Source organism: Halichoerus grypus, chromosome 4, assembly GCF_964656455.1.
Source record: "Halichoerus grypus chromosome 4, mHalGry1.hap1.1, whole genome shotgun sequence".
NCBI classification, from domain to species: Eukaryota; Metazoa; Chordata; class Mammalia; order Carnivora; family Phocidae; genus Halichoerus; species Halichoerus grypus.
Genome location: NC_135715.1, coordinates 158,135,558 through 158,207,646, shown reverse-complemented (window position 1 = coordinate 158,207,646; position 72,089 = coordinate 158,135,558).

Below are 72,089 nucleotides of genomic sequence, written 5' to 3'. Positions count from 1 at the left end.
TATAGCACTTGTTCTACTGTGTTATAATTGTGTCCTTGTCTCCCCTAAGTATCAGTAGGCTTGTTTGTTTTTTAAAGACTATTTTTTTGAGCAGTTTTAGGTTCACAGCAAAATTAGTAGGAAAGTAGAGATTCCCATATACGGTCTGCCCTGACACATGCATAGCCCTCCCCATTATCAACAATTCCCACCAGAATGGTACATTTATTACAATCCCATGTATTTACATTGACACATCATTATCACCCAAAGCCCATAGTTTACATTATAATTCACTCTTGGTGTTGGATAGTCTGTGGGTTTGGACAAATCAGTAATGGCATGTATAATAATATATCCGTCATTACAGTATCATATAGTATCATAGTATTTTCACTGCCCTAAAAAATCCTCTGTTTTCTGCCTCTTCATCTCCCGGCCCCAACTCCTGGCACAACTGCTCTTTGTATCGTCTCCATAATTTTGCTTTCTCCAGAATGTCCTATAGTTAGAATTATATAGAAGTATGTAGCCTTCTCAGATAGACTTCTTTCACTTAATAATACATATTTAGGTGTCTTCCATGTCTTTTCATGGCTTGGTAGTACATTTCTTTTGGCTCTGAAAATATTCCATTGTCTGGATATACGACAGTTTATCCATTCACCTACTGTAGGACATCTTGGTTGCTTCCAAGTTTTGACACTTATGAATAAAGCTATTATAAACATCTATGTGCAGGTTTTTGTGTAGACATGAGTTTTTAGCCCCTTTGGGTAAATACCAAGGAGTACATTTGTTGGATTGTATAGGAAGAGTATGCTTGGTTTTGGAAGAAACTGCCAAACTATCTTCCATAGTCACTGTACCATTTTGCATTTCCACCAGCAATGAATGAGGATTCCTATTGCTCTGCATCATCACCAGCGTTTGGTGTTGTCAGTCTCCCAGATATGGGTCATTCTAATAGGTGTGCACTGGTATCTCATTTTAATTTGCATTTTACTGATGGCATATGATGTGGAGCATCCTTTCATATGCTTATTTGCCATCTGTGTATCTTTGGTGAAGTATCTTTTAAGATCTTTGGCCATTTTTTTAAATCTAGTTGTTTGTTTTCTTACGGCTGAATTTTAAGAGTTCTTTACATATTTTGGCAACAGTCCTTTATCAGATGTGTCTTTTGAAAATATTTTCACCTTTCTATGGCTTGTCTTCTCATTCTCTTGACATTGCTTCTCACAGAATAGAAGTTTTTAATTTTAATGAAGTTCACCTTATCAATTACTTCTTTAATGGCGTGTGTCTTTGTTGTATCTAAAAAGTCATCACCTTATCCAGTCATATAGGGTTTTCCCTATGTTATCTTTTAGGAGTTTTATATTTTGTATTTAGGTCTGTAACCCATTTTGAGTTAATTTTTGTGGATGTAAGGTATGTGTCTCGATTCACTTTTGCATGTGGATGTCCAGTTATTCCAGCACTATTTGTTGAAAACACTTTGCTTCATTGTTTTGCCATTGTTCCTTTGTCAAAGGTCAGTTGATTATATTTATGTGGGTCTGTTTTTGGGTTCTCTGTTCTGTTCTGTCGATCTGTTTGTTCTTTCACTTATACTGCACTTTCTTGATTACTGTAGCTTTATGATAAAATATGATGTTGAGTAGTGTTAGTCCTCCAGCTTTGTTCTTCTTTTTCAATATTGTGTTGGCTATTCCTAATCTTTGGTCTCTCCCTATAAACTTTAGAATCAGTTTGTCCATATCCACAAAATAACTTGCTGAGATTTTGATTGGGATATCTGTAAGATTTTTAAGAATGGGCATATGTCTTCTGTTCCTGTCTGGATCCCTAGTGTGTTGGTACCTGACATATAGCAGTTGCTCAATACATACTTAATGAATAAATGAAATTATTATGATATAATCAGAAAATTAAATGAGTCAAATATGTAAGATGTTGGACAAGTTCAGATGAGTAGCTCATAAAAGATTCCTTGGAAGAAGGCGAGAGGTTAGGAGGGAAGTTGGAGTCAGATTTGGATGCGTGTAGGTAAATGTAAGTGAGGTAGAAATGAGGGAGTGGAAAAAGTGATGGGGTAGCATTTTAAGAATCAGAAATGTCATTTAGAAATACCCAAAAGTGAGAAGTATCATCTGAGAAGCACCCGCAAGAGTATATTGAAGGGAAGTTCCCCTCTCCGCAAAGCTATAACCTTATTTCTGTTACTTACTTTTACTGTACCAGGAGAGAAGCAGGTGACCACTTGTAGCTTATTTACATGTTTGTGGTATAAAAAGTAATTTCCCTTAAGATCTCTAAGGTTGGGGTATGCAAGAGCATGCAAAGTCAAAAATTAGAAGCCTCAAGAATTTTCCCTTCATCAGTATGCAACATGACGTTTTTGGTTAGGGTTATTTGGCAGAGAACAGATTATGAGAGGTCTTAGAAGCTGAAGAACTCTTTTCTCCTCTAAAATTTCTTTCTAGAAAAATGAATATCTTTTGTGCCTTGTGGATGTTCTGACATTTTATTAGGAATCTCAATTCTCCCTGCCTTATTTGCAGACACTTCTGCTAAAATTTCCTACTTAGATAATTGTGTTTTTCTGGGACTCTAATACATCCTTGTTCTTAGAATCTCATGGAAACCAGTGGATGATGCAATGAGTCAAAGGTTCTTAGCACTCCAGATCCTTTTCTAGTTCACTTGATTTTAGGGTTATAATCAGAAAAACAAACTCTAAGTTTGTAAGGAAGTAGTAAGGAAAAGGTTCCCTCCCTCTCTGTTTTTACCTTGTGATAATTATGTCCTGAGCAGCAGTAGGCCCAGGGTAGCAGGGGAAAACAAGATGGGAGTATCCTAAAGGACTTCTGATTGGTTCTCAGTGCATCAGTACATCCCTATTGCTCATGCAGTGACTGAAAGCCTCCTTTTCCTGTCAGGAAATATTTTTTTCTCTTTTCTTCTTCCATTTTATCCTTACTTTCTTTCAAAAGGAAACCCATCTAAACAGTAAAACAGGATAAAAGTTTATTTAGTAGCCAAATGTTTTAATATGGTTCTGGAAAGTGTTCACTGAATCTTAGATTCACCAAGCTGAATATTTCTACAGATACCATGTCTGTAACTTATGAAAGTCTCTTTAAAATGGCTATTTGTCTGCATGCCACTCAATTCTTATTCTAATTAATAAATAATCAAAATTTTTATGAAACAGTGGACCAATTGCAAAAAGGTGTGTGTTAGGGAGGGGAATATGAAAATGACTCATATATGAAAATGTTCACTGGAAAGATGCATGTTTTCTATATAAAAACTATTTTATCTCAGAGCATCAAAAATACAATTCAATTTATTAAAAATCTAATTTTCATCTATATTTTCAGAATTTTGCTGCAGGGCATAAGATAAGAAAGCATGCATACCTTTAATTATATAACTCTTTTTTTTTTTTTTTTGTCACCTGCTTTCAAGAGAGAAGTTTCTTCCCACACAAAGACCTGATTCTAGGAACCTGAGACTAGCATAGCAGAAACCTATATTTCACTTCATGTAGTTGTGGGCTTTCTATGAGAATAAGGATTCTCAAGTTGAGAACCATTCCTTTAGGAGCTTCATGGTTCTCAGGTTAAGGACCTGACCCCTAAACATGCTCAAAAATGCTTGAAGACTCAAAGAGCTTTTGTTTATCTGGGTTAGAGCCATGAATATTTACTGTATTCATTTTCTAAACTCAGAACATTCTAAAACTATTTATTAATTCATTTAAAATAAAGTAATAAATCCATTAGATATTCATATAAATAACATTTTCATGAAAAATAGCTGTATTTTTCAAACATAAAAATAGAAGAATGGCATTGTTTCACATTTTTGCCTCTTCATTGTCCATCTTAATAGAAGTGAACTGGATTTTTATGTCTGCTTCTGCATTCAGACTGTTGCAATGCATGGTTGTGGTTGAAGAAAAAATGGACTTATGCAGACATATAGTTGTATAGCTTTTTCAAATAATTGTGAATATTCTGCTCTGATAAAATAGCAAAACTGAACAAGTGGTAGTTTAGTAAAGGTAGCTGCACTGTGTGATTTAATCCATTACTGATGAGCTTTTAGAATTCTGTTACATTAGAATAGATTAGTTTATCTTACTTTGAATGCATCTTTTTTTACCCATGCAGAATTTTATGTCATTATGAGTTGATCCTTTGAAAGTTACTGGTTTACTGAGTTATGTAGATCCTCCAAATGTCGACACATTTCATTATATAATCTTTTTTTAAATAATATTTGTTAGTGGGGCGCCTGGGTGGCTCAGTCGTTAAGCATCTGCCTTCGGCTCAGGTCATGATCCCAGGGTCCTGGAATCAAGCCCCGCATCGGGCTCCCTGCTCCGCGGGAAGCCTGCTTCTCCCTCTCCCACTCCCCCTGCTTGTGTTCCTGCTCTCGCTGTGTCTCTCTCTGTCAAATAAATAAATAAAATCTTTAAAAAAAAATAAGTAATATTTGTTAGTATCATCTTTATCTCATCAGTAAAGTCTTTAGGTATTGGGAATTTATTGAGTTCACAGCGGCATATATGTTTTCTAAAATTCTTATTTTTCTCAAAAGTTCAAATTTTACCTTTGGCAACAAATATTTTCAGTTTTTATTCCTTGAGGCAGTAGGCTCACTTTGTTCATTTGCAAGAAAATGTCTGCTAAGTAACCAAACTATGGTCTGAATAACATTAGTTTGTTGGTTAGTCATTGTTTCAAGTAAAAATAGTGTTCTAAAAGAAGTGATTAGTTCAGCTCACAGCTCAAACAAACATGCCTTTTCTCAAGACAACCATTGTACTCAGTATGCAGCAGAAGTGTTATATGTGTATTTCCTGTTTCATACACAGAATGTGAGTCAGGTTTGAGCTCTAATAAAATTAATAATTTTTATTGCTTCATTGAGGACTTTTTTTTTAAGATTTATTTATTTTTTTGAGAGAGTGAGGTGGGGGGTGTGCCAAGGGAGAGGGACAGAGAAACTTTAGCGGACTCTGTTCTCAGCATAGAGCCCCACGCAGGGGTCAGTCTCACAACCCTGAGATTACAACCTGAGTGGAAACCAAGAGGAGGATGCTTAACTGACTGCACCACCCTGGCACCTGTCATCAAGGACTTTATTAAGTGAAACTGACTTTTCCCCTAAACTGTAAGTACATAGAAGTGAAGAATACAATGACTAGTAAAGAATACAATGAGTACAATAACAGTTTGGTGCCACCACCTTGATTCATGCTAAGGGTCCATGGTTCTCTTCGTTACTTTTGTGTCATCAGAGCAAATGTCAACATGGAGAAAATAGTAAATAATATATGAGTATGAAAATAGGTTGACCTCTTATATATCATAAAAAATCTTGGGGACCCCCAAGCATACACAGGCCACAATTTCATATCCTCTGCTCTTAGAACACCAGTGGATAGATGCAAGGTTTGTAACGCTGCAGGTGCAGATAGGTTTGCAAATTTCTGTTAGAGTGATGTCTAGAGCCTTCATAAGATTGTTAGAGAATGTCATATGACCCAAAACAAGTTAAGAAACATTGGATATCTGTGGCCACCCAGTATGTTGAAGTGTAACCAAGCAGTAATCTTGGTACCTAGCTATTTTTTCAAATAAAGAAATACAGCTTTAAAAAGTTAATGTATTTAATCAAAGTCTCACAGCTTGTACATAGCAGATTCATGGTACCATTCCATTTCAATCTGACCCTAAGGTCCATATTTTCAACCTCTATGCTAAACCTTAGCATAAGGCATTATGAAAAATGGTACAGGAATACAAGAATGGTAAATGCTTCAGGTATCCCCAAGAATTTTGCAATTCAGAAAGGAAGATGAGACAAATTTAAAACACAAATGGCATAATAATGATAGGTAACATTTACCTAGAGTATTTGGGGAAGTCCCGTGAAATTTCAGAGACCAAGAAAGACTTGGTGATCTTGAAAGGAGGATAGTATTGAGATGGATCTGATAGATGGTAGGGTTTTACAGCATAGAGAAGATTGTTACAGATGGAAACAATGGCATAAACAAAGGCAGGAAGCCAAGAAATTGAGGGTTCTGTGTGGGAAACCATGAGTAATCTAGGTCAGCTGGAGTGTCTGGGAATCCTATACAAATGAACTTAGTAAACTGTGTTGGAATCAGAGGGCCATATGCCAAGCTAGAGAGTTATAGAAGACTCAGGGTTCCACAGAGCCATTGAAAGATTTTTGAGTAGAATTTGGATATAATTGAGCTCTTTTGCTTTGGTGCATTCTTGGGACATTGTTATTCACTAAGCAGCATTTATTTAATGCCAGAACACTAGTTTAGGAAGGACTTTTTATTATCATTGTTAAGAAGGAATGATCAAAAGAATTTCCTTTCTTTGGTAAAAAGATGAAGGAATAGAGGCACCTGGGTGGCTCAGTCGGTTAAGCGTCTGCTTTCTGCTCAGGTCTTGATCCCAGAAATGATCCCATTTCTGCTCAGGTCCTGGGATGGAGCCCTGCCTCCAGCTCCCTGCTCAGCGGGGAGTCTGCTTCTTCTTCTCCCTCTGCCCTCCCCCTTGTGCACGCTCTCTCCTTCTCACTCGCACACGCTCTCAAATTAAAAAAAAAAAAAAAAGATGAATGAACAGTCTTTAGAGTGTGAGTTTCCACTGATGCTTGAGAAACAGTCATTTTCATAGACATTTCCTGCTTATCATTGGATCAATACAATGGAACAGTTACTAGTATTTCTCAAAATAATTTCTATTCATACTCTTTGGTCAATATGAGGGCTTTGACCTGACAATTGAAAAAGGAGCACCAATCAAGTGTTCTCTTCAGTCTGCTTGAACTCCGGTTTGAACTATTAAAACATGTTTAGATTCTCTTGGAAAGAATAAAAGAAGCCTCAATGTAAACCATAATACAGAAGATAATGAGTTGATGAAAGCAGGAATCCCACATTCCTGCTACGAAGAAAGACCGTGTACAACTACAGGACTTCCTTGCCTTCTACTGCCTAGTTTCAGTTGCCAACACCCTAAGGGTGCTTGTATTCTGAGGTTGTTTGCCTGCCTCTGGGGCCTTCACAGAGCCATTGGATGCCCATCAGATGAGAAAGGCTTATGAATATGCGGCTCTCCCATAAATTCCAGCCTGTAAAGATTCACATAAATCAGTATTCCATTGGCTGAATATTATTGCCACCACTACCATTGCTGGTGGTTACATATTGAGTACTAAAAACCGGGCCTGTGCTAAATGCTTTATATGCAATCAACTGAGGTTTATTTCCTGTTTTTTTACACATGAAAACTGAGACTTAGAAGAGTTAACAGTTTCTCCCAAAGGTACACAGCTAGTAAAGAGGTAGTCTGTCTACAAAGACTCATGTCCTGGCCCTCCTCCCTCACCTAGCTAATGCCTCTTAACCACAAACCTCAATTTAAATGTCATTGCTTCAGAAGACTTGCCTGACTCACTAGACTTGGTTAAATTATCTTGTTATAAATTCCTGTATCTCCCTTACTTACCCTTTTCAATGCTAATCTTATACTGTACTTACTGTTTAATGTCTGTCTTTACTGCCAGACTCAAAGTTCCATTAAGGTAGGGATGGTAATTTTCTTGCCCATTTCAGTATCCCTTTGATTGAAATGATGAACTGACGTAGCCTAAATTATTTACAGTGCTTATGCTCTTAGGATGTTCCTGTCAAAAGGATGATGCTCTCTGGGAAGATATCATATTCAGATACTGTGACCATTAATGCCTCATCAGCCTTTTATCTCATTTTTGAGACCAAGAAAAGTGGCATTATGGGGCAGGTAAATTTTGATGAAGCAGAAGAGGCAGTAACTGCTCAAGTGCACGGGCATTGTTTGGTCACCATATCTGCGGACCCCAAATATTGGAGATTCATAATGAAAGTACTGGGAATCCAGGGTCAGAGACCCCAAAACAGAATAAGAAAAGTAGAGATAAGACAGCAACACATATGTTTTTCCAGCTGTGTCTACCTTCCCCCAAAACTTTGCTTATCCTTCTCCCTCAACAGTGGCACAAGGTATGGTTCTTGGTGTAGGTAAGGCTAAGGTTGGCATAACCAGTGGGCAGAGGAGAAATTTGAAGATTGCATATTTAGAACTGTTCAAGTATAGGGAGCTATCTTCTTTCCTTTTGATTAGTAATGTGCCTAGAGCATGGTGTGTTCAGTGTACATTTGTTGACTGACTTGTTGAAACTTCCTGTGATTCACTGGTTGTCAAAGACTTATTCTATCTTCTTCACGGGCATTGTTCCTTAATTTGGTTTCTTTAGATTTAGTAAACTCTTGTGAGTTTACGTCTTTTAGAAATAGTACATGCAACTGAAGTCATAAAACAATACTTACTTTTAATGTGTAAAATGCAAACTGATATTTTCTATTTTTTTAAATGCTCATTGACACATGCAAAATTGATTTCATGAATCACTAATGGATTGTAAAATTTTTCCTTGTGAATTTATTTTCAAATATACACCCACACCCATACCCACACATTTCTGCATATATTGATTGAGTCAGTATGTAAAATATATGTCTTACCATCCCAGGCAAACAAAACACTGTCCTAAATCAATGCTGAATGCTCTTTCCTGATTGTGGCTGGGAAACATCTGGTACCCTGTATTACAAACCATCTCAGTCAGGTCCCAGCCCATCTACAGCCTGGAGGCAGATCTTCCTTTTGCAAAATTTGCAGGATTTCTGCACATATTATTGATGGAGAGGTCTGTCTTGCTCAGAGGCATCCAGAACATCAACAGATATTTCTTTTTTTCTGGAAGAATGCTCAAGGGCAAGGAGGGACAGAGATTAGTTCTTTAACTGATTTGGATGGCAAGCCTTTTTTTTTTTTTTTACCCCTTTTTGAGCATTGGCTCATAAATGTCATTATCATAGTATTTCTCAAGTACCATGTGGCAGAACTTACTAAAGTTCTATTTTATTAACCAATTTCCCCTCTCCTTGTTCTTTTTTAAAACATGTACATTCATGGACTTTAAAAAAATGACTGTGTGTAGGAGCATCTTTCCCAGCTGGGCCAAAAGGGGAAAAGAGATGGTTTCATCATTTAGTTCAGCACTCAGTACCCTCTAAGATCAGTTACATCAGAGAAATGAAAGATGCAAAAAAGGGGAGATTATGCAAGTTGTTACAAACACACAATTTAGGCAGTGCCAAGATTAGAAGGTTAGTGGGACTAGTTCACTGGAGAATTGAATGGGACACCATCCCGCAAACTGTTTCTACCAGAACTTAAAAACTGTTTATTTTTCTAGGACCACATTTCAAACCTCAGACTGTGAACAAACATTTTTCTTAGTTGTTGTTGTTTTTTAAAGCTCAGTCTTCTGAATTTTGGTATTAACCTTGTTTCTCATGAACATGTTTTGGATTTGGCCTGATTATTGTTCTGCATATAACATGGAATGGAACCATTTTATATCTTTTAATTCACAAGTTTTTGCATGCTATGTCCCAGTATGAAGAAATATAGTTGGGGATTTGAAGATGAACCTGACATCAAAGAACACTCAAAGAAGATGTATATGTGCCTATTGAAAACATTGTTGTTGGACATTAAAATCGCCTGAGAAACTTTTACAAAACACAGGAGCCTGATCCTCTGTCAAACCAATTAAATGTGAATTTCTGTGGGTGGAGTTTAGGCATCATTATTTCTTAAAAACTTCCCAGGTGATTCTTTTTTTTTTTAATTAATTAATTTATTTTATTTTATTATGTTATGTTAGTCACCATACAGTATATCATTAGATTTTTACGTTGTGGTCCATGATTGTTTGCGTATAATGCCCAGCACTCCATGCAATATGTGCCCTCCTTAATACCCATCACCAGGCTAACCCACCCCACCCCCCCTTTGAAACCCTCAGTTTGTTCCCGGAGTCCATAGTTTCTCATGGTTCATCTCCCCCTCTTATTCCCAGGTGATTCTGATATCTTACTGTGGTTGTAACATGTGGAGGTAGATTAAGAAGTGCCATATGAAAAGTGTAGAAAGAGCATAGCATCCAAAAACAAAATATAGGTCTTCAAGATCCAGTTCTAGCCCTCACCAGCTTAGTGATCCTTGGTGGTTTACTTGAAATCACGTAGCTGCAATTTTCTCATCTACAAAATCTATTTGTAAGCATACTTCCCAGAGTATAAGAAAGATTAAGCAGTGAGTGTGAAAATGCTTTTAAAAAAATTCTGTATTTGAAGGAGAAGGGTAAGCAAAGGACTGAGGGAAGGTAGACAGAGCTGGTAAACCACATTTGTTCATGTCTTTTCACTGTTTTCCTAGTTCTGTTTTGGGGTCTCTGATCCTAGATACTCAGTTACTTCAGTGAGAATTTCCATGAATGTGGGATGTGGAGTCAAACAGGTTGGGTTTTATCTTGGAGGCAGTGAGGACTCATGTAAATATTTCTAAGATACATAGTCAGATCTGTATTTTAGAAACATCATTCTGGAAGCATCAGGTAGATTGAAGTATAAATATTTGAGACAAGACTGGAAGCAAAGAGTAGTTAGGAAGTTGCAATAGTAATCCAGGCAAAGTTTGAGTTAACAGGTTACTAAGGTGATAGAATGTACAGAATGAGAAGAATAATTGGATGTTTCTGGCTTGGATGACTATGTGGATGGTTGTGCATGGTAGCCAGGTAGGGGCTAAGGATGAACATGTTTGGTTCAGTGGTGGTTGGGGAGCAAGGGAATGAACAAATAAAATGAGTTTTAATGAGGTTGTGTTGGAGATGCCAAATGGTAATTACCATGGGGTGGGTGGATTTATAGTTCTGGTATGCAGGCAGAATTGTAGACTTAAGAATAGATTTGGGAGTCATTGGCAAAGGATGGAAATTGAAGCTGTGGACATGGATGAAATCACTTAGAGTGTGAAGAGGAGCAGACAGAGAACATAAGCATTCAGAGGAGAGATGGAAAAATGGTAGCCTTAAAGGGAGACTAAGTAGAAATGATCTGAGGGTTAGGAGAAAGACCCTAATAGAGCAGTGTCAACTAAAACAAGGAAGGTGAGGGGCGCCTGGGTGGCTCAGTTGGTTAAGCGACTGCCTTCGGCTCAGGTCATAATCCTGGAGTCCCAGGATCGAGTCCCACATCGGGCTCTCTGCTTGGCAGGGAGTCTGCTTCTCCCTCTGACCCTCCTCCTCTCATGCTCTCTCTCTCTCAAATAAATAAATTAAATCTTTAAAAAAAAAAAAAAAACAAGGAAGGTGAGAGTTTTAATAAGTCCTTTATAAGAACAGTTTCAAATGCTACAAAGATGGTAATTGAAATAAGGACTGAAATCTCCCAGGGATTTAACAACTGTAAGATTACCAAAAACCATGACATTAGTAACACTTTAATGTAGTGATGGGAGTACAACCATATTGCAATGAGTTGGAAAGTGAATACAAGACAAGGAGGTAGAGACAATGAATGCAAACTGCTTTTCCCAGAATATCAACTTGGTTAGTAAGGAGAAGCTAAAATGATTACTAAAGAGAGCTTACGGTCAGGAGAGGATTCACTTTTTAGAAAAGAGATGCACTTGATTAGAAGATCAGATGAAGAATAGACAGTGAGAAGCTGAAGATACAGGGTACAGATGGCGTAGAAAGGACAGTTGAGATATTAGAAGATATGGGATGCAGAAGAAGATAGAGGGATAGATGCCGCACAGAAAGAAGTCACTCCTCTTATTGAAGCTATTACAAGGAAAGAATAGATAACAAGTAGGGATGAGGATAAATTTATGTTGGGAGTAGGGACTATTTGAGAATCACTGTTCAAGGCCTCCATTTTCTTTATGATGCAGGACAGTCTTCTGCTATGAGTAAGGCAGGAGTTATAAGGGATGGGTAAGAAGAATGGAGAATGAGTTAAAATTGAGAATAAAGGTTAGTAGAGATTGGGGTCTTGTAGGATTTCTGGGCAGAGTTGGAAGTCCAGAGATGTTTGAGACTGTTTTGGCTGGGCCTTAAATTGAATAACACAATGGGAGATTAAACTTTGAAAAGTAGGGGGGTTAGGTTCACTTATGGGATATTCTAAATGTTAGGCTAGGATTAAATTATTAGATGGTTATTAATGAGTGTTTGATAAAGCTTTTCATTAGGAAGGGGTATGATCAGAGTCATGCAGCTTTCAGGAGGTATATTGGGCATGTGGTGAATTAGGGCAAAGAAGGGACAAATTGTAAGGGACGTTTATGTAATTGAGCAAGAAATAATTTCACCAGTATGAGAACAGTGGGGATGATAAAAGAGCAGGAACAGAAACAAGCCATTTTTAAATAGTGAAGCTTTGATCACTGACTTAATGTGGGTAAGAAAAAAGAAAAAGTTGATGGTGAATTCAAGGTTTCATGTCTAGATGATTGGAAGAATTGTACTGGCCTTCAAAAAAAAAAAATCAGGAAACATAGTGAGGTTGGGGAGAGGTATGATGGGTTTGGGTATTGAACATTTCCAATTTGAAATGGAACCATGACATTCAAAGGGAAATAAACAGAAGCCCTGGAAATGTAGAAAAACTATGATGTGACCATCACAACTTGAGACTCATTGACCTAAAGTGATTGTTGAAGCTATGAGAATGGCAGTTGTCAAGTATGAGATTTAGATAAAGAATGTACATTATGGGCGCCTGGGTGGCTCAGTCGTTAAGCGTCCGCCTTCGGCTCAGGTCATGATCCCAAGGTCCTGGGATCGAGTCCCACATCGGGCTCCCTGCTCAGCGGGAAGCCTGCTTCTCCCTGCTTGTGTTCCCTCTCTCTCTGTCTCTCTCTCTCTGTTGAAAAATAAATAAAATCTTTTAAAAAAAATGTACATTATATGTTAAAAAAAAGAAGAAGATAGTAGGAAGGGTGAAATGAAGAGGGGGAAATTGGAGGGGGAGATGAACCATGAGAGACTATGAACTCTGAGAAACAAACTGAGGGTTTTAGAGGGAGGGGGCATGGGTTAGCCTGGTGATGGGTATTAAAGAGGGCACATATTGAATGGAGCACTGGGTATTTTACGCAAATTATGAATCATGGAACACTACATCAAAAACTAATAATGTAATATATGGTGATTAACATAACATAATAAAATTTAAAAAAAGAATGTACATAGAAATGGCTACTTTTTATGGGGGGAGGGGCAGTTGGACAGAAGAGGAATAAGTAAAAGATTAAGGGAAGAGGTGTTAGAAGAGAAAAGGAAAACCAGGAGAATATAAACCTGGAAGCCAAGAAGGAAAGGGAATCAGGTTATCAGTAATGAAAAAAGGACCAAATGCTTGAGGTGTAGAAACCATCAGTAGGTTTTGGCAATTAGGAATTCAGGAGGACCTAAACAAGAGTGATTTCATTACCATGATGAGGCATAAAACCAGGTTGCAAGAATTTGACTAGCTCACGGATAGTAAGGAAGTAGGGGTGTGGAGTACCATTGTGAAAAGTTTATCAGTGAAAAGATGGAAAGCTATTGTGAATAGTTTAAAGGATGGTGAATAGCTGAAAAGATGGAGAGATACCTATGGTGAATAGCTTAAATATCTGAACACTTTTAAGGGGAAAAAAAAAGGTATTAAAACAAAAGTGATTGGACATGAAGGGCTCCTGAAGGGCAGGTGAGCAAACTTGTAGAGATACATTGGGTGTGTTGGAGTGTGGGAGCAATTGGGAGCAGTTGAGGCTGAAGACATGCCAGACTAAAGGATAATAAAAGTGTCAAAACCATAGGAGTAATTTAACTATGTAAAAGTGAAGGAGAGGGGGTTACCTATTTTATATTTCATTGAAACTAACATGCACAGTGTTCACATCTTAATGTTTCTGAAATTGGAATATAGTTTACAATCAATGATGAAAGAAATTTGCTAATCCTGAAGAGGAAAAGTTAGATACTGTGGCTATTTTTCTATTATATGGAAATTTAGCTATTTGTAGAAAATATCTGTCTCTTCAATTGTCCTATTAATTATTTGCCTTGGTAGCTCCATATGAAGCTGAATTAAATTTGAATATCCAGAAATGACTTAAAGCTTTTTTTCTTAAAAGATTATACTTTTTTTATGGCATCTAAATGAATAGCATAGTAGAAGATTCTCTGATCCACATCATGCAGAATTGACAAATCACTCAGAACAGATCAAAGGTAATTTGAAATCTGGGAGAAATTAATGTGAATAATTTATAAATTTGAAGGAATGTTACTTAGTACCTAGCATCATTTGGTCAATGACATCTAGTTGATGCTTGAGAGAATATTTTAAACTTCTAGAAATATATAACTCAACTAAGAAAATAAAACTATACATTTGATGAGATAGAAAATGCATATATAACACCAGTATGATTTAATGTTTTGAAATCATGTTTTCATTCTTAAAGATCCTACTGAGGTTAAGATCATGAATACCATTTTGACAGCGAAGTCTGTCACCATGGTGGAGTGCATACCTGCAGAAACCAAAATTAATTTACAAAAATCTTTACTATATTTTAAATTTTTATTTAAATTCCAGTTAGTTAATGTACAGTGTGATATTACTTTCAGGTGTACGATACAGTGATTCAACACTTCCATAAAATACCCGGTGCTCATCACAGCAAGTGCACCTCTTAATCCCCATCACCTCTTTTACCAGTCCCCCCCCCCACCCTCCACGCACCTCCTCTCTGGTAACCATCAGTTTGTTTTCTATGATTAAGAGTATATTTCTTGGTTTGCCTCTCTCTCTCTTTTTTCTCTTTGCTCATTTGTTTTGTTTCTTAAATTCCATGTATGAATGAAATCATATGGTATTTGTCTTTTTCTGACTTACTTTGCGTAGCATAATACTGTCTAGCTCCATCCACATTATTGCAAATGGCAAGATTTAATTCTCGTTTATGGCTGAGTAATATTTCATTTTATATATATACTACTTCTTTATCCATTCATTAGTTGGACACTTGGGCTGTTTCCATAATTTGGCTATTGTAGATAGTGCTGCTATAAACATATGTATCTCTTTGAATTAGTATTTTGTATTCTTTGGATAAATACCTAGTAGTACAATTGCTGGATCATAGGGTTGTTTTTGAGGAACCTCCATACTGTTTTTTTTTTTTTTAATTATGTTATGTTAATCACCATACATTACATCATTAGTTTTTGATGTAGTGTTCCATGATTCATTGTTTGCATATAACACCCAGTGCTCCATTCAGTACATGCCCTCTTTAATACCCATCACCAGGCTAACCCATCCCCCCACCCCTCTCCCCTCTAGAACCCTCAATTTGTTCCTCAGAGTCCATAGTCTCTCATGTTCGTCTCCCCTCCATACTGTTCTGCACAGTGGCTGTACCAGATTCTATTCTTACCAGTAGTGCAAGAGGGTTCCCTTTTCTCCACATCCTTGCCAATACTTGTTTCTTGTGCTGTTGATTTTAGCCATTCTAACAGGTCTGAGGTGATATCTCATTGCAGTTTTGATTTGTATTTGCCTTATCATGAGTGATGTTGAGCATCTTTTCATGTGTCTGTTTGCCATCCTTATGTCTTCTTTGGAAAAATGTCTATCCATGTCTTCTGCCCATTTTTAATTGGATTATTTGTTTTTTGGGTGTTGAGTTTTAGAAGTTCTTTATATATTTTGGATACTAATCCTTTATCAGATATGTCATTTGCAAATATCTTCTCCCAATTAGGAGGTTGCCTTTTAGTTTTGTTGATTGTTTCCTTCACTGTGCAGAAGTTTTTTATTTAGATGAAATCCCAATAGTTTATTTTTGCTTTTGTTCTTCTTGCCTCTGGAGACATATCTAGAAGGAAGTTACTACAGCTGAGGTCAAAGAGATTAATGCCTATGTTCTCCTCTAGGATTTTAATGGTTTCCTGTCTCACATTTAGGTCTTTAATCCATTTTGAATTTAGTTTTTTGTTTGGTGTAAGAAAATAGTCCAGTTTCATTCTTCTACATGTTGCTGTCCAGTTTTCCCAACACCATTTGTTGAAGAGACTATCTTTTTCACATTGGATATTCTTTCCTGCTTTGTTGAAGATTAATTGATCATCTAGTTGTGGATTTATTTCTGGTCTTTTTATTCTGTTCCCTTGATCAGTGTGTCTATTTTTTGGTGCCAGTACCATACTGTTTTGATCACTACAGCTTTGTAATATAACTTGAAGTTTTAGACCTCTTCCAAGGAGAAAATGAAATGCTTAAACTAGAGGCATCTGTGATCACTAAACCAGCCCTGTAAGAAATATTAAAGGGGACTCTTTGAGAGCAAAGGTGAGACCAAAAGTGATAAAGACAAGAAAGGATCACAGAAAATCTCCAGAAACAATGACAAAACAAGTAATAAAATGGCAATAGATACATATCTATTAATAATTACTTTGAATGTAAATGGACTAAATGCTCCAATCAAAAAACATAGAGTGTTGGAATGGATTAAAAAAAACAAAAACAAGATCCATCTATATACTGCCTACAAGAGACTCATTTTATTATTATTTTTTTTTTATTTTTTTTATTGTTATGTTAAGAGACTCATTTTAGACCTAGAGACTCCTGCAGATTGAAGGTGAGGGGGTAGAGAAACATCACAGAAACGAATGTCAAAAGAAGGCTGAATTAGCAATACAAAGATCTTTGATTCAGGAGAGATGGCCTAGATGTACTCAAACTTTGTTTAACTTGAGGAAGTCAGGGCTATTAACTATCTAGGTTCAATGAATGCTGTTGTTAGTGTACATTTTATACAGCCAGTTACTTAACCTGTCCCCTAAAGCTATTAAAGATGCACCTTTTAGAAATTACATTTAAGCCTAAATCAAGAAAAATGATGAAATGATTGAGTTTTGATTGGACATATAACTACCAACTCCTTCAGAAAAAGTTACATAGTAAATGAATCTGATTGGACAAACTTCTGCCACTTTCCCACTTTTAGAAATTTCTCCTTCTCCCAGACTCATCCAAGCCCAGTGTTAACTTAACAGCCTAGCTTCTCAGTTGTCTCTTCCCTTTTTACCAATGCTCCATCTCCAAGACTTACTAAAACTTTCTTGTCCTGTATTCTGTTCTTCTAGACCCTGCTGTCTGTAAAATGAATGGATAATACATTTTTAAACTTTTATTCCACTCCCTTTGTTCTTAAAAAGCACTCAGAGCAGTTGTGGTGGAAATTTGAGGAGCCAAGGTACAAGAGCTGAATATTAAAGGCCATTGGTTCTTTGTTTAGTATAAACAGATGGAAGTAGAACTAAGCTTATAAGGATTAAACTAGACAGGTATGTGTATGTGTGTGTGTGTGTGTGTGTGTGTGGGTGTGAGAGAGAGAGAGAGATATTTGGGGAGGAGAGGTTTATATATAAGTGGATATAATAATCTTGAAATCTAATAGTAGATAGTGAATACTGCTTTTGTGAATATCTAGAATGTATATTAGTTAAGTTGTTTATTTTCTTGTAAGAGTTAAGATCTGTTTTTATTTTCATACTTTGGGGCATGAAAATATAGGGAAAAAAAATCCAGTATCTGAAAAATTTATTTCACTCAGACACACATATATACACATATGTATACACACATACATACAAACGAATATGCACATTATATATTCCTGTGAGAATCCAGAAATACTCCGTTGGCCTAAAGACAGATGCTAGCAGTCTAGAGAAAGAATCATATCTCTGTAGATGGTGTTCTAGAAGCAGTCTCCTTACCAAGGAGTAGCAGAAGCTGTCTTCCAGTCCCTCATGCTCTTGTTGTCCTGACCACTGTGTCAGGACAAGGAACATCTTTCTGAGAGTTCAGAGAAGCTGCCAGAGAAGCTACCAGAGAAGCTGCTCCAAGGGAGTGGAGGTATTTACAATGGACTCTTCCCTGACCTTTGAGAATCCTGTCTTTCTCAACTCTCTCAGAATGTGTTGAAAATACAGTTAGTACTTTAAGAATTAATATTAGTTTGAAAAACCTAGAAGGCAACAGGGACAAATAGAAGTCCAATATATAAAACAATCAAGGAAAAGAGCAAGAAACATTGACTGGACTAATTTGTTCTTGAAATGAAAAGGCAAATCTGTGAAATGTTAGAGATGACACTAAAAAAAAGTCTGCTGTTAACCGGCTAGTTAATGTTCCTGAGCCTGGATTTTCTTCCAAAATAAAGAGATTTGACAGTGTAAGTGTTGAAATCTCTTTCTTGTAGCATAATTTTTGATAACAGAACATTGAATCAGGTGATTTGAAACTTACAAAACCATTTATCTCACCACTTTCCTTTATTTTCTCTGGTAAATCCTGGCTTATCCTTATTTCAGCATTTTCTTATATGCTAAGAAATTTATAACAAGTTCTGGTTTGGCTTCCATCTGCCCAAGTTCTCTCTAAATATTTTTTTCCCCCAAAGTTGAATATATTAGAGCCTTCTAATACACTTAAAATAAATGGCATGGTTAGAAAAAAAAAGTATTAATTGCCTCTGGAATGCTTGTCTTAGAATTGTTTTCATTACTAAAGCCTTACTGGAATTTGTACGTATGTAAAGGAGCATAATAAAGCATTTGGAATTTACTGATGATTTTACTTTATTTAGTTTGCAAAATGCATCCTTAAGTGAGCCTGGAGCCTCATTTAATGTGGGATCCTATTCTAAGTGAATGGAAAATGCAAGGGAAAAATTAAATAAAAGAACAATATAATCAGCTGAAACCAAAATAGATGGGAATTGGGATTGAGACTGTGAGTATAAAGAGGGGTGAGCAAAAGATTGAGGGTAAATAAGCACCAAAAGCATTTACTAGCCCACATTATTTATTTATTTTTCCTGGCCAATCTGCCTTTCTGTGGGGTCATGGGTAATAAAAGAAATAAAATCAGTAGGTCCTGTTTCCCAGGCAGTAATTCAAAAGTGGCACAATCAGTTAATATTAGGCAACTGTGGTTGGCATGGAATGTAGTAATAATGTAGTAAGCTGGAAGGGGCCTTAGGAAGGGAGTCGTGCCCAAGATAAACCCAGACAAGCAACCAGTGACCAACAAAGCTTCCAACCAGGGTTTCTGATTAAATCCAGTGTCATTTTCACCATGCTGCTCAACTGAGAAAAAATAAATAAAATTAATTTGCAAGATAACTCAAAGAAAACAGTAAAACTTATAATAAACAATGGAAATAGCTCAAAAGTAGAAGTCTGTGAAATAAAATGGGCTAATTGACAAAATAAATTTTTTCCTAAGCTCAGATCTATTATTAATGGGATTAGATCTGGTCCTTAACCACCTCTCCCCAAACGTTCTCAAAAAAGCAAATTATGTTGAACCTCCTTACTTTTGCCCCAGAACAGTCTTAGTCTTTCTTCTGGCAGTCTGTTCTGTCTTCTCGCTTATATTCCATGTTATAGCCCCACTATTACTAGAGGACCCAGATCATCCTGCTCTTGAACTGTGGCTTGGTCACCTTTTAGTTGTGTTCTTGGGTAAGTTGCTTAGTTTCTTAAGCTTTTATATTCTCATCTCTAAAATGGGTAGTAATATCCACTTCATAGAGTTTTTATAAAAAGTAAATGATGCAGTGCTTGTGGTATTTGTAATATACTAGTCTTGCACATAATAAGTATTTAATACATGGCAGCTACTGTGAATTTGTCATTAGCTGCTTGACTTTTATCCCATTAACTGCATATATTGAATTCACTTCACTTAGACTGTTCTCTCTGATCTGTTTTTGTGTTTTTGTTTTTGTCCAAGTTGCTCCCTAACATTAAACATTTGTTGAACAAATAAAACTCTTGCTATGGACCAGAACTGGCCTCAAACCAAAAGCTTTCTGAATTTTTTTCTTCCTTACTGTAGCCCAGCTAACATTAAAGTCCCATTTCAGTTTTACTTTATACATGAACTTTTCCCAGATGTCCTAAGGAACACCAAAATTTCTTTCCAAACTCATTGTCTGTGTTACAAAAGTAAAACTTTATTGCTTTATTTACCAATTTTTTTATCTTTACCTATTTTTTCCCTCCCATATAATAAACTTCTGGGACAGAAACTTTCCTATCACCCAGCACAATGGTGGGCCCAGGATGGGAAAACATCAATACTTGAGTGAATAATCAATTTATTTCCAAACTGACTAGACTGGATAATCTGGACCATAATTGTACATACCTGATTTCTTAGACTCCTGGCTTCTCCATACAAAGCTCTTCCAAATGTCAGATTGCATTTTGGCAGAAAGTAGCTGTACTTAGCTGAATTATTGTCCTTATTAAAAAACACTATGAGATACAAAGATTTAACTCCCATTTTGAAATGTGCTAGTCAGTTTTCTATAAGAAAAAATAATGGAAGTGTTGAAAAACAGTATATAACACATCATACATGCTTTATGTATCTAGTTAGCCTTCTACATCTTGGGTATCTGTATCAATCTATCTACCTACCGATCTAACTTTGCATGAGGGAAAACCACAGGAAGATGTAGACCTGTTTTTAAAGATCTGTAGCTAAGGGAAGCATCCAGCTCTTACATGTGTTGACTAGTTTCTAATGGACCAAATCATTCTTAAAGTAACTCCTTCAGAGCTCACTGAAGTGCTAGAAGCTGCTAAAAATGATTTCCAGTTTTCTAAAAAAAAAAAATATATATATATATTTGTTGCATTCAGATTTAGATAGAAGCATCATAAGTGGGAATTTCTTCTCCTTGGACCAGACCCAAGGCTAAGAAAATAATTCTGCTCCTTTCCTTCCTTTCTTATTTCTCTTTCTTTCTCTTTCTTTCTTTCTTTCTTTCTTTCTTTCTTTCTTTCTTTCTTTCTTTCTTTCTTTCTTTCTTTCTTTCTTTCTTTCTTTCTTTCTTTCTTTCTTTCTTTCTTTCTTTCTTTCTTTCTTTCTTTCTTTCTTTCTTTCTTTTTCTGACAATTCTGAAGTTAATGGTATACTTCTTGCAGTTGTGGGCAAGTCAGGTTTCATGTTAGAATACTTCAAATATTATAATAGGGTCCACTAACTATCCTTTTTTTCCATGGAACTAAACTGTTATGTTCCACAGAATTTTATTGAAACCGGAATTTATGAGTCACATTTGAATTCATAGCTTTAAAATACATTGCAACCCTCTATTATTTTTTTTAACCCATCTTCTCATAAAACAACCCTGGTTAGCCACTTTAATGAGCAATTTTGTCCCTACTTTTATTTCTTAATGAACTTTTCCCCTCTGGCTGAATCCTAGTCTCGTAGTTTATTTTCATTGCTATAGTGACATCAGTCAGGGACAGCTCTGTAAAATTAATCATCACATTAGACCAGGCTTCAGCAAGAATTCTTTTTTGAAGCAAAAGGAAGTTCCATAATCCCACTAGTATATCCTCCTCTGGTGTTATATTTCTTTCTTTTTTTTTTTTTCCACGCTAAAGATTAGGTTCCATGAATCAATCAATCGAATACAGCAAGTTTGGGACAGAGTAGAAAATAGAATGACTTTCTAACAAGCCAAAGGTATGAGAGAATTACTTCCCTTCTTGTTTATATTATGGTTAGTTATAAATTTATCATAAATTATTGCTGAATTAGGTTACTAAGTATTTTAAATGAAAGCATTCAAGTTATTTATGATTTGTCTAACTTCTCAAGTAAATATATATAATAAATCAAGATGCTGGTTCAAAGACTTAATGAGGGTAAGCATGTTGGTTGACCACTCAAGCTTTCCTTAACCATAGCTGAATCACAAATTCCAGCAGACATGACTCAAATAAATGATCACTCTTTAGAGACCTGGCCTTGCGATAGTTGCCTTTGTGGAACACTTATCAACTCTGTCCCCAAGGGGTAAGGCTGTGATTCCTAATGAAACGTTTATGCAATTCAGATGAATTTGAGGTGAGCTTTTGAAGAGGTTAAGAGGGTCTGTAAGCTAATAATCAAGCCTGACTGTTCAACAGTAAGTTATTAAGTTGGGTGTCTAGTATCCAGTGGATTAAACAAATCCATTTTATTTAGGGTGGAGGAATTTGGGCAGTGAAAAAATTTTTCTTATACTCTCTGCTTTCATATGGCTCCTATTTATTTCATTGCTTGATTGGTCGTACTGTTAATATACGTACATTATAGCATTGTTATTATTCTAAAGAGACCATTGGTTTAGTTATTTACTTCTTCTGTGCAACAATTCGAGTTTCTAGTAGGAACATCTTCTCTGTAATAAACTCTGACCTTTGGTCCCCACCCTCCTGGGCATTAACCCTAGATTCTGTGTGCCAAAAGTGTTCAAGGCCTCAGAAAATCAGAGACTCCAAGGAATTCAATGATTTGCAGAAGATCTCTGGCTGACTGGTTCTAGAACTTCATTCTCTTCATTCTCAGGGCAACTTTTTATGAACTTTCATTATAATCTCTCCTGTGTTTATTGCTCAATGATGGGGAAATATATATATATATATTATATATATATATATAATTTAATTTGGGGATATGTGCAACAATGGCAAATTTGAAATTTCCTCACATCTCTCTGAACCCTAGCCTGATCCACAAACTGAATAGGTCACCAGATATGTATAATTTAATTGTAAAACCACAAACAAACAAAAATCTTGTCTATTCAGACCTAAGTCTCTCTCTCTCTTTTTTTTTCTCCTATAGCCTTTGAATTATGTTAAATAGTTCAGGCAAGGTAGATATATCAGCACTAGCAACAGTAATTTACAAAATCCTGGGAATAAACTTTTAATCAGGAAAGTAAGTTTTATTAGCAGGGTGGACAGTGAGTAAATGCCAGGAAGGAAGGGTAAACTGGGTGTCAAAGAGAAATTCTCCCTTCCCTGTCACTCTGGATCATTTAAGTCTGGGGAAACCATCATAACCTACTTTTTTAACATATTTTTAACGGTTGCACATGCTGACAAAAGATGCTGGCATCAGGATCCACTTCCCCCTCTCCCCCAAATACTCTGGTCCTAGCAAATAAATCAACATTCCCATCCTGACTTGTTTCTTTGGCCTGAAAGGGAGGGGGGGTAGTCGACTTGCAAGTGTAAATAGAAAGTAAAGGAAGAGGAGGAAGAGGGGGAAGAGAGAGGCATTTGCCAGCACCTCACTTTGAACTGTGTCTTGATATTCCTTATCTAGATAATGATCATTGCTGTTCATTGATGGGACCTTTCAGTAGCCTCTCGAAACCTCTGCTTACTATGCTCCCCCTGGGTCAGAAAGTTTTTGTAAAGTACACTGAGTTAAAATATTGGAGTGTACTTTTGAGTCACCAGTTACTGAAACTACCCAACTATAGGACAGTTGATTCTTTTAAATTCCCAAATTTTTAAAGAATAATTTTAAAGATGCAGCAGTGTTGAAAAGAACTTTATGGTAAACACCCATATAGTCACTTCCTAGATACAACTAATGACAGATTGTTATATTTGCTTTATTGCATACTCATCTTTCTATTCATTACCCGTTCCATAATCTTACCTCAAATTATGCATTTCAAGTTAAATTACAGACGTCAGATCAGTTTTTCGTAAATATTTCATTGGGCATATTATTAACAGGGGTTCAATAATTGGAGTTTTTCTCATGATGTAAAATTTACGTACAACAAAATACATAAATCTTATGTAAATATACTATAAATTTTGGTAAATGCATACATCTATGTAATCTAAACCACTAGTAAAACATAATACTGGGGATGCCTTGTCTGGCTCAATCAGAAGATCATGTGACTCTTGATCTCAGGGTTGTGAGTTCAAGCCACGTTGGGTGTAGAGTTTACTAAAAAACAAACAAACAAACAATAGCATATTTCCATCTCCCTAGAAAGGTCTCTCATATGTCTTCCCAATCCCTGCTGTTAAACTCCCAATGGGAACCACTGTTTGAATTTTTCCTCTGAGTAGCCTTTTGCAGTTTTAGAATTTCATATAGTTGGACTTATGTGACATAATGCTCATTGATATACATTTTCCTTAACTCAGAATAGTATTTTTGAGATTTATTCGTGTTTTGTATGTACTAGACTTTTCCTTTTTTTTTTCTCCCTGCTAAGTAATATTCTACTGTATGAATATACCATAGTAGCTTACTCATTCTCCTATTGGTGGTCACCTGGGCACTCTCCAGTTTTTGACAATTATGAATAAAGCTGCTATAAATATTCTTATACAAGTTTTTTGTTAATGTTTTCATTTCTCTAGAGTAAATGCCTGGGAATTGAATTGCTGGTCATCAGCTATGGATAGGTTTAATTTATAAGAAACTGCCAGATTTTTTTCTCCAAAATGGTTGTTGGCATTGTCATCTATAATACATGAGTTTCAATTTCTCCACATCCTTACTATATTTGGAGTTTTCACTCTCTTCAATTTTAGCCATCCTGGGGGTGGTATGTATTGGTATTTTATTGTAGTGTAGAAAGAAACTCTCTGGTAACAAATGACGTACAACATTTTTTCAAGTGCTGATTGGCTAATTTGTATAACTGTTCGAATGTTTTGCCCATTTATCATTGGGTTGTCTCTTTTGTAGAACTTCTATTTCCTCGATACTATTTTTTTTCAGATACATATTTTGTGAATTTTTTCTCACAGTCTGTACACTGATTATTTCATATAATGAGAAGGTTTTTTAAGTTTGGTAAAGACTAAATTAGCAATTATTTCTTTTTATGTTTATTGCTTTTTGCTATCTAAGAAATCTTTGCCTGTCTCCAAGTCATGAAGCTTTCTTCTTACGTTTTCCTTGAAAACCTTTATGGTTTTAGGTTTTAGGTTTCAATCTTTGTCCATCTCAAATTTGTTTTTGTGTATAAGTTAGGGGTTTGAGGTTCTTTTTTTCTGTATTAGTAACCAGTTATTTCAGCATTATTCGCTAAAAATACGTTTTTCTCTTTTGGATTGTTTTGTTACCTTGTCAAAAGAAAACTGTATAAATGTGAATTTATTTCTGGGCTCTCTTCTCCATTCATCTATTTGTCCATCCTTATGTCAGTGCCACTCTGTATCGATTCCTGTAGTTTTACAGCAAGCCTTGAGATCAGGTGGTATAAATTCTCAACTTTGTTCCTTTTTTCAGGATTGCTTAGACATTGTAAGTCCTTTGCACTTCATGTAGATTTTCAAATCAGCTTGTTAATTCCTACAAAAATCTCTAATGGGATTATAATTAGAAAATACTGAAACTATAGATCAATTTTGAGATAATAGACATTTAATTTTTTTTATTTTTAAATGCTTTTAACATTACAGGCAATTCACAGAAACATGGGAGAGTTCTCATATATCTTTCACCCAGCTTCTCCTAATGCTAACATCTTACATCACCCTAGTACCAATGATCAAAACCAGGAAATTAACATTGGCACAATGCTATTCAGTGATCTACATCTGAACAATATTGATCTGCCAGTCCAGGAACATGGTACATATCTTCATTTTTTTTGAGTTGTCTTTATATTCCATCAGTGATATTTTAATAGTTTTTAGTGTAGAAGGTCTTGAATATCTTTTGTTAAATGCATTCTTATTTCATATTTTTGACATTATTATAAATGGATTTTATGTCATATTTCAATTGTTTGCTGCTGGTTTATAGAAATATAATTGATTTTCTACATAAACAGTAATACCATCTTAGAATAAAAACAGTTCTACCCATTTCTTTCCCATTCTTGACTTATTCCTGATTTTAGGAGAAAGTGTAAAATATTTCACCATTAAGTGTGATGCTAGCCATAGATTTCATCGAAGATGACCTTTACCAGGCCAAGGAAATTCTTTTTTATTCCTAGTTAATACTTAGTTTTGCTTGTTTATTTGTTCTTAATGGACAGGTGGTGAATTTTGTTGAATGCTCTTCTCTTTCTACTGACATGATCATAGGGCTTTTCTCCTTTATTTCCTTAATATGATTTTCATGTGTTAAACCTCCCTGACATTTGTAGGATAAACCCTATTCAATCATGCTGTATTATCCTTTTTGTATATTGCTGGATTTAATTTGCTACTATTTTGTTAAGTACTTTTTGGATCTATGTTTATGAGGGATATTGACCTATAAATTCACTTTTTTTGCGATGCCTTCATCAAATTTTTATATTATGCTGGCCTCATAAAACAATTTAGGAGGTTTGTTCTTCACCTCTGTTGTCTGAAAGAATTTATATAAGACTGGTATTGTTTCTTCCTTAAATAACTGATAGAATTTATTGTTGACATCAGCTAATTTTAGAGTTTTTTTGGTAAGATTCAGAAAAATATATAGTGCATTCAGTTTCTTCAGAATATATAGGGCTAATTTCTTATTTGTCTCTGGGTTAGTATTTTTCAAGGATTTTTTTCCCCTTTTGTGTGAATTATGAAATTTATTGCCATAAAATTGTTCTAATTCTGGGTGGATTTATTGCCTTCTAGTAATCAGATCTGGAGGGTTTGGGAAGAGGCAGTGGTAAAAGTAGACAAAATGCTTCTCCTTAGCCCCCCATGAGGCTAGTTCCATGTGCCTGACATTATTGCTACTTAATATCTTGCTGGAACAATTCTCATAGGCCATTTTTCCATCCTGTAATACTAGTTTCTGCCCAGAACACTCTCCCACTCCTCTTCCAGATAAAGGGCAGAGATGGTCGGCAAATCTTACAGAATTTCACCAGGGAGCTTCCTGCTCTGTGGCTACTATGTCATCTCTGGTACCCTATCTGCTTTTTCTCTCTAGGCCACCGTCTTTAGCAATTCTTATAATAATATTTATTTTCTTATTTGTCTTTCTGATAGTTCTGGATCAGGATTATTCCTCATTTCCTCATCTACCTTTTAGCTGGGGAAGACACAGCGTGAGATCTTATCATTTGTCCTCATTTATTACCTCAGCATGGGGGAAGGTGAGGCATGCATTCAAGAACTAATATTGTGGGAATGTTATTGAGCATTTGCTGAGCTCAGTATTTTCCCTTATCCTTTTTCCCCCCTAAATGCTTCCTTCCCCTTCCTGAATGTTTTCGGAGAAGCAGAAGTAGAATTTTGCTTTCTTCCCTGGAAATTTATTGTGGCACATATCACTACTGTTCACTGTGTAGCTCTTCTCTACTTCTGAGCACATGGATACATTGTATTTCCCATTTCTTTGCAGGTAGATAGGGCCAAATGCCTTAATTTGACCAGTAAAATATTAGCAGAAATAATGTGTGCTGCTTCTGGGTGGAAGTGTTTAATTGCTGGTTCTTAATTATCCAGTCCTTCCCTCCCCTGCTGCAACAAGTAAGAGAGCATGTGTTGATATATAGGTTTACAGGATGGAAGCAGTGGGAATGCTAACCTGACCTGTAGAGAAGAGCTGCCCTGGGGCATCAGCTAATTTGGAACAGACTATATGAGTGAGTAATGAACATTTTTTAAATTTAGGGGCTACTCTGACAAAACCTGGTTTATCTTGACTGACACGATCCTACTCTTTTACACTGAGGTGCCAATTTTTAAAGATAGGTTTCTCACATGTGCCATTTCTGTTGTTTTGGTGCTGCCAATGGATTATTTGCCATTACATTTACTTCCTTTCACTATGTTTGTCTTTGGAAGTGAGATCCTGTGCGTCACTCTGACACTTACCCCGGATATCACAATATTAGCACATAAGATAGTCCAAAATTTTCAATTTTAAAGATTAAAGAAAAAGCTAACTTTATTCACTGGGAAAGATTTTTTTTCCTTGACACCACAGTGGACATCAATGCACCCCTTTCTGTCAGCTATCCCAACACACCAAAAAAGTTTTCATTCAACACTCAACTCATATACAAAAAATTAAAATAAGGAACAAAGGAGTGAGAACATGTTTGGGGAGAAAGAGAATGGTTTATTTTGAACTTAAAGTTTGAGGTGCACGCAGAACATTAGCATAAAAGTATCAGTTTGTAAATTGAGAAAAAAATGACTTGAAGTATAGATTGAAGGATCAGGAATATAGAGATGGCACTTGAAAATATGAGACTTAATAAGATGCTTTAGATAAAGCTTATAATAAGAGAAAAGAATAAATAAAAGAATAAATATCTAGAAATTACCCTTACGAGGACCTACAGAGAAGGAGTCAGCCAAGAATTTGCGAAAGCAGGAGGAGAACCAGAGAGAATTAAAAAAAAAAAATGGTGAAGAGAGTTTTAAGATGGAGGGGATGATATAGACTATCAATAGGTGAAATGAGTTTGATTAGAATGAGGACCAAAGGGGGGCCTGCGTGCCTCAGTAGGTTAAGCGTATGCCTCTGGCTCAAGTCATGATCCCAGTCCTGGGATCGAGTCCCACATCAGGGAGCCCACTTCTCCCTCTCCTGCTTCCCCTGCTTGTGCCCCCCACCCCCGTCAAATAAATAAATAAAATCTGTATTTTTTTTTTAAAAAAAGAATGAGGACCAAAGCTATATGTATTTGGCTATTAATGGCAAGAGCTATTTCAGAAGAATGATGAAAACAGAACCTAGAGTCTAACTCCTGATATTACTTTAAAAGCATGTGCAAACTCTAATCCATGGTTTTCGTAGTCATTTATAAAAGATCTTGCAGTATGGCCAGGAACAAGCATATTAAAGGCTCTACATCTATACTGATCATATAGTCCCAAATCAACTATCAATTCGGTTGAATGCCTTCTATGTTCCAGGCATTGTTTTAGGCCCTGGGGTTGCAGCAAGTAATGGAACAAAGTCCCTGTGCTCATGGAGCTCTCATCCTAGTCATAGACTGAAAGATGAAGATTAACCTAAATGACATCATTTGGAAATATTGAAAAGGGAAACATTTTATACCTAAAAGCATAGAATATAAAGCAGCATTATTTTAAAAAACTGTCAAGGGGTGCCTGGGTGGCTCAGTCATTAAGTGTCTGCCTTCGGCTCAGGTCATGATCCCAGGGTCCTGGGATCGAACCCCGCATCGGGCTCCCTGCTCAGCGGGAAGCCTGCTTCTCCTTCTCCCACTCCCCCTGCTTATGTTCCCTCTCTCACTGTGTCTCTCGCTGTCAAATAAATAAATAAAATCTTTAAAAATAAAAAATAAAAAAATAAAAAATAAAAAATAAAAAAAATAAAAACTGTCAAATCACATTCATACATACACTAAAACAATCATTTGGGTGATTTTCCAGACGTAAATACTTATTTTGGAAGATAAAATATACATTGACTATCTTATTTAGTCATCAGGTGAAATCAGTATTTTTCTAATGATGTTAGACTCATGCACAAAACAAATCTGTTAACTGGCATTTGAAGTCCTTCTAACTATCTATCCCAACTATCCAAACAAACAAAACCATAGAGGAAAAAGCAACAAAAATAAAATCCAGTGGTAATTGCCAAGGTGGTACAACTATGTTACCATTGCAAGGTTATACAACCAATGTAATGCCCATTGTGTTTCTGAGCAATGTCTCATCAACTAATAGAGCTATCAAGAACATGTCAAAGAAGTCATCTTCCAGAGATCAACTTTTGAAAATATAAGTCATTTTATCTGCCTTTACCATGTTTCAATTATCCCCTATTCATTTATAATTATTCCAGTAGCCTTCAACTATTCACTTGTATATTCTACATCATCACAAAGAATGACATCTTAACATGTTACTATGGAAACAAATTTTTCATCGAAAATATATTTATTGCTAGGTCACCTGTGGGATTTAGGAAGAATTTTTTAAAAAATTAAGTCAATGTATTTACTACTATGTAGACACTTTATGATAAATCACACTGAGGCAGTGAAATAAATCAGATCATTGTTAGCTAACAAAGAAGATGCAACTTTTTGAAAATATGTATGAAAAACATTTCATCAAGGTTCTCAAGATATATATCCCATTCCATATGATATCTTTATTAATATGAAACACTGGCAACACACTTTATGGAGTAAATGTTCATTATACAATTGAATCTGTAGATCTCATATCCTAAGACTTCATTTCAACCTCTTTCTTATGCCATTACATTCTAGTAATTAATAACAATTTGGGTAGAGATCAGGGAGGAAATTGTGGCCACGTTAAATTACTCTGTGCACTCGTTAGGAAATAAAGATTAGGTAACTTTTACTTATTTTATTTATTTTTTATTTTATTTATTTTAGCATTTTGAAAATTTTTTTTATTATGTTAGTCACTATACAGTGCATCATTAGTTTTTGATGTAGTGTTCCATAATTCATTGTTTACGTATAACACCCAGTGCTCATCACAACACGTGCCCTCCTCAATACCCATCACCCTGTTACTCTCACCCCCCCAACCCCCTCCCCTCTGAAACTCTCAGTTTGTTTCCCGTGGTCCATAGTCTCTCATGGTTCGTCTCCCTCTCTGATTTCTCCCCCTTCAGATTTCCCTCCCTTCCCCTATGGTCATCCGTGCTATTGCTTATGTTCCACATATGAGTGAAACCATATGATAATTGTCTTTCTCTGATTGACTTATTTCACTTAGCATAATCCCCTCCAGTTCTATACATGTTGATGCAAATGGTGAGTATTCATCCTTTCTGATGGCTGAATAATATTCCATTGTATATATGGACCACATCTTCTTTATCTATTCATCTGTTAAAGGGCATCTCGGCTCCTTCCACAGTTTGGTTATTGTGGACATTGCTGCTATGAACATTGGGGTGCATGTGCCCCTTCTTTTCACTACATCTGTATCTTTGGGGTAAATACCTAGCAGTGCAATTGTTGGGTCGTAGGGTAGCTCTATTTTTAACATCTTGAGGAAACTCCATACTGTTTTCCAGAGTGGCTGTACCAGCTTGCATTCCCACCAACAGTGTAAGAGGGTTCCCCTTGCTCCACATCCTCGCCAACATTTGTTGTTCCCTGTTTTGTTAATTTTTGCCATTCTAACTCCTGTAAGGTGGTATCTCATTGTGGTTTTGATTTGTATTACCCTGATGCCTAGTGATATTGAGCATTTTTTCATGTGTCTCTTAGCCATTTGGATGTCTTCTTTGGAGAAGTGTCTGTTCATGTCTTCTGCCCATTTTTTTGACTGGGTTATTTGTTTTTTGGGTGTTGAGTTTTAGAAGTTCTTTATAGATCTTGGGTATCAGCCCTTTATCTGTAATGTCATTTGCAAATATCTTCTCCCATTCCATGGGTTGCCTCTTAGTTTTGTTGACTGTTTCCTTTGCTGTGCAGAAGCTTTTTATCTTGATAAAGTCCCAAAAGTTCATTTTCACTTTTGTTCCCCTTGCCTTTGGAGACGTGTCTTGAAAGAAGGTGTGGCCAATGTCGAAGAGGTTACTGCCTATTTTCTCCTCTAGGATTTTGATGGATTCCTGTCTCACATTTAGGTCTTTCATCCATTTTGAGTTTATCTTTGTGTATGGTATAAGGGAATGGTCCAGTTTCATTCTTCTATATATAGCTGTCCAGTTTTCCCAGCACCGTTTATTGAAGAGACTGCCTTTTTTCCATTGGATATTTTTTTCTGTTTTGCCAAAGATTAGTTGAACATAGAGTTGAGGGTCCATTTCTGGATTCTCTATTCTGTTCCATTGGTCTATGTGTCTGTTTTTGTGCCAATACCATGCTGTCTTGGTGATCACAGCTTTGTAATATAGCTTGAAGTCAGGCAACATGATGCCCCAGCTTTGTTTTTCTTTTTCATCATTCCCTTGGTGATTCAGAGTCTTTTCTGGTTCCATACCAATTTTAGGATTGTTTGATCCAGCTCCTTGAAAAATGCCAATGGTATTTTAATAGGGATGGCATTGAAAGCGTAAACTGCTCTGGGCGGGATAGACATTTTAACAATGTTTATTCTTCCAATCCATGTTTTTCCATCTTTTTGTGTCTTCTTCAATTTCTTTCATGACTGTTTTGTAGTTTCTAGAGTATAGATCCTTTATCTTTTTGGTTAGGTTTATTCTAAGGTATCTTATGGTTTTTGTTGCTATTGTAAATGGAATCGATTCCTTAATTTCTCTTTCTACAGTTACATTGTTAGTGTACAGAAAAGCAACTGATTTCTGTGCATTGATTTTGTATCTTGCCACATTTCCGAATTGCTGTATGAGTTCTAGTAATTTGGGGGTGGAGTCTTTTGGGTTTTCCACATAAAGTATCATGTCATCTGTGAAGAGAGTTTGACTTATTCTTTGCCAATTTGAATACCTTTTATTTCTTTTTGTTGTCTGATTGCTGAGGCTAGGACTTCTAGCACTATGTTGAACAAAAAAGGGAAGTGGTGAGCGGCATCCTTGTTTTGTTCCTGACCTTAAGGGAAAAGCTCTCAGCTTTTCCCCATTGAGAATGATATTCCTTGTGGGCTTTTCATAGATGGTTTTTATGATATTGAGGAATATTCCCTCTATCCCTATACTCTGGAGAGTTTTAATCAGGAACGGATGTTGTATTTTGTCAAATGCTTTTTCTGCATCAATTGAGAGGATCATATGGTTCTTGTCTTTTCTTTTATTAATGTGCTCTATCACATTGATTGATTTGTGAATGTTGAACCACCCTTGTATCCCAGGAATAAATCCCACTTGGTCATGGTGAATAATCCTTTTAATGTACTGTTGGATCCTATTGCTAGGATCTTGTTGAGTATTTTGACATCCATGTTCATTAGGGATATTGGTCTCCTTTTTGATGGGGTCTTTACCTGGTTTTATGATCAGGGTAATGCTGGCCTCATAGAAGGAGTTTGGAAGTTTTCCTTCTGTTTCTATTTTTTTGAAACAGCTTCAGTAGAATAGGTATTATTTCTTCTTTAAATGTTTGGTAGAATTCCCCTGGGAAGCCATTTGGCCCTGGGCTTTTGTTTTCTGGAAGGTTTTTGATTACTATTTCAATTTCGTTACCGGTTATTGGTCTATTCAGATGGTCTGTGTCTTCATGTTTCAGTCTTGGTAGTTTATAAGTTCCCAGGAAGGCAACCATTTCTTCCAGGTGGCTTAATTTGTTGGCATATAGTTGCTGATAATAATTTCTAATAATTTTTTCTAATTTTTTGGTCTTAGTCATGATCTCTCCCCTTTCATTCATGATTTTATTAATTTGGGTCCTTTCTCTTTTCTTTTGGATAAGTCTGGCCAGTGGTTTATCGATCTTATTAATTCTTTCAAAGAACCAGCTTCTAGTTTCATTGATCTGTTCTTCTGTTTTTCTGGTTTCTATTTCATTGATCTCTGCTCTAATCTTTATTATTTCTCTTCTCCTGCTTGTTTTAGGTTTTATTTGTTCTTTCTCCAGCTCCTTTAGGTGTAAGGTTAGCTTGTGCATTTGGGATTTTTCTAATTTTCTGAGAGAGGCTTGGATGGTTATGTATTTCCCTCTTAGGACCAGCTTTGCAGTATCCCATAGGTTTTGAACTGAAGTGTTTTTGTTCTCATTAGTTTCCATGAATTGTTTAAGTTCTTCTTTAATTTCCTGGTTGACCCAATCATTCTTTAGCAGGATGCTCTTTAACTTCCAAATGTTTGAATTCCTTCTAAATTTTTTCTTGTGGTTGAGTTCCAGTTTCAAGGCATTGTGGTCTGATAACATGCAGGGAATAATCTCAATCTTTTGGTATTGGCTGAGACCTGATTTGTGACCCAGTATGTGATCTATTTTAGAAAAAGTTCTGTGTGCATTTGAGAATAATAAGTATTCTGTGTTTTAGGGTGGAATGTTCTGTATATATCCACAAAGTCCATCTGGTCCAATGTGTCATTCAAAGCTCTTGTTTCTTTGTTGATCTTCTGCTTAGATGATCTGTCCAATGCTGAGTGTGAAGTGTTAAAATCTCCTACTATTAATGTATTATTGTTGATCTGATTCTTTATTTTGGTTAACAGCTGGCTTATGTAGTTGGCTGCTTCCATGTTGGAGGCATAGATATTTATAATTGTTAGATTTTCTGGTTGGATAGACCCTTTAAGAATGATATAGTGTCCCTCTGGATCTCTTAATACAGTCTTTCGTTTAAATTCTAATTTGTCTGATACAAGAATTGCTACGCCAGCTTTTTTTTTGAGGTCCATTGGCATGAAAAATGTTTCTCCATCCCCTCACTTCAGTCTGGAGGTGCCTTTGGGTTCAAAATGAGTCTCTTGTAGACAGCATATGGATGGGTCCTGTCTGTGTATCCAGTCTGCAACCCTTTGCTGTTACATGGGAGCATTTAGGCCATTCATGTTGAGAGTAATTACTGAAAGATATGTATTTATTGCCATCCCATTGTCTGTATAGTCCCTGTTTCTGTGGATTGTCTCTGTAAATTCCTGGTTTATATTACTCTTGGGGTCTTTCTTCTTTTATAGAATCCCCCTTAGTATTTCTTGTGGGGCTGGCTTGGTGGTCACATATTCTTTCAGTTTTTGCCAGTCCTGGAAGCTCTTTATCTCTCCATCCATTCTGAATGACAGCCTTGCTGGATAAAATATTCTTGGCTGCATGTTCTTCTCATTTAGTACCCTAAATATGTCTTGCCAGGCCTTTCTGGCTTGCCAGGTCCCTGTGGACAGGTCTGATGTTATTCTGATGTTCCTCCCTCCGTATGTAAGAAATCTCTTCCCCCTGGCTGCTCTCAAGGTGGCTTCCTTGGTTCTGAGATTTGCAACTTTTACTATTATATGCCAGGGCGTTGGTCTGTTCTCTTTGATCTTGGGAGGGGTCTTCTCTGCCTTTTGGACGTGAATGCTTGTTTCCTTCCCCGGATTAGGGAAGTTCTCAGCTATGATTTGCTCAAATATACCTTCTAGTCCTCTCTCTCTCCACCCCCTCAGGAATCCCAATAATTCTGACATTGGAATGTTTCATGGCGTCGTTAATCTCTCTCAGTCTATTCTCATGGATTTTAAGCTGTTTTTTCCAGGCCGCCGCCTGTTCCTTCCTTTCTATCAGTTTATCTTGTAGATCACTAATTCGTTCTTCTGCCTCATTTACCCTAGCTGTGAGAGTATCCAGTTTAGACTGCATCTCATTTATAGCATTTTTAAGTTCGACCTGATTAGCTCTCATTTCTGCCCTTAGAGATTCTATATTGCTGCTAATGGTTTTCTCAAGCCTAGCTATTGACTTCATAACTGCTACCCTGAAGTCTATCTCTGACATCTTGCTTATATCCATATCCATTTGGTCTGTGGGAGAGGCCATTTTCTCTGGTTCTTTTCTTTGTTGGGAGTTCCTCCTATTCATTCTGTTGAGGGGTCATTGAGGGAATGTACAGAGTCCAAAATATCAACCACAATCCAGACAAGATGCACCCTGAAAAAATCCGGAGTGGTCAGAAGTCACCACCGAAAAAACAAAGGCAAAATGAAACCCAAGAATAAAATTTATAAAATTAAAAAGAAATTAAAAATTAAAAAGAAGAAAAGAAAGAAAAAAAGGGGGAGGCCTGAAGGGAAGGGGGGCTATAATCTCTCAGTGTGAACAAGGTAGGGTGTTTCAGTTCTTCTGGGGTATATTTTATTCTGTTAGAGGACACTACTTGTTAGGGTTACAGGGAAAATAAAACTGGGATATATATATAAAGGTAATACTGAATAGGGAAAAAAAGGACTACATTGATGCTTATATCTATATAAAAAAATGTACATAGGTGTGAAAAAGTACCTAGCGGCCCCAGGTTGGCCTGTGTGTGCCCCGCAGCTCCTGGATCCTGTTTGAGAGCTGTTATCAAGCCCTTCCCAGCCCGCTGCTAGGGCTCTGCAAGTTATGGGGTCCCTGGTGCAGGACGCTTTTGTGCTCCAGTGTTATATCACTTTCCAGGGGCCAGCTTATGGAGGCTCCCTCCCCCTTCTGTTTATCTTCTGATATCTGCCCGCAGAATCACAACTCCACTCTTCATACCTTGCAACCGGTGGAGAATTTCTGCTTGTAGAAATCCAGATATATATTCTTACATCTCAGACTGATTTTGTGGGTGTTCAGACTGGTTTGGTAGATATCCAGCTAAATTCAGGGGACCGGTTGAAACAGAGTCCCCTACTCCTCCACCATCTTGCCCCCCTCTGAGATTAGATAACTTTTAAAACATATTCCTGAAAATACATGTTTACCTATTGCCACTGACTTAGATCATGGAATATGAGAGCATTGTACTTATAAATGAGATTTCAATTTGACCTGAAGTTAATGAGTATCTACTTCAGAAAACTATGCTTAATATAGCTGTTCAAATTGGAGTAATAAATAAACTTACCTGAGTATGTTTATACCTTAAGAATGAAATCAATTAAATGTAAGCAATGTATCATCTGAAAACAACCCTAAGTTTTTCTTTTACTCTATGACAAATATATTTTAAGGTAAATACAGTAGACCCTTTACATTTGCAAAGGCTATCAGCTGAGACTTTGAAACATTGCAAATGTATGAATATGACTAAAGCACCAACATTACTAGAAACAATGCAGCTGGTCTTGCCCTGCTCCTGGATTTTTATTTGATTAAATTTATATTGCACAAAACAATGCTTTCTTGCACCTCGGCGTCCTGGAGATTTTATGGTAGAGTATATATAACTTAAAGCTAGCTGGGTTGCCATCAAATTCACATTGGTCTGCCCACGGCTACCTGATATCTTACCCTTACTTCTCATTCTTGGATATGAATCTTCTTGAAGGCATTTTTTTGCATTGTAGGCCAGTTTCGTCTGCTTTCAAGGCATTTTCCTTATTCTAATCTTTCTCCTCTGTGACTTTTCAGTTCTTGAGAAAATCCCTCTGTAGCAGTGTGGTCAGCTGATGCTGATTCTCCTATTAATTCACATTTATGAAAACAAACAAACTCCTCAAAATTAACAACCAATTTTTATTTGTGGCAAAGATTAATTTTGTAGACCATTGACTTCATCTCTTATTGCTTCACTTTACAGCTGCTTGACTTTTTTGCTTAATCACATACCCATATAGACTGTTTCATCCTGTGCACATGTACTCAAGCCACAGTCAACTGAAATTTCACCTTGACTAAGTTGTTATCCCTTATTTGATAAGGCATTTGTATGGATTAAAGCAGATTCCTGATTTAATCTTTCTTCTTGTGTATGTTTTTTGAACATGATAACTTGGAGAACTGTCATGGAGTTCAGCATTCTGTTCTTTATGGTTAGTTTATGAGTTCAGCATTCATTTCTTTCAAACACAAGCAACCCCCCTCCCCATTTTGTTTTCTATATACTTCTGACTGTAGCACTAAAACTGGACTTGGGGAATCAAGTAACTTTAAAACAAAACAAAACAACAACAACTTACTTGTATCAGTTCATGACGGTTTATGCTGTACTTGATGCCAGAACAGAGAAGCAAGGCCACATTAAGATATGGAGGATAGATAGCTGGCTAGGTTTACTCATTAGTCAAGTGAGTCTTTCATACCAATCAGTGAAGCATATATTATTTAAGGCAAAGCAAATCATCACTTGAGAGTTGGAGTAGTTATATGACTGCTAAACAAATATTTTAACTGAGGTGTTCATTTTAACTGGTCATGTATTCATTTCCCTGCACATCTTTTATATGACCAAGAATTTTTTCTACCAGCCACCCAATTCATCTGAAATTAAAATATAAATATATATGAGGACAATTACCACAATATAATAATATAAAAGAAAAATACCATCTTTGAGGTAGGGAATAGTATATACTAATTAATGAAGTTTTTTTTAGAAAACACCATTTATGTAAAGCAATTATCCAGAACAAGCAAGGTAGGGCTAGTGTTGTCAAAATTTCCTTTCAGGCATGCACAATTCTTTCTCCATCTATATTTATGGAGATACTGTGTTTTATGAAGCATGGCTCCTTAAGCCTGTAAATAGACCACTGAATATAGCAGCACATTGGGAAGGTTGTCTCAGAGAAATACGTAAGTCAGATGTTTCCAACAGTGTCACATTTGCAAGGCTTTCTAGTAAGGATGAAGATGGGAGATTTCAAGTCTAGTGATTCTGGTGGATTCAGAGGCACCCCTTAGATAGGGACCCACTGAGGACCTTCTAGTTTTGTATCCTAATAACAGCTTCTATAACATGCTCTTTAAGTGCCCATCAAAGTCCATGAACCACAGTAATAATGGACTTAATGTTATCATTTCTCCTAAGCCAATACTTGAGTAGGTTGGTCGGAAGGGGATTGGGAGTAATTATTATGGTGTTACTCTTGATTTCCATTTCTCTCTTCCATCTTCTTTATACCCTAAGATGCAATCACCAAAGGATAAATCTTAAGATGGGAAGTAATAATTACATTAAAAACAGTAGTTATCATTTATTCAGTACTTAGTATTCTTACAATGGCAAGTATATATAACACATATAAACTTACCAACAACCCTTTGAATTCAGGGTAGATACTATCATTATAGTATATGAGGGATCTGAGGCTTGAAGTGGTTAAGGAACTTGTCCAAATCACACAATATGGAATTCAGTTCTTGTCTCTGGAGTTCAAGTTCTAAACGACTGTGCTTACTTTTATCACTAGAATGGCCAATTATTAATGGCCAATTAATTAATGGCCAGTTATTTTATTTAGAAAAATAAAACCCTTCCAAGCAGCACTGAACCAAATATTCTTTTTTCTCTTCTTGTTATTCCTCCAACCCTAAACATAGTGATACATGTAAAATCGTACTCTAAATATTAACTTTTTATTTTATTTGTTCATTTCCTAATATAATTTAGCTTGATGTCCAGCCTACCCTTTTTTAAAAAAGTAACTACAGCGTACATATTCAAATCCCTCTGTTAATAGAACAACTTATTTGGATGTTTAAAAGAGTAATTTAAAATATTATTGTGAATAATAACACAATATAACATTACCATTTTATATTATTTATGATGGCATTTAAACTATGGTACTGCTATGTGACTATTGCCTCTTGTGTCCGTTGAACATAATTATTATAATGTAATTAGGCTTTTCTTTTAATGGTTGTTTATATCCTTAATTTTCCACATACTGTACAAATCTTATTTTTATAAGGTTAATTAGAATTACTCCGTCTAGAAGACCAGCATTTTTGCTATTTAGGATTTTTAACCAGATTATGATGAGTACTTCACATTTGCCTTTGAAATAACAGACAATCTTGTATGTCTTACATTGCCATATTTGAGCCTTAAGATTATAAGTAATACGTTAAGAAATAATCAAATAATCAGATGCCATACTCCAGCTTAATGCAGCAACTAGTGCATGACTCAATTAGTTTCTTGGGTTGTTGGTTGCATGGAAAAGACATTTAAAAATTATAGCTGGGTGTACTGAAAAAGAGTGGGCCAAAACTTCCGTGGTGAGATATACTTTAATGTTTTTTTATAGAAAGAAATAATTCTAAGTGATTTTTAAACAGCTTCACATTCAGAAACACACAGACACCTTTCCTTGATTTTCAGAACTGTAGAAATTATTTCAAGGGTACATTTATATCTTGGAATTTACATCGTCACATGAATTCATGGCCTTTTTTATGGGTTTCTGAAATAATCCTAAAAATGGTTTCCTTACCTGTTAGCAATACCCTCTACATTAATTCCATATTGCACGGCCAGATTAATCTCCTAAAATAGATCCTGTTTATGCTACTTCCCACCCCTGCTCAAAATCCTCAGTAGTTCCTGACTTAGTGCCAGATGAATGGCAGATTTCCTCTATCTGGCATTCTAATGATGGCATGATATGGCCACAACCTATCTCTTTCTTGCTCTGTTTCTCATCACTTTCCGACCCAGATCACTGAACATCCAGTTGATTATTTGCCATATTTGCATCTTTTTTACCTCTGCTCATGCTGCCACTTTTACCCCTTTCACTCTTAGAATTAGAAATTCTGTGAGTTCATAATGTTGAGTGAAATAAAGTAAATAGTCTCTACGAGAGATCAGCAAACCTTTCCTGTAAAGGGCCAGAGAGTCAATAGGTTAGGCTTTGCAGACTCTATGGTCTCTGTCACAACTGTTTAACTCTGCTGTAGTGCAAAAGCAGTTACAGACAGCACGTAAGATGAATGAGCCTGGCTGTGTTCCAGTGGAACTTGTTTATAGACGCTGGAATTTGCATTTCACGTAACTTTCCTGTGTCACAGAAATGGTATTCTTCTTTTTACTTTCTTTAATTATTTAAAAATGTAAAAAAAAAAAAAATTTAGTTCGTGGACTATGCAAAACCAAGTGGGGGTCAGATGTGGCTTCCAGGCCATAGTTTTCTGAACCTTTGTCAATACCCTGGGATACCATGTAGTCATTAAAGAGAATGGAGTAGGTCTGTATAAAGTAGTATGGAAGACATTGTTATTTATTAAACAAGGGCAGAATACTATTCTGACATGATAACTTTGGTAATTGTTTTATACTTTCCATATGCTATTAACTTTATCCTAGGAGAATAACTAAACACCTATGACAGGTGAGACAGAATGGGGAAGAAGAATTTTACTTTCATAGTATCCCTTTATAACCTCTTGGATTTTCTATCCTTGCTCATGTATTTTTTATTATTAGCAGCATTTAAAACATTCAGAGAACTTCTCTGTGGGATAGAGTTATGAATCATTTTGGTTTTTTTGCTCTTTATCCTTTTCTGTAATACAAATCCATTACTAGTACTTTTAAACTGCCTATTCTTCAACGTCAAGCAGAAAAGTCATTTTTTCCCTTTTCCAGTCCAAACTATTTTTCTCTTTTCCTCCTTTAATCCTCCCCCCAACCCCCACCATACGCACAATATAGAATTAATGAAAGCTCCTCATCAATTCCTTATGGAGATGGTTTTTTTTCCAGATTAGCATACATATTTATATATGTTACAGCCTTGTGGGCACATTCAGATGATAGGCTGTCATATTGCTTCCAGGGTATTCAGTATTCCATGCGTTTTCTCCTACTCCTAAAACCATATTGGAATACAAGTGGAACTAAAGCTACTAGAGTGATACCTGAATGCATTCTAATCCTAAAAACATATGTACATTGGACAAAGTGCTTAGAGTTTTCAACACAGGAAAAACAAATTATGTGTAAAGGATCAGGAATCAGAATGCCATTGGGCTTCTCAATGCCCACATTGAAAGCTAAAACAAAATGAATCAGAGCCTTCGATATTCTGGAAAAAATTACTTTCCATCTGGAGTCATATAGTCACTCCTATTATCAGTCAAGTGTGAAGGTAGAATAAAGATATTTCTAGATATGATAAGTCTCAGAAACTTTCTTAAGAAGTTACTGGAGAAGTGCTCCACCAAAATGAGGCAGTAAACCAAGAAAGAAGATATGGTGTCTTAATTCAGGCTACTATAACAAAGTACCATTGACTAGGTGACTTAAACAACAAGCATTTCTCACAGTTCTAGAAGCCAGAAAGTCCAAGATCAAAGTGCTGGCAGATTCAGTTCTGGTTGAGGGTCCACTTTCTTGTTTGCAGATGGCTGTCTTTTCATTGTAAAAGACCTCACATGGTGGAAGGGGTGAGGGAGTTCTCTGTGATCTCCTTTATAACGTCACTAATCTCATTTATAAGGGCTCTACCCTTGTGACTTAATCACCTCCCAATCCTCATATCGTAATCCTGAGGGCTGGGATTTCAACGCATGGATTTTGGGGAAACACAAACATTCAGTCCATAACACATGGGATCCAGGAACAAGGGATCCAAGATGGGAAAGAGAATCCTCAGGACATTAGTGAAAGGAGATCCCAGGGTACTGGTGTACCAAACATTTAAGGCAACCAGAACAGAAGGTGCCAGAATACTTTTTCAAAAACAAAAAAATTAATATCTGATAAATCTATACATTTTGAGAAGGCAGTTACATGGGGAGTTTGCTGTTTTGTAATTTATAAATACATAGAAAATGTAGCAAACAAATACAAACATGACAATTATTAACCCAAAGGGAAAGAGCTTGTTGAGAACTGAATATGCCCATCTGTTTCACATTTTAAGACCTTAAGTCAGTAATTTGAAATTAGCCGAGGCGGGACTATTTATACCATTGAAATCAGCAAACTGAACAAATCAGGACTTTTTTCGTTTCAGAGAATCAGTTTACCACATCCCAGTAGTATATGATTCAAATCTGAGTTGAGTTTATACAAGCACTACTACCATGTTGTAGATACGGAATGTTAATCTAATTAAAATTATAATATAACTTTATTGGGAGGATAGGGCGGTGGGAGTGATAAGGAGTACATGTGTGGTGGGAGCAAAGGAGTAAAGGAGACTAAACCTTTAACTTCTCACATGATGGGATTCAATAGATAATGTCTAGAATGGAGAACTAGAGATTTTGAATTATTTAGATAAAAGAACCAGCTGAAAGAAATGAAAGTGGCTGCCTCTGGGGAACAGTAAGTGGCAAGGAAACTTGGACAACTATAAATTTTCATAACAGACTTTATAGAATTATCTGATTCTTTAAATTATTCTTTAAACTATTGAAATTTCTATCTTAGAAAATAAATGTAAAACCTGAAAATGAAAAAGTAAATAGATGATAAATTTTGATAATTTTTTAATTTATAAATTGCTTGAAACCTCACACTGAGCAAACATACTAATGTATCAAAATAGGAATAATGTGCCTTATAATGTGCGTGAGGTTCTGTTTACAGGCCTTTCCTCAAGCCAGCTCTTCTCTCCCCACTCTCCCTGTTGCCTCCCTGACAATCTTTTGTCTTTTACGGTACCTTCCCAGGTTGCCATTATTAGCTCCAAAATACTCCCACTCAGTTCTGGAGGCTCCACTGCCTTACATTGCACAGCCACACACATACAACACACACGTACACATTTGTAACACAGTGTGTGTATGTGCACGTGCATGCACACACACAGGAGTCGCATTTTTCATGGTTTATTTGAGCCTGAAATTCTGGAATTATATAGAACAGGAGAAAAAAAGATTAAAATTGAGTTTACAATGTTTAATGATTCTAAGAATTATCAGTTTGAATTTAGTTAGGATTCTGTCATATATGTAAAATAGGAAACCCAATTAAGAGTGGCGTATAAGAAACCATTAGCACATGTTAATAGGAAGTACAGATTGTGGGTAGGCTATAGATTGATTCATTCAGTAGTCCAGTGTTACCATCAAGGCACGTTTCCATCTGCTTATTCTGCTTTGGCTTCATCCTAAGGCTGGTTAACTTGCTGGAGATTAGATGGCTGCCAAGAGTAGTCAGAACCACTGGATGTGTTGTTCACCTTTGACACGAGAGAAGAAAGAGATCCCATTACTCTGCCAGAACAATGAAAAACTTTCTCTGAAGTTTCCAGCAAATCTTTCCTTGTGTTTCGTTGATTAAAAATGAATCATGTACCCATTTATAAACTAATTACTGGCAAAGTGATTGCCATTGAAACAATTGGTCGTACCTCTGGAGTGGAGGGTGGGGCAGCCTCCCATGAGCCACTTGGGCTATGTGAGGAAGAGGTGATTACCTGAACAAATTTTAAGTTTTACTTAGGGAGACTTTGGTAATGGAAACTGGATAAGCAAGGGAAGTCTCTATTACAGATGGAAAACAAGAATGCCGTAGCAGGATGTTTTCAGATCTTGCAATCTTGTTTCCAGGTCAACTCTGTATTTTTATTATTGGTTGTGACTTTTGGAAACAGATCTGCGATAATTCATTAGGATGTTAATATATTACTATGTGCCTTCCGTGATTATTGGCTGATTCACTGCCATCTGGTCAAGCAAGAGATACCATTATACAAAGCAAAAAATAAGAAAAATTAGATGGAATTAAAAATATTGTATAAAATAAGATATAGGAATTAGAAATAGGCTCCAAAGAGTGACACCAATTTTTTCTGGGGGTTGGGGGATATACTAAAAAATCTTTCGTTTTATTTGTTTGTAATGTAGTAAATAATATTTTCCAAAAAGAGCTGAGTTCTTTAATAACCTGTCACATCATTTTTCTTTCCCAGCATCTTCTATCCTTCCGTAAGGATCATGCAGGCTTTATGGTTAGCTTGGCCAAGGTGATATCTTATACACAATGGCCTGTTTTCAGTTACTTTTCAGATTTTCATTATTTAGTGTATGGATCAATATCAGTTTATTTTGTCAGAATTAAAAACAAGGATAACTCATTTTTGCTTAAAACTACTCTTAAAATTCTGAATCCTTAAAAACAATAGATTAAAAACATAAATATTCTCTCTGCTTGAACAACCCCAGAGTTATCATAGTAAATTATTAGTGTGCTGTTTCTTTCCTCTAAGTGATAAAAATTCTTGATTTTTCTATTGTAGACATTATCTATTGATCTCTCACTATGGGAAAAGTATACTGTTCAGGATTTAGTGTCCCCACTCTCCTATGCCTACTACTCATGTACCCCCGTCATTTCCCCACCCATTCTCCCAGTAGAGTTATATTGTAATTTCAATTAGATAAATATTCAGTATTTACACTATTGTACATATCAACTCAATTTAGAACTGAGTGATGTGTCAGTGATATATTTAGTAAAGTGTAGGGGAGAACTACAGATATTTTTGTGTTAGTGTATGAGTAGAACTGACATTCTATTCCAGTCTCTTCTCTCAATGTTTGAAGAGTTTTTACCCTTCTTGGTTTTAATAATTGGTAATTTGATCATTTGAAACTTCTCTTTTAGCAAATTAAAGCTTTGCATGCTACCTCGCTTTCCTAAGTTCCTGAGGTGGACTCCCATATTTCCACTTGCTCCCATGTTTGCAAATACCTTGCTTTTCATTTGTTATTTGATGGATAATATAGAGAAGTTTTCTCTTGGATTTCCCTTTTACTCATTGGATACAATCCTGTATTAGGTTTCTGTGTGTTCCAAGTGGCCAATTTTTCTTTGAGCTTGACAGAATGCATGCAAAATATGCTCAGGCCTTGTTCTTTTGTTGTCTTCCTGTGTAGATTTTGCAATCACTTTAAAAGCACTTGAGAAATGCTGCCTTATTTGAAGAAGAAATTAAATATAATTAAGTTAGAATCTCATGTAGGGCTGAGTCCAGTATGACCTTGGCCACATAGGTGGACATTGTTGTGTTGGAGGGAAAAAGCAAACAATATGATTCAGGTTTTATGAAGACAGTCCATCAGGGCTGCGGAAATCACACCAGCATAACTCTAGCCCAAATAATAACAATACATATCCAGGGAATGCAAAAGGGACAGAACCACTTAATATTCGTTACATAAGTAATTCTTAAACTACAGATACTAATATGCTGCAAAGAGTCCATGTTCTCCAACATGAAAGGTAACAGAACAAAATCTTTCTTCCTCTACCTGTGTAAATCCAAGATTGGTTAAAACACTCCAAATTACCTACCATATCTGCCTTTTGCTACATATAATGACTTCTAATCTCCTAAAACTGTTGTAAAATAATATGTGGGAATGCTTTGAGGGAGTAGTCAACAAATGTTACATGTTATTAGTAATTTAATAAGTTTTTCTAATAAAAAGAGCATGTATACCATGGAACTGGCAAGTAGAAGGATTTTTCTTTTTCATTTAGAACTGCATCTAAGTCTGCATAAACAAAAACAAATTACCACTTCCTTTGTCTCTATACCATTTGAACCACAAAAACTCACCTACCCATGTACTTCATCTGCTAATATTTTGGTTTTATATCCTGAGTTAAAATGTGAGATCATTCTCCCCCAATTTAATTTTTTTGACAGTGAATATTTATACTAAATTTAAATTAAGTGTAAAAGAGCAGATTGATAAGAACACCAAAAACCTTGTAGATCAACCAATAACACCAGCTGTCCAAATTATTCTACAGCATTGCAAAGGTTCCTCTAAACTGCATATTTATTGCTGGATACATTCCATCCATATGACGTACAAATTTGAGATTTATACTTTTAAACATAATAAGATGGAGTTCTGCCATGCCTACTGGGTGATAAGTAAATGCATACACAACCAATTTGGTTTAAATCTCAGTCCATAATATTTTTGCATTAATCTTAGGCCATACGACTTTTTTTTTTAGATCAAGTACTTATAATTGTAAAATGTACAATCTCTTTCCTATATACTTTCTTCTTAAGGTTTCATAAAAACCTCAAGGAGAAATATGAGAAATATAACAATATCACTTCTATTTCATGCACTTGTAGAATCTGATAAAACAAAGGCATTCATTTAAACAATGGGTTTAAGTAATGCTTGATTGCCAATAATTGAGTCAATATGTAAAATGTGTCTTCTAGGGTCTTTACTATTCCTCCTATAGCCACAATAACTTAAATAAGTTATTAGTGGCTGAAATATGCAGAGTAATATCACAATGCATGCATTCATCACACTTTGATTAAGAGAAACCTCACTAATTTTTACAAAATGGAAAATGCTGGGCAAAATTCATGGGCAAAAATCAGTTAAAGAATATTTTAAACAAATTCAGTTTTATTTATTTCAGATACATTAGGCTAGAAAGAGTTTCAGACTTGTCAATGGACAAGTCTGTTTAATTAGTAAATATGTTTCATTATGTAAATGAGGGCTTCTCAAGTGCTGAGAGGTAATCTGTTCACTTGATCCTTTACATAATCTATATAATCTGTATGATCTCTGTTTATACCACCTGAGAAGAAAGAGTAAGGAAGGTAAATGTTAGCCTCAGTGCTGAATTATCCCTAGTTCAGAATTTAAGAGTTTACATTGAAGTTTTACTATCCTGACAGATAATCAAGTGACACACCAGGTGTTGAGAGTGTTGAGAATTCTAACTTCAAATTTTCTGCATTAGTATTGTTGCTTGAGAACATACATATCATGCTCTTCATCTTGCTCAAGGCTAGGCTTGTTTGATGGTCAGTGATTCCTAGGAATTCAACTAGGAAGTTAATATAGTTTTAGTAATACACCAGAATCTTTCTATTCATAGATTTACAATGCTATTCTATATTTATTACCTTAAAACATACCCTTTTACAGAATGTTTTCATGAGTAATATATGCTAAATTGCTATTTCCTCTGACTTTGTCTTCAGCCAGTTTTTATTTCTACAAAGTGGTCACCAAAGTGGAATGGCCAGAAGCCAGGCTGTGAGCAATACAATCTTGTTCAAAAAAAAAAAGAAAGAAAGAAAATTAGATATGCTACTTGTATACAGTTTTATTTAGTCCTTTAAACTTTTCTCTCTTGTGTGTAGGTTTAATGTATATAACATATTTGTATAGTACTGTATGTTTATTATTTATAAATATGTAAGTTGAAGTCCGTTGAGGGTACCTGCTTAAATATTTATTTTATGTAAAGAGGTTTAAGGATGACTAATCTAAGGGTTTTCAGATGTTGCATTCATATTTCCATATTTTTTCACTTATATGTATTTTTTAATGTTATTTCCTTCCCTAAAAGACAATAAGATGTTTGCTCGTCAGGCATTCAGACATGTCTTTTGCCTTTGCTGGCCTAATACACTGCCTACTTTAGCAAAAGTTGGATTTTTTTCCTTTGTTTGCAAATAATAAAAAATAATAATAAAGTGTCATGAACTCTTGATGGCCTAAGCAGTTTTTTTAAGGTCTTTTTTTTTCAACATGATGTTGACTGATCTACTACGACTTGAAGTTCATTTTTCAAGTTGTGAACCAGATTTTAATTTCTACTCTGAGAGCCTTGTGACCTGATGGAAGTGGAAAGGCTACCATGATTTGTTCCTTATTGGCCTTTATTGAGTCAGCTAGTTCCCAAGACTTTCCACCCACCCTCATGCAATGAATATGCATTGTTAATCTAGCTGTAGACAATATTTGGTGCATATTATTGTTCTTGTTGTTCCTGTTGATGTCATTTTTATTGCTATAGACTTTTGACTTATAATAATAATCACAAAATGAACAGAAGCCAGAGCTGTGTAACTAGAGACTTTTTCTTTTTAACAGCTATTGTTAGCTCTGGGGTGTAACGTGTAAGGTTCAAACCTTTTCCCAAAATAACATAATATAACTTGCTAGAGGCATGATTAGGCTCAAGAAAAGTTTTCCTTTATTTGTGATTTGTAATATAATAGCATTGTATTTGTTTAAGGTGGGTAGGAAGTAGATGTGTTTATGAGTCTGCTCTGTATCAGGACTTCCTCTGTCTTTTTACTACTGTATAAGACAAAGCCTGGCACAGAGTAGGCATTCAGTAAATAATGAATGAATGAATGAACAAAAAATAAAAATAATTTTATTTAACAGACTTTCATAATAAAAACTAAAGCTCTTTTGAATCATTTAATACTATAGGCTTTGCTTATCATTGAATGGTAAGAGTGCTGAATTCGGTCCTGGGAATGGAAAATGTATCTATAAGATAATATGTAAGACAAAGTAATTTGCATTTAGTGCTATATTTTCTGGATATCATTTACTAAAATAATTGATATAAAGGAGGTTATTTAAAAACAAATTATAGCAAATTGAAATAAGAGCTAGATAAAGTAAATAATACAATAATGTATTTTAAATTCAGATTCGTAGTTGCTCAACTCTAAATTATCTAAATATGTATTGAATAGTGCCAAAGATGATACCATTGGCCCACTCCCATGAAGGCACGGGAATTATTTTTCTGTAAGTAGTGATAGATAATGATGAACCATATATGTTGCTTTGACCTTCTTCCCTTTGGGGCCAATGGCATACCTTTTGTAGATGCCTTAATAGAATTAGCTCTACTCTGTGCTATAGCAAAGCACAGAATACAGCTAACTTTTATCTCCAAAGACCAAAATGATCCTCTGGCCTCATTGGTACCACTCCCTAATCAATTGAGCTAATCTTCTATAGGTTGTATAAACCTGAACCAATAATAAATGGAAAATGAAAGAATCACGAGATCTATAAGTTTATGACTTGTGTAACTTTTTCCTGCTTTAAATACTGACATGATCATAATATTGCTTATCTTGATAGAGGTAATTGAAGGTCAAGACTGTTACTGGAAGTTTTAAGGAGTGAGGTCATCACAGTTTACTCACACCTTTATTCTTTTTTTTTTTTTAAGATTTATTTATTTGAGAGAGGGAAGGGAGGTGTACAAGCAGGGTGGGGGAGGGCCAGAGGGAGAGGGAGAAACAGACTCCCGCTGAGCAGAGAGCCCAGCACAGGGCTATACCCCAGGACCCTGAGATTGTGACCTGAGCTGAAGGCAGAGATTACTGACTGAGCCACCCAGGTACCCCTCACACCTTTATTCTTATTTCTGACTTTAGTCAGTATAAGTGAAGTTCATTAGGCTTATTTAGATTCTTTAAGTTGGTGTTTCAAATAGCTGGGCTTATATTATTCTTCACTGTTATCAGGACCCTGACCATAAAGCCTAATGAGTTCCTGGTTTTATCTCTTGAGAAATTATATTAAGAAGAAAAACCAAACTAAACACAACTGCTCTTAAAAGTTGGATATTTATGGGGTGCCTGGGTGGCTCAGTTGTTAAGCGTCTGCCTTCGGCTCAGGTCATGATCCCAGGGTCCTGGGATTGAGCCCCGTGTCGGGCTCCCTGCTCGGCGGGAAGCCTGCTTCTCCCTCTCCCACTCCCCCTGCTTGTGTTCCTTCTCTCGCTGTGTGTCTCTCTGTCAAATAAATAAATATAATCTTTAAAAAAAAAAAAGTTGGATATTTATGGCACTTTTATTATCTTTTTTTTTTCTTTTTTGAAGCTCTGTGAGGTTTTATTATTACTATTATCATAAAATTTAGCACCTTTAGGTCCAGAAGTAGGGGCCATCTCAAGCTTGGTCTAAATAAAATGGAGTCTGTTCAAAGAGTCACATCTTTTACCATAAAGTAGGTATGTATTACCTTTAAAAATTATAGCATCTTACATTTGGGGATTTATAATAGGTTTTGGCAAGGTTAACTACTTTTTTCTAGTACAAACCTTATATGAAAAAATATATATACAGGGTGGAGAGCAGAAATGCAGTATCTTGAAAGTGACTTTGCTCAGTGAACCTGTACCATATCTGAGCATTCAAAAATTGGTGTTACAATGAAGCCTTTAAAAAATGTTTTTCTGAATATGAAATCCAGTGATTAACTTGATATCTTCAGTCATATGTGCCAGTTAAGTTTTATTTTATTAGGTTGCATATTACAGAGCTCAGAGACTGTTTTCAAGTCTGTATACCAAGATAATATACACTAACTTGTGAAATTCAAGGTGAATTTTATAAAAACTGAATTTCCTTCCCTTCTAAAGCTCATTTTCTAATATTTTCTAAAACATTTTTTTACTTAACTGTTTATAAAATAAAACAAAAATTTAAAAAATTCCTTTTATATTGAAGTAAGACATGTTTAGAATATAAATGGTATTGAACTACATACATTAAAATATGGTGTTGATATTTTTAGTAAACAAAAATATAGATAAGCTAAATGGGTAGTTATTTTGATAGGGTCAAAGATTAATTATGTTTATTTGGAAACTGCTTATAATATTACTTTGGATGTATGAAGCAACAAACAAACAAAAATAAAATTAGATTCTTTGTGCGGATCTATTCTTAGAGGAAATGTGTATTTTTCCAGGATTCTTAAATGTTTATAACTTGGATGTCTCCCAGTATTCACCCTTTTTCCATCCCTGGAACATCAATCACTTTCCACACGGCACCTGGACCTGAAATGGTGCTTCAAATTAATACATGTTAAAAATAAAAATTTTAAATTTAAAAAAGTTACCCAAATGCTTACTTTGTAATAAGAGAGACAAAAAGAGAAAGATCCTTACATGTCTGTATGATTTTTCTCTCTAATCTGACTCAGCCCTGCCAGAACTACATTAAAACCTTCACATTCATTGTAACTGATGAGTTGCTCTTTTTGGTGATGTAGCTATGTGGTTTCTTACCTTTTCTCTGATAAAACAATTGTGATTTAATTTTTCCAAATATGTTACTATTTAATAGTAAGCCTAAATGATTTCTAAAAATAAATTATATATTTTTACTTCACAATTTTAATGAAACATTTGGGCAAGCAGAATTATTCAAACCCACTAGCTGTGCTCCATTTTTTGAAGATCATAAATAATTTTTTTTTCACATGGACCTGCTTCCTTTTCTTTACTGGTTTAAAGGATAAGCCTATGCAGTAAGATTTTATCTGCTCTCTTATGTAGAATTGATCTGCTTATTTTTCGTATTCCTATTAGAAACAAAAGAGGAGAATCACACTAAAATTGGCTCATATTTCTTATCACTGAATCTCAGGTCTTCTTTTGAGTTGATCCTCAGGAAAATAATCAATGCTACGGTCCTACAGATTAACTGCTTAGTAAAAACATTGTTTCATAAAGCTATTTTTGATCATATAGATGTTTAGTATATTGAATGATTTCTCTTTGAAGTTAGTAAAGCTAGCAGTGCTTTTATAGATAATGATAAAACTGCTATTAAAAATAATAAAATGCCTTGAGAATATGACAAGTGTTAACACTAAACAGAATAATTGATATTTATTGAATGCTTGCCATTTGGCAAATATTTTTACATATATTATTGTACTTGTTTTTCATAAGATTGTTTCAAAGTTAATGTTAGCATCTGTGGCTTTACATATGAGGAAACTAATAACCAGAAAGGTTATAATTTTTTCCAAATCATACAGCCAGGAAGGAGGAAGCAGGACTAAAATTCAAATCTTGAATTGTTATGATACGTGCTCCATGCTGTGCTCTTCCCATTGTATCATGCTATCCATGGATTTGATTTGGAAATCATCTAGTTCAAACCCTTCGTGTTTACATATGAAGAAACTGAGGCACAGATTCTTATTATGACTTATACATATGAAGAAACTGAGGCACAGATTGTCATTATGACTTATCCAGAAGCTGGGGCTGTGAGAGCATTTTCTACTTTGCTACCACGGGGTAGACTTGCAGCGAACTGCAGGGACTGAGTGACTGAACGAATGGATGGACAGAGTATGATGATGGGAGGCTTACAGTCAATAGAACACTAAACCAGGAGCCAGGAAATGAGGCTCTCTGCCTGTTCTTTTATGACCCATGTGACCTTAAGCATGTCGTGTAACTTCTTCGTGGCTCTGATTCTCCATTTCTATAGTGGGAGTCATAGTGAGCTTCCTGCCTTAGAGAGCTATTACAAAACTCAAATGAGGTAACGTATTTGAAAATTACTTTGCAAATTATGGAACATTTTATAATGTAAACCATTTAAGATGCCCAGTAGTGTGCATTTAAGAGTACATAGTTCCAAACACACATAAAACGCAGTAAACTTGATGGTGTAAGCCGTTCAGGGAACTATGTGACATACTAATTAGTCTTCACTGGGCCAAAAAACTGTGGCTGGCTGCTGCCCAAGTCAGTCCGGTTTGGATACCAGACAACAGAAGGTGATGAAGGTACTGTGTCTGGTGGTTCAGGGCATCCCCAGAAGTTAAGATACCTGGCCCCGGTCGGACAACTTCCATTTTTGGCTAATACCATGAGGCTGAGATTCTAGTTTGAGGGGAGCAATCTGCATTCTCCTATACCAGTTCTGGTGCATTTGTGCAAACGAAGAATAAAAAGTCTTCTCATCAGTGCATCTAATTGTTCTTAATGTAGATCTTCAAAGAGCAGTTAATTTAGCTAATTTATCTGCTTTTGCCAGGTAGAATCTTTACAATTCTGCAAACAGGAAACAATGGATCAGCAAATGTCGAGGAGATAAAGTTAAGTGCTTTGACCAAGGATGGGACATGGGGCAATTAAAGACTAGTATCTAGAGAAGATTGGACAATTAAGGACCAAAGAATAATTTATTCACTTTCAGTTTAATGAATAATGCATTTTTTCTTTAAAAGAACATACAGGTCTAGGAAGATGATGTTTTATGAAGTCCCCAGAACACTAAACTTGAGCTTTGAAGATAAAATCCTGCCTTAGAATAACTCTTATTTCAAAGGTTTACCATGTATTACTCTCATTTTTCCTTCTGGGGTAATCGTTGGGGAGCGGGCCAGGCAGGTGGCACCACTATACCACCAAGATATTGGGATTCAGGGAGGCTGTGCATTCTGCCTAATAGTGGAGAAACAGCAGGTGTCAGAGCTTGGTAATTTTGACCCCTAACAACTATTCCGTGCCGCTTCTTGAAGAAAAGGAGAATTTAAAACTGGCCTTTACATCTTCCACATGGAGGTCATATTGATAAATCTGGTAACGACTTTGTGGGTTGCAAGCTGAAGATAGAATATTTTTTAAAGTCAAAACCATATCAAAATGGTTTACCAGTTATTTTTATCTCAGATTCAAGCCACAACCCCCTTTGAAGCCAAAGGAAATTTTTAGTTTAAAGGGGGGAAGGAGGGGGCGCCTGGCTGGCTCAGTCAGTAAAGCATGAGACTCTTGGGGTTGTGAGTTTGAGCCCCACATTGGGTGTAGAGATTACTTAACAATAAAATCTTAAAAGGGGAAATAGGAAGTAAAAAGTCTAATTCTTCCCAGCTCAGACTGCAAATAGTCTCTCTTCTAACCTAGAGTATCTTCATGTCCCCTCTTGTCTAGCAGGATTGTAGAGAGTGTTGTTTTTGAAGTTCCATCAATCTATTAAACATTAGACAGAAGGTTTTAGGAAACAGGCCATGTGTATTGTGACGTACAGTCCTGGAAAGAAAAATGATCAATCTGTGTATTTGCCTTTTAACTAGTTGTAGACAAGTTGGCCACGTCCTTGGCACATTAATGAATTCTGTCATATCTCATCTCTACTGCTCTCTTATTATATGAATTCAGATCTGTGTTTGGCAATAAAAATAAAGTCACTGATTTAAGTGTCTACTTCCAAGCTAGGGCTCATGGTCCCTAATAATCCACACACTGACTACCATAAGGAAAAGAATAAGTTTTCTGATGTGATTTGTAATATGTAACTTGAACTAGATTTTAAAAGGAATTTTCTGTCTCTTCACAGAGATTTATTTTTGTAAATGTTTTCTTCCAGCTAGTATGTGATCCTACACCTCTATTGAACTACTTTTCCTTCTTGTAAAAAAAGTTACAGATAAATGAAAGAAATATAGGGGCTTTCTCATCTATTCATGGATAGATTTAAATACTTACCAGTACCAGAACTAGTATGTGGTGGATTTGATTTTTTTTTTTCCAGTTTGTGAGGAAGTGATTGAAAATATGGCCCACAAGGCACAACTATATTTTCTCCCACAGTATCTCTCCTTTGAAGGACCTTTCTAGAAAATAGGTCTACTTTTCTTAGCATCTGGTCTCTTTTATCTGGCACATTGGTTCCTGGCTCCTTTTTATCTAGGACAGCCTATTTATAAATCAAGTATAACCACTCAGATCTCTCAATTAGTAGCCCCAATCCCATATTTAAATTAGTCTTTAGGATATGTACAAATTCTCCCTAATCACATGTGTTAAGAATTTAAAGGCCTTTTTCATTCATGTCAAAAGAACAAAGAATAAACAGGGCATTTAAAGAATAAGATCTATACACTATTATTTTGAAGTGGCAAATATGTCTACACTCTGAAATATATGTGTTCATTCAAGCAAGATATTTCACAGTGTTACAAAAGTATTCTGTGTTGCTTTTGCTTTTTAATTTGGATTCTGATTTTTCATTCTCTCACTATGAACCAACAGTAAGAGGATCACATCAATAGCCAATCTGACTGACATTCAGTTTTATTTTCCTGTACTGTGAGTTGCAAAATATTTTGTGTTCTTAAATGACTACATTTCTGCTGTCATTTTTCGGTCTGAAGGGTTGTTTGCCCTGGGATGATTTTCATTAGTTCATGGCTTTAAGAGCTATTTACTAGAATGCTACCATGTGTTATATATACTTGCCCTAGTTATGGTGGGTAGAAGTTCTTACCCTCCCAAACAAGACACTTTTGTTCAGGGAGCAACAATGTATTGTGTTTCATTGTACACATGTTCCCATTTGAATGTATCTGAAAGTAGGATGCATCTTAGAATTCATGTCTGCCAGGCACTACTGGCCGGGGGGCAGCGGTGAAATGGATGGCGCTGCCTGCAGATGCATGAAGAGCAAAAGCACCAGAATCAAAACTTGCTGAATTGGTGTTCAGTGGCTGCAGAGAAATTGCACGCGATCGTGGAATGGTCTTCTAATTCCTAGAAACAGGAGGTTTTGAGCAGAGGCTGGACGGGGTGGGGTATCATGTGGTTTAGCAGTGTTCCCAAAGGGGAGGTTTTAGTCTGTGCTTCTCCTAACATCTTGGGTGAGAATGCTCTGATCTGTTGGAGGAAGGAAAAAAAAAAAAATCTTTTCCTTCTCTAAGCCTATTTTAAAGCACTGAAAAAATAAAGATAAATTAATATTTCAATACACTATCTTATCATTCTTTCAGGCTAAAAATGCAAAGCAAGAGTCCATAGTTCCTCACACTTCAGAATTACTCCATGATGTAGATATTCCCCAAAGGGAAATTGAACGTTTCACAACATATACACTGAGTATTTCCACTGGGTATATATTTTCACTGAGACCATACCAGAGCATTCAGATAAGGAGGGCACATTCTGCACGGAGCACTGGGTGTTATACGCAAACAATGCATCATGGAACACTACATCAGAAACTAATGATGTAATGTATGGTCATTAACATAACATAATAATAATAATAATAATAAAAAGAACCCCAAGTTAGTAAGAAATACACAAACAAGACCTTGTTGTTAGAAGAAAGTTCACCAAAAAATTCAATTTGTTTTGGCTGGCAGATTATTCTTTTTTTTTTTTTTTTTACATCTTTTTTTTGAATTTTTTTTATTGTTATGTTAATCCCCATACATTACATCATTAGTTTTAGATATAGTGTTCCATGATTCATTGTTTGTGCATAACACCCAGTGCTCCATGCAGAACGTGCCCTCCTCAATACCCATCACCAGGCTAACCCATCCTCCCACCCCCCTCCCCTCTAGAACCCTCAGTTTGTTTTTCAGAGTCCATCGTCTCTCATGGTTCTTCTGGCTGGCAGATTATTCTAAAACTTTGCAAGTTGAGTTGTTACCAAATGTCAGAGGTGAGTCTCCTTCCCTGTGCCAATCTGCGGTCTATACGGTGAGTTGTATGTCTCTACAATTCTTGTGGATGCTCAAAAGTAATCTAAACTGAAAGCATATTTTCACATATACTGGCTTCAGACAATATATAGACTTGATTTTTAAGTGAAGCCCAAAGTTATTTTATTTCCCTAAAGTCTTTACGTTTTTATGATGGGAAGTTTAACATGTTACCTTTTTTTCCCTTCAAATTCTCTTTTAAACTGTGTTTGGAGGACTGCAGCAGCAAGCAGGCTTTCTCCCCAGAGAAAACAAACTTTGCTACTCAAGTCACTGCTGATGGCTTATTTATTTCAGCCCTGGTGTGTAATCTCATTGGCACTTAAATAATGATCCTGTCTTTGAATGTATGGCTTTCAAGCCTTTATTTTATGCATTAAACTCACAGTTTTGTTTTATCCTTGACATTGCCATTGATTTGGTAAGAACTTTCAGTATTTTTTTTTAATAAAACAAACAAAATCCCACTTTTAGTAAATCCTGCGAGCTGTTTCAACTGCCTACAGTGACATTATCAAATGATAAAACCCAGAACCTTCTAGAAGGCAGAATACCTTATAAAACTAAAAAACAAAACAGCACACATGAAGCCTTTAGCAATCACTTCATTGAACATAGTATAACACCCAGAGTCATTCTGTAAAATTCTTCTTTTAAAGCTTTTATTTATTATGTGATTAGGCAAGACTCTCTCTCTCTCTCTTATTTTTCTTAGATTTTTGAGACAGCTACATGATGTATTGAAAAAAAAATGTGGATTTTGAAATCAGGAAAACCTGGGTTCAAGCTCTGGCTATAATATTTACCATTACTTACATTTAAAAAAATTACTTATTCTTTGGTATTTATACTATAAAATGGGTTCAATGGTACAAGTTAAATAACAGTAGACAGCACATAGCAGATACTAAGTAAATGTTTTCATTTACCTTCTCCTCTCAATTTTTTTTATAATTAAAATGTTTGAGCATTATAATCCCCATGAAAAATTAATTTTCTTCCCATTAATTGAAATAACTTGAGTAATGGAAACTGGTGGAATATGGTAATTTAATAAAAAATTATATTAAGTGACAAAATAAACACAAACACATTTCAATTAAAGGGTAAAGAATTTGGAATGATTATCCAAATTGTAGCTTAATATCAGTACCCAATCATCTGGTAGCTAACAACTCCTTAATCAGTTTCTCTTCAAATCCTATTTAAATGCCTCTGAAGACACAGAAAAAGTGACATCAGCACCAAAAATGAAGACTTACAGCTAAGCTAGGGAAATAATTTTGAAGAGATTTTCATCAACATAAAGCCAGTGATGCTGCACTGAGGGTAAGCCAGGGATTTACAAGAGCTTTTTATTATGGAGCAGCCCCATCTAGCTTGAAAAATGGAAGGAAAACATTTTTTCCTTCTTATGCCCTCTGCCTCCTGGATGAGTCATGGGATATATTGGCATATAATTAGAAACAGTGTAATTGGCCAAAAATCTGAAACCAATGAAGGAACCTATGGTGCATCCACATGATAGAGCATTACATGGCTATCGATGTCATATTGCTAGTGAGATAGTTGCATTTGATCATTAGGAGCCCAGTTTCTGCAGTTAGCCCTGGGATTGAATCCTCTCCCCATTACTCACCAAACCAGGTATCCTTTGTACACTGTCCTCATCTCTGAAATAGAGATTAAAGGCAAATGATGTCATAGGGTTTTTTAGAACTAAGTGATACGATATGTAAAAAGTGCTTCTCTCAGCATCTGACACAGATTAAGGCCTCTATAAATTTTTAAAGTAGTTATTATCCTTGAAAATGTAAGAAATATTCATGACATAAAATTAAATAAAATAGAGTACACTGATGTGTCGGTGTGTGTGTATAAAATAACCTCACACATGCATGCGCATATGCACACATCAGAATCTTAACAGTGTTTATTTTAGGCAGTAGAATTATGAGTCATTCTTCTTTGTAATTCTGCATACTTCTAAAATTGTCAATAAGAAATGGATATTACTTTTAGCATCAAAAAACCCAAATTAATGTATAAAGGTTTCAAAATATAGTTGATTTTATACAAGGCCTACCTGACTCATAGTAGACACTGAACAAATATTTGTACAATGAGTGGGTAAATGAATGAATGAGAGCTAGTTAATTCTGTGTCCTAAAGTAACCCTGATAATCCTCCTAAAGCATGACTTTCATCCAGAAAATCTGCTCACAGACTTTCAAAGACTCACTTGAAACCAAGAAAATGAGTCCAGACTCTTCCAAGAATAGCATGCAAGGTTCTACATAACCCGACTGAAAATCACCTTTGCTTTTTTCCTCCAACCATTTCACCTCATTTTCCATGTGCTACAGTTCAGCTAAACAATTTACCTCTTCCAGTCACCTTTGTCACCTTGGTTTCATTCTTCCTGTCACCCAGACTCCCCTACCAACATCTTTCCAAATTTTGAGGCCCAGGTCAAGGAGCTATGCCCAAATCCAGAGCAGAATTAATTTTATTCTTTATTGTGTTCCCATAGAAATGTATTTGTACATTTTAAATACCATTTGTTCAAGTTTAGCTGCATTATTTCCCCCCTTTTTACCGAAAAGTAGAAAATCTGTCTCCTCTTAACCCGTTGGGACAAAAGTTGAAAGGGTTCCTCACTTTGTATATATAATCTCCTGTTGAAAACAATTTTATTTTGTGAAAACATGTAATGGTGAAAATTACAAAGGTACAAATGAGTATGGAGTAAGTAGGTATATAAGTAAAATTATGGCACCCACACTCCCTTGTTCCCTAGCACCCAGGATTTTACATATTTTTCCAGAGATACTCCATGCCTCTAAAAGAATATACATATTTCTTTATTTTCAACATATAGGTAGCATACGTCACTCATTCTTCCTGCACTTTGATTTTTAGATTTAACAGTGTATTTGGGAGATTGTTCTATATCAGTATGCTTCCTTTTTTATGGTTGCATAGCATTTAATTATATAAATATACCAAAAAACAGTTAACCAATTCTTTTGATAGTTATTTAGACTATATTCACTTCTTTGCAATTATGATGTGACAATAAATAACCCAGCATATATGCCATTTCACACATATGAAATATAACTGTAGGATAAATTCCTAAATGTGAAATATTCATATGCACTTTGAATTTGCATGAACTGCAGAATCAGCTTCCTTAGTTTCAAAACAACTCTGTTTCCATTTTATTAGGATCCATTAAATTATGGATTAACTTAAGGATAATTGATATATATCTGATGTTACATTGTTCGAAGTAAAAATTATACATGTCCATTTGTTTAAGTCTACATATTCTTTTTCTTATAAACCTTGCATATTCCTACATATATCATTGTTTTTGTTGCAGTTGTGTGATTCTACTTCCACTATATTTTCTAACTGATTGGTGTTTGTATAGATTAAAGTTACTGATTTTCATGTATTAATTTTAGGCCCAGTGACTTAGTGAGTTCTTGTTGCTGATTTTTTCTTACATTTATTTGGTAAACAATTACATCATCTACAGGTTTTATTTTACTTTTTTTTTTTAATCTAATTTTTTGGCTTGTACTTCTAGAATGTGGTTAAGTAATAATGGTATAGCAAGTTGAAAAAAAATCTGTTTTTTTTTTCTGACGTTAATGGAAATGCTTCTAATATTTCCCACTAATGATCATCTTAATGCTGGTATGAGTAACATATATGCATATTTTATTATTTTTTTTTACTGTCATATCTTTCCAAAACCTTGTTGAGCTATATTTAATGTACTATAAATGATAGTTGACCCTGGAACAACATGGGTTTGAACTGTGCAGGTCCAGTTACATGCGGATATTTTGTAGTACAATACTGTAAGATTGTAAGTGTGTTTTCTCTTCCTTTTGATTTTTTAAATAATGTTTTCTTTTCTCTAGCTTACTTTATTGGAAGAATACCGTGTATAATACATATAACATACAAAATATGTGTTAATCAACCGTTTATGTTATAGGTAAGGCTTCTGGTCAACAGTAGGCTATTAGTAAAGTTTTGAGGAATTAAAAGCTATAATGGACTTTTGACCGTTCAGGGGATCAGCATCCCTAATCTCCACATTGTTAAAGGGTCAACTGTACCTGTATTTAAAGTGTACAATTCAATGATTTTTAGTATATATTCATGGAGTTGTACATCTATCACAGTTTTAGAACATGACCCCAAAAAGCAAGTCCATACCTTTTAGCAGTCCCTGACTCCCCCCACCCCATCCCACTTAGCCTTTAGCAACCACTAATCTACTCTCTCCATAGATGCCTATTCTGGCATTTCATATAAAATGGAACCATACAATATGTGGTCCTTTGTGATTGGCTTATTTCATGTAGCATAATGTTTTCAAGGTTTATGTGTTACAGCATCTCTCAGTATTTCATTCCTTTTTGTGACTGATTTATATTCCATTATAGGGGTATAGTACATTTCTCTTATCCAATCATTAGTTGATAGACACATGCGTTTCCATCTTTTGGCTATTACGACTAATGTTCCTATAAACATTGGTGTATGAGTTTTTGTATGGAGTATATACATGGGAATGGAATTGCTAAGTCATAAGATCACTCTGTGTCTTACCAACTGAAGAACTACCAGACTGCTTTCCAAAGTGTCTGCACCCTTTCTCATTCCCATTAGCAGAATACAGAGTTCTGATTTCTCCACATCCTTACCAGCAATTGTTATCTGAACTTTTTTTTTCTTGTCATCCTAATAGATACGGTATTTCACTCTGGTTTTGATTTTCATTCCCTGATGGCTGATGATGGTGAACATCTTTCCATGTGCTTACTGACCATTTGTATATCATTTGGAGAAAAGCCTATTTAGATGCTTTCCACATTTTGTAATTGAGAAATGTGTCCTTATATCATTGAGTTGTAAGAGTTCTTTATTCTAGATACAAGTCTCTTATCAAAGACATTATTTGCATATATAATATTATAAGTTACATTTTAAAAATATATTTTCAGCCATTCTGTGGCTTGAATTTTTACTTTCTCAGTGCTGTGTTTTGAAACACAAAAGTTTTAAATTTTGCTGTAGTCCAGTTTATCTGTTTTATTTTTTTACTAAGTGCTTTTAGTGTGTCATACCTAAGAAACCATCAACTCAACAAACCCCAAACAATCCAGTTTTAAAAAGCCAAGTTCTCAAATAGACATTTCTCCAAAGAAGACAAAGAGCCGTGTAGTGTAAGTGCCTGACATTAAGCTTTTGATTGCCAGTGCATCCATTTCAAAGACAACCATCTCAAATAAAGGCATTTCCAGGTGTATGACTCAGCTACTAGTAAAACAACTAGATAAGAAACCAAGCCATCCCACCCATGAAATTTCTTTTTTTTAGAAAGCAGTGGGTAACCTAGATAACTTACTCTGTGATTGACCCCACATTTCCCTTCCCACACCCTAATTCCATGTCTTATACTTTTTTTTAAAGATTTATTTATTTATTTTAGAGAGAGAGAGAGAGAGCGTGAGACGAGTAGGAGGGGCAGAAGGAGAAGGAGTGAGAATTTCAAGCAGATTCCCTGCTGAATGCAGAGCCCAACTTGGGGGTTGATCTCATGACCCTGAGATCATGGCCTGAGCCAAAACCAAGAGTTGGATGATTAACTGTGCCACCCAGGCGCCCCATCCATGTCTTATATTTTAAATATGCAATAAAGAGTGAATCTGCAAAATCCTAAGCACACTTCCCTCAGATTCCAATAAAAGCAAAGCCCCAGCACTGTTCTTTTTCTCTGTCTCTCTCTTTCTCTCTGTCTCTGTCTCTGTCTGTCTGTCTGTCTCTCTCTCTTTCCATGACCTCATTGTGTGGCCTTGGGTATACCATGTACCCTCCAGGATTTGTGAGTAATCTTTTTTTTTTTTTCCCCAAATTCTCTGATGGTGGTTGTTGAGGTGCCTTCTTGCAGTCTTAATAAGAACTGCAAGGGCCAGTCCAACCACAACATTGCGCCGGTTAGGGAGATCTCTATGGGGGGCCTCACCACAAGTAGTACAGGCCTAGGTGAGTGCCTGAGGCATTCCTAGCTGATAGCATTACTATCAATAGGCTGAGAGCAACCCAAAACAGACCAAAAAACACGTGAAAAGATGCTCAACATCATTAATCATTGGGCAAATGTAAATCAAAACTACAATGAGGTACTGTTTCATACCTACTAGGATGGCTACAATTACAAAAAATAATGATAATAAAACCAAAATGGAAAATAAGAGGTTTTGGTGAGAAAGTGGAAAGAATTGGAACCTTGTGCACTGCTGATGGGAATGTAAAATGGTGATTTCTCAAAAAATTAATCATAGGATTTCCATAGTCTGCTTAGTCTACTTCTAGGTACATATACAAAAGAATTGAAAGCAAGGACTCCAACAGATATTTGGACACCATTATTCATAGCAGCACTATTCATAATAGCTCAAAGGTGTAAACAACCCAAATGTCCATCAATAGATGGATGGATAAATAAAATGTAGTAAATATATTGCAGTGGACTATCATTCAGCCACAAAAAGGAATGAAATTTTCATATATGCTACAACATAAATGAACTTTAAAAACATTATGCTCAGTGAAATAATCCAGACACAGAAAGCCAAACATTATATGGTTCCACTCTTATTAGGTCCCTAGAATAGACAAATTTATAAACAGAAAGAATAGATACTAGGGGCTGAGAATGGGGAATTGTTATTATTTAATGGGTAAAAAGTTTTTGTTGAGGATAATGAAAAAGTTTTAATCTAATCTAGATGCCTTTTATTTTCTTGCCTAATTATCTTGGTTAGAACCTGCAGAAATATGTTATAGAAGTGGTAATAGTGGACATCCTTGTCTTATTCCTGATCTAAGGGGGAAAGTGTCCAATCTTTTGCCATTAAGTAAGCTGTTAGCTGTGGGTCTTTCTTAGATGCCTTTTTTTTTTTTTAAACAGATTCAGGATGTTCCCTTCTATTCCTAGCTTATTGAGTGTTTTTACCACAAAGTGTTGGATTTTGTCAAATGCTCTTGCTGCACTTCTTAAGATGATTACACGCTGTTGTTTTTCCTTTCTGTCATTCTGGTGGCATGGTGGATTATATTGATTGCTTTTCAGATATTAAACCAACCTTGTATTCTTGGAATAAATACTTGGTCAAGATGTATAATCCTTTTTTACATGTTGCTGGATTCATTTTTGTTAGTATTTGTTGAAGATTTGACCACTGAATTTTAGAAGTTGCTTTTTTGAAGTATCTATGTAGATGAGTATGGATTTCTTCTTTGAGCTCTTAATATGGTGAATTATATTAATAATTTTCTTAGCATACAAACATCCATTTGATAGGGATGTATTATTTTAATATTCAGTTGGGGTCACTTTGCCAATATTTTACTTATTATTTTTGTATATCAAAATTCATAAGCAAAATCAGTAACTTTTTGCATTGAATTTTTCAGTATTCATACCTTTATATTAACTTTATTTAAAAATGTGCAACCTTCTTTTTTTTTTTTTTTTTTTCTTCTTTTCCTAGACTCTAGAGCAACTTTAGTATTGAAATTTTTTGTTTCTTAATATGTTTGGGTAGATTCACCTATGAAAATTGCTTGTGTGGTCCTTTTGGTGTAGGTACTTGTAGTTGTGGGCAACAGGAGTTCGTAGCTAATAACCTAGGTTTTTATGAGTATTTCCTTCTCATCAACTAAGTTTAAATATAATACTGTATAATCTGTTTTGTATAACTATAGACCCTTTGCAAATATCTAGCATAATTATAATAAAAATTTCAAAATGCATTTATTTTTATTTAGAGTCGATACTATTTAGGTAGTAAATGCTATAATTTTTGTCTCATGATTTGTTAATAGTGACAGCTGCATGCAGTTTGTTAGTTTCAAGCTGGAGTTTAGCATATATTAGTAATAGAGGCCATATGAACAACTCCCACGAATCCAGGATATTGCCTTTCTCCTATTCACACGCCCCCAACTTAAGCAAAGATTATCTCCACAAGCCATTCAGGAAAAGCCACATGGTTCTGAAAATTACTCAATACTGGTGAAGAAGCCCTGTGTTGTTGTTCATGTATAAATTAAATTCTTAAATCAGGCTTCAGATTGAGAACAAAGAATTAAAATTATAATGCCAATGAAAAAATTTTAAATGAGAAATAAAGATGTAAACATTTCTTGCATTGATAATTAAGAGGCACTATCGAGGCGGAGCAAGATATACCACCCCTCTTTGGCATATTGATTATTTTAAGCTGGTTATTTTAAGCTGGTAGATATAGATGAAGTTCTGAGAACAGAGTGGAAGTTACTTTTGTAAGAGACATTTACATGCGTAAGGGAAATCTGCATTTGTAAGAGTCTTTCTGACTGTACCAGGGTGAAGAGGATGGCCAAATTTTTAGAAACACTTATCAGTGCAGTTTATGTGATAGACTCTTGGGGCACCTCGGGGAGCTCAGTCGGTCAAGCGTCTGTCTGCCTTCAGCTCAGATCATGATCCCAGAGTCCTGGGATCGAGCCCCTCATAGGGCTCCCTGCTCAACAGGAAGTCTGCTTCTCCCTTGACCCTCCCCCCTCTCATGCTCTTTCTCTCTCAAATAAATAAATAAAATCTTAAAAAAGGAGTGATAGACTCTTATCAGTGAAAAAAAAATACATATGTGTGTGTGTATATATATATATATATATGCATACCACTTCTGTAACATTTTTCTGGAGGTTCTAACTAGGTAATTAGGCGATAAAACAAAAAGCATCCAGATTGGATTAAAACTTTTTCATTATCTCCAACAGTGGAGTCAATCAGCCGTGACTTAAACCTTACCCTTGTTTACTCCTTTTCCTGGTAATCCCCCATAACTGATATCCCATTCCCAACCCCAACATGTTTATTCTTTAGCTGAAGATGGTATTTAAGGTGATGGCTTTGGCCAGTTTGGAGAGTTACTCAGTTTTCCTGGGTCTCTCCCATGTATACAGGAGGTATACCTATTATTAAACTTTGTTTTTCTCCTATTAATCTGTCTTATGTCAATTTAATTATCAGACTAGGCAAAAGAACCTAGAGGGGTAAAGGAAGAATTTTTCCTGTCCTACACTATATTGGAAGATCAAAGTGATTTCCTTCCTAAGAAGTAATTTAAGACCAATTTCTGAAAGACCCTATTCATAGTTCTGTCAGGCTGTAAAATATTGAGCTTCAAATTCTGTAATTTTCTAATTATTTTTCTAATAATTTTGATTCATGCTTAATCCATTTTTTAAAAGTATTAATTTTTTCAAGCATATAACCTCAACATTTAGAAATCAGATTCTCAGTAAAGACATGCATGGTGGTTTCCAAAAAGAACATTATCAAATATCTAAGAAGAGTGTTCCATGAACCTAGGCATTCAACAAAACTTGAAAGAATAGAAGCAAAACATTTCTAAAGCACACTGGGCTTCCTGGCTTCTGACAAGTTTGACAGAAGCACAGAAAGGAAACTGGGATTTCACTCAAAGACTGGGGATAAGAGTTGGTGAAGTAGGCTGGACAATCCTTTTTAGATTTGAAAGAAGCTGGAAAACTAAACTAGGAAAAGTCCAGAAGAAAATAACTGGATGTGAATATTCTGGTCTGGGTGGTACCTTGAGATATCTGAGGTGCAGATGTGGAACTTCTTGACAGGTTTGAGTCAAATTCTGAATGAGCAGGAGAGGTGAAAATATGTATGTAAGGAACCAATGATAAAAAGTTGAAATGACATTTGGTGTCCACTCTTCCCCACCATAGTGGGGTCCCCCCCCCACCAAGAGTTGGTGTCCACTCTTCAACATTTTCCTTTTTTTTTTTTTTTTTTAAGATTTTTTATTAGAGAGCATGAGCAGGAATGGGGGAGGGGGAGAGGGAGAGGTAGACTCCCCATTGAGCAGGAAGCCCGTTGTCAAGGGGTACAATCCCAGGACCTGAGCCGAAGGCAGACACTTAACCAACTGAGCCACCCAGGTGCCCCTTCAGCATTTTCTTTTATTGAATTTTCTCAATCGTATGATTGAGAATCATATCCTGGTGGTTGCCCTTAACACTTTAAAATATTTAGTTGAATTTTATTTCCTTAATTAATGTGACTTCAAATCATTTTCCTAAACAAAACAAGGCACTTAACATGTGTTTACTTCTCTACTTCCTTGTCACAACTTACCCTACCCCACCCATGCTATTCCTCTTGAACTGATGTAGTCTAGATTTTAATTATGCATAACTGTTTCAGTTTTATTATTGAAATGAATTTAAATTGTATACAACTGTGTCCTTTGTTTCTATAATCCAAAGTTTCCTCCTGGGTTCATTTTTTATTGTGCTCTAGTATATTCTGAAGTAATTCTTTAAAATGGTTTCTTGGGTGACCCATGCCCTGAACTACTGCTGTATTAAAAAATTATATTTTTCTTTCATATTGGAATGATTGCTTGACTACGTATTGAATTGCAAGTTCAAAGCCATTTTTTGTCAGAACTTTGATTCTAATATGCTTTACTATGTTCTTTTTTCTCTTAGGAATTCTGTTTCCAACATTATTTTTACTTTTTCTGCAGATAATTTTTTATCTCTTTCTTCCAAGATGCTTTCAGTGCTTTGTCTTTTTCTTGCTGTTTTGAAATTTCATTATGTATATAGCTAGGAGTGAATCTTTTCCATTCATTGAGCTTAGCACTTGGTAGACCCATATAATCTGAAGATTTATATATTTAGGTCAAACATGTAGCTTCCTAATGTTTTTGGTACGTCCTTCCTCCATTTTTCTCTATTCTTACCTTCTGGAGCTCCCAATCAAAGGACATGAGCACTTCTGGGTTTTTCCTCTCAGTTTAAAATTTGTCTTTCATACTAGCAGTTTCTTTGTGCATATATTGCTATGTTCTTGGAGAATTCATCAGATTAATCCTTCAGCTTCACAAATTACTTTTTGATAGTATCAGGGCTGCCAGGAATTTTTTTTTGTAATTTCACTATTTTTAATTTCCAAAATTTGTAGCTGAGTTTTTCATTGTTGTTACATCATCTTGTATTTTTATAATTATATTTATTATAATAATTTAAACTCCTTCTGCCCTTTATTTTATTAACTGTTTCATCAAGTATTAGCCCTTTGATTTTTTAAATTAGATACTAATTTTAAGAGTGTTCTTTTTCCTCAAATATATTTGATAATCATTGGTTGTATACAGATACTTGTAATTGAGATTCCCTATTGGCTCTGTGTTTGAATGCTATAAATGTTGTCAAGATTGCTTTTAATCTTCCCTTTAGGAAAGGATGGATATAGTAATGATAGGATTTACCAGTTACTTGTCTCTAGGATATGACAGATCTGAATAATTTTGGGGTGTTTCCAGCCACTCAGAGTACAACACTTCTTTAGCCTAAATTGTAATTTCTGTTCCAAATTTCTACTTGTTGCTCTGTAAAAATGGAAGAAAACAGTCTGATTCCTTTGGCTGCTCTTACTATGGCACCCCAGTAAATCATCCTTATACCATCCTAGGAGTCACTTTTGCTCATCCTATGTCACCTCTAACTCTATAGTGCCCTTGCATATGCTATTTCCTATCACCAAAGCCTTTTACTACACAGATGTGGGCCCGTGGATTGATTTTCAGTCTGACACTAATTACCTTTTCTCATTCCAGAATTGCTCATGGTTCCTGGGTCAAGGAAGGCACTTTTCTTGTTTTTCAACACTTAAACGTGTGTGTGTACTTACATATATATATATTTGTGTGTATATATGTATGCGGGGTAGTATTTGCATATATAATCTTACTAGGGTTTAAGGCTGTCAACATTCTTTTCTTTCATATTTATGTTTGTATATGTGTGTATATATATATGTATACATATAAAGTAAAAATATAAATAAATATTATTTTTTCTCTAAGGGTTTAAGACTATAAAGAAAGATGGGCTATATACTAAAATACATACATACATAATCTAAACTGAATCCTAGTTTTTATTTAATTTATCTTTTGATTTTTGTGTAGTTAACACACAATGATACATTAGTTTTAGGTGTACAGCTTAGTGATTTCACAAATTTATACATTATGCTATGTTTACAAGTATAGCTACCATTTGTCCCATTACATCACTCTTACAGTACCATTGACTATAGTCCTTAGGCTGTGCCTTTTATTCCCATGACTTAGTCACTCCATAACCAGAAGTCTGTATCTCCCTCTCTCCTTGACCTGTTTTACCTATCCCCCATGCTTCCTCCCTTCTGGCAAACATCAGTTTGTTCTCTGTATTTATAGGTCTGATTCTGCTTTTTGTTTCTTTATTCTTTTTTTTTTTTAATTCCACTTATGATTGGAATCATATGGTATTCTCTTTCTCAGTCTGATTTATTTCACTTAGCACAATACCTGCTAGGTCCATCCATGTTGTCTCAGATGGCATATCATCATGCTTTTATGGCTGCATAATATTCCTATGTGTGTGTGTATCATTTTCCTTATCCATTGGTCTATTTTTGTATACTTAGGTTGCTTCCATAGCTTGGCTATTGTAAATGATGCTGCAGTAAACATAGGGGGGCATATATGTTTTTGAATTAGTGTTTTCATTTTCCCTGGGTAATACCCAGTAGTGGAATTCTTGGGTCATATGGTAATTCCATTTTTAATTTTTTAAGGAAACTCCATACTTTTTTCCACAGTGGTTGTACCAATTTACATTCCCACCAGCAGTGTATGAGGGTTCGTTTTTCTCCACATCCTTACTAACACTTGTCATTTCTTGTCATTTTTGATTTAGCTATTTTAACTGATATGAGGTGGTATCTCATTGAGGTTTTGATTAGCATTTCCCTAATGATGAGTGATATTGAGCATCTTTCCGTGTGTCTGTTGGCCATCTGTATGTTTTTTTGGAAAAATGTCTTTTCAGATCCTCTGCCCATTTCTTATGTGGATTGTTTGGGTTTTTGTTTTGTTTTCTTTTATTTATTTATTTATTTATTTATTTTGTTTGGTACTGAGTTGTAGGAGTTCTCTAAATATTTTGGATATTAACCCATTATCAGAAATATCTTTTGCAAATACCTTCTCCCATTCAGTAGGTTTTCTTTTTGTTTTATTGATGGTTTTCTTTGCTGCGTAAAAGCTTTTTATTTTGATATAGTCCCAGTAGTTTATTTTTGCTTTTGTTTCCCTTGCCTTAGGCTACATATCTAGAAAAATGTTGCTTTGGTTGATGTCAGAGAAATTATTGCCTTTGCTCTTTTCTAGAATTTTTATGGTTTCAGGTCTCACATTCAGGTGTTTAATCCATTTTGAGTTTATTTTTGGGTAAGGTGTTAGAAAGTGGTCCAGTTTCATTCTCTTAAACCTAGCTGTCCAGTTTTCCCAGCACCCATTTATTGGAGAGACTGTCTTTTCCCCATTGTATATTCTTGCTTCCTTTAGGTCGTAGATTAATTGACCATATAATTGTGGGCTTATTTCTGGGGTCTCTGGTTCTGTTCCACTAATCTGTTGGCCTGTTTTTATGCCAATACTATACTGTTTTGGTTACTACATCTTTTTCGTATAACTTGAAGTCCAGAATTGTGATGCCTCCACGTTTGCTTTTCTTTTTCAAGATTTCTTTGGCTATTTGGTGTCTTTTGTGGTTGCATACAAATTTTAGGATTGTTTGTTCTAGCTCTGTAAAAAATGCTGTTGGTATTTTGATAGAGATTGCATTAAATGTGTAGATTACTGTGGTTAGTATAGACATTTTAACAATATTCTTCTAATCCATGAGTATGGAATGATTTTCATTTGTTTGTGTCATCTTCAGTTTCTTTCATTAGTGCTTTACAGTTTTCAGAGTACAAGCCTTTCACTTTGACTAAGTTTATTCCTAGGTATTTTATTCTTTTTGTTGCAATTTATGATTGCAACAAAAAGAATAAATTTTTGAATTTCTCTTTCTTCTATTTCATTACTAGTATATAGTAACACTACAGATTTCTGGGTATTAATTTTGTATCCTGCCACTTTACTGGATTTTCTTATTACTTCTAGTAGTTTTGTTGGTGGAGTCTCTAGGGTTTTCTATGTATATTATCATATTATCTGTGAATAGTGACAGTTGAACTTCTTCTTTACCACTATGGATGCCCCCCCCCTTTTTTTCCTTTTTCTTGTCTGATTGCTGTGGCTAGGACTCTGGTACTGTGTTGAATAAAAGTGGTGTTAGTGGACATCCTTATTCCTGACCTTTGAGGGAAAGCTCTCAGTTTTTCATCACTGAGGATGATGTTAATGTGAGTTTTTCATCACTGAGGATGATGTTAATGTGAGTTTTTCATATATGGCCTTTATGTTCCCTCTAGCCCCACTTTGTTGAGATTTTTTTTATCTGGAATGGATGTTGAATCTTGTCAAATGCTTTTTCTGCATCTACTGAGATGAACATATGATTTTTTTATCCATCAGTTGTTGATGTGATATATGAAGGTTGATTGATTTGTGAATATTGAACCATCCTTGAATTCTTGGAATAAATCCCACCTGATTGTGGTGAATAATCTTTTTAATGTATATTGAATGTGGTTTGCTCATATTTTCTTAAGGATTTTTGCATCTATGTTCATCAGGGATGTTGGTCTTTAGTTTTCTTTTTTGTGTGTGTGTGCTGTCTCTGGTTTTGGTATCAGGGTAATGATGGCCTGGTAGGATGTATTTGGAAGCTTCCCTTCCTCTGCTATTTTTTGGAATAGTTTGAGGACAATAGGTATTAACTATTCTTTAAATGAGTGGTAGAATTCACTTGTGGATCCACCTGGTCCTGGACTTTTAATTTTTGGTAGTTTTTTGATTATCAGTTTAATTTCATTACTTAAAATCTGTTTGTTTAGATTTTCTATTTCCTCCTGGCTCAGTTTTGGAAGATTGTATGTTTCTAAGAACTTGTCCATTTCTTCTAGATTGTCCAGTTTGTTCACATAAAATTTTTTGTAGTATTCCCTTAGTCTTCTGTATTTCTGTGTTGTCAGTTGTTACGTTTCTTCTCTCATTTCTGATTTTATTTATTTGGGTCCTTTCACTTTTTTTCTTGTTGAGTGTGGCTGGGTTCTCTGTTCTGTTCAATTTTGGTTTGTCAATTTGGTTTATCTTTTCAAAGAACTAGCTCTTTCTGCTCTGATCCTTATCATTTTTTTTTTCTTTTACTCACCTTGGGTTTTATTTGTTCTTTTTCTAGTTTCTTCAGGTATAAGTTCACATTGTATATTTGAGCTTTTTCTTCTTTCTTGAGGCTTCTGTATTGCTATATACTTCCCTCTTAAACTGCATTTGCTGTGTCCCAGAGATTTTGGACTGTTGTGTTTTCATTTTTATTTGTCTCAGGTATTTTTTTTCTTTTTTGATTCCTTCTTTGACCCATTGGTTGTTTAGTATCATGTTGTTTAGCCTCCATGTGTTTGTGTTTTTTCCAATTTTTTTCTTGTGATTTCGAGTTTCTTAATCTTTCCTGTTGTGGTCAGAAAAGATGCATAGTATGATTTCAATCTTCTTACATTTAGTGAGGCTTGTTTTATGGCCTAATATTTGACCTATTCTGGAGAATGTCCCATGTGCACTTGAGAAGAATGTGTATTCTGTTGTTTTGGGATGGGCTGTTCTGTATTTATCTGTTATGTCCATCATAACAGATAATCTGAAATGTGTCATTCAAAGATACTGTTTCCTTACTGATTTTCAGTCTCAATGATCTATCCACTAATGTAAGTGGAGTATTAAAGTCCGCTGTTATTGTATTACGATCAATTTCTCTATTAATATCCATTAGTATTTGTTTTATGTATTTAGGTGCTCCAGTGTTGGATGTGTAGATATTTATAATTGTTATATCCTCTTGTTGGATTGATCCCTTTATTATTAT